This window comes from Amblyomma mixtum, chromosome 8, assembly GCF_055824585.1.
Source record: "Amblyomma mixtum isolate Tamu chromosome 8, ASM5582458v1, whole genome shotgun sequence".
Lineage (NCBI taxonomy): Eukaryota > Metazoa > Arthropoda > Arachnida > Ixodida > Ixodidae > Amblyomma > Amblyomma mixtum.
The window spans coordinates 95,893,359-95,965,447 of NC_143019.1; the positions used below are offsets into that span (position 1 = coordinate 95,893,359).

The 72,089-nt window shown below is 51.3% G+C and overlaps 1 protein-coding gene across 1 annotated transcript; it reads left to right on the plus strand.

The window, feature by feature from the left end:
- Positions 1 to 35,203: 35,203 nt before the first annotated feature.
- Positions 35,204 to 37,316, plus strand: LOC149333629 (uncharacterized; the record flags this gene model as incomplete). The annotated part of the gene is made up of 1 exon (XM_089557768.1): positions 35,204 to 37,316. A coding segment is annotated over one exon (1,815 nt), but the record flags the coding sequence as incomplete, so codon positions are not given.
- Positions 37,317 to 72,089: the final 34,773 nt, after the last annotated feature.

The window sequence follows — 72,089 nt, forward strand, 5'->3', positions numbered from 1 at the left end:
TATCCCTCTGCTCGGAAGCCTACTCCCAATGAGGCAATCTGGCCCTTACGTTCAAACACATCACCGATTACTGACAGGAGGAGCACCGGCGCTATCCGGCCTCTTCTAAGGGACTGGATCGCGCCGATATGCACCTCATTAAAATTATCACTATAACGCTGTACTGTGCCCGGTGGTGCTTAAACATTTCAACACATCTTTGATGGAGCGTGCCAGTTCTGCGGGGAGGTGGCTGACACTTTCCACATGGTTTGGGCGTGTCAGTCCAACCCATGTGCCCCCCCCCCTCCCCCCCCCTCCCCCCCTCCACAATCCGAACCCCACCAGAGAGGACTGGGAGGCGGCCCTGCTCGGCTGTCAAGACCTAAAGACCCAAAAGGCCTTGTTTCAATGGACGCGAGTGGCGTTGCTTGCCGATGGGGTCCCGATATATGGGCTCCATCTCGTAATGTGAGGGGAAAGGGCCAATAGGGCCCTATCCCAATCACCTCTCTGCAGAAACTTTATAGACATTAAATGTTTTTCACCACCACCGGAATAATTTCGCCCACATGGGAGTCTTTAACGTGCACTTAAGGCCTCCCGCAATGCTGCTGCACAATTTTGTTTTCTTGTTGGCCTCCTGATAAAAAAATTACCGACGATTACGTTACTTCCTAATGCGAAATTTGAGCGCAGCAAATAAGCTGTTTCACCTTTTCGATAGATTGAGGCAAAGAAATCGAGCAACACATGTATGGGCTATCACAGAATTTTTTTTTAGCAGACGGAGGACTTCCATCGGTCGTCTCGCTCATGGCTCAGAAAGAACTGGCAGATAATTTCGCAGTGGCGAACGGCAGCGGCAATTTCGGCTCGGGCGGTGCACACATACAGATCCGCCGCCACCGATCTGGCTCTCTGATTGCCACCGCAAAGGGCGAACGGCAGCGGCAATTTCGGCTCGGGCGGTGCACATATACAGATCCGCCGCCACCGATCTGGCTCTCTGATTGCCACCGCACAGGGGTTGCATTGGAGGAGGAGCGAAGAAAGGAATTAAGTTCGAGCCGGCGCTTTGACAACCGGAGACTCGCAGGAAGAGGGGGGAGGGGGGCGGCGTGTACACCCAGCGGCAAACGATGGGGGCAGAAGCGCGCGCAGCAAGCGGACAACACGATAAAGGGAGGAGGGAAGAGATAGCAGCGACTGACTGATGCCGCTGACGCCGATAGTGAGTCAACCCCAGCTGCGGATGAAAGGGGGGCGGAGCTGGTTACGAGGCCGACGCCGACGACAACGCCGACGACGACGCGAAACCCAGGAACGGACGCCAAAGAGCTGCGCTCTAAAAGTTTTGCACCACCACCACTACTGATATTAAGGCGGAAGCCTTTAATGTCTCATCGTTGTAAGCAGCAGTTGTCGACAGAAAATGTCACGCTTTTCAATTGGTGGAAACGGTCGTGACGTCACAGCGCGCGAATTTCAAACGGGGCCAATTGTACTTTGGCTAGTAACCATGCAACCAATTACAGGGATCGTATAGTGATGCTCCAATTAAGTGGGACTGAGCTTAGTTAATTGCTTAATTACCAAATTAGCCTAATTAGCTTTAGTAGTCAGGTCATATAAATAAATAAAACCGATTAAGAAATTGGTCGAGCTCAGGAATCGAACCCCGGTCTTCGGCGTGAGAGACGAGAATGCTATCCACTCCGCCATGCCAGCTCGATGGTTTGGAATGAACAAAGGCACGTCTAGTGAATACGGTGTCTTCACTCACTCTCATCCTCCTCCATTCTCTTCCCGCGAGGTTTAGGTGTCCACCGACAAATGAGAGACAGATACATTTCCTTTCCTCAAAAACCAATTTACTGACGAGCGAGGCGTAGAACCGAATGGGCGATGGCGTTCTATGGACTCCTTGGCAGCGTTGCAAGACGCTGTCGCGTTCCACTCTTAGGGGCATCAGTGACCACACTTTAGGTCAAAAAAGTGCCCCCCTGAATTTTGTGAGACAGTTACTGCGTAATTTCCTTTCCTCAAATACAATTTTCATTTTATTCATTACGGCTCCTCTTTATCTATCTTCTTTCACTCCCACTTCCTCCCTTCCTCTACGGTGCGGTTCAGGTGTCCACCGAGGTGACAGAGAATTACTGCGCCATTTCCTTTCCTCAAAAAGCGTTGCGTTCAAAGGGCAAGGCATCGCGCTGAACGGGTGGTGTTCCGTGGACTCCCTGGCAGCGCTACAACGCGCTGTCGCGTTCCACTCCTAAACGCGAAGCTTAAGCGTCATTAATCAGCAGTTAATTAGTATTCAGACATTAATCAGTAATTAACCATTAATTAGTGATTTGTCATCACTTGGTAATTAGTACTCAATTATATGTGACGCCACCGGTGCCACAGAAACAGCGAAGGTGGTGCGGAAAACGCTTCCGCCTCTACCCTCTTTAGACAGTCAAAGTGCCCCCTGAATTTTGCGTAGCAGACGGGCGCCTTTGCATTTCGCCTCCATCGAAACGAGGCCGCCGGTGCGGAACGCAAAGGCGGCCGTGTGCTGTGCGATGTTGTTGTTGTTGTGACTGGGAGAAGGATGAAAAGGAAATTGCACGGGCCTGTCTACTGGCTCCAGCCGAGCCACCACCGCCGCCACATACAGATAGAGGAGAGTTAAAAGGTCAGAAGAAAGAGGAAAAAAAAGAAAGGACGCGCGTCGCAGCAACAACCGCGTCCTCCGAAGCAGACGCTGCCGAAAAAAACAGATAAGCGGCCGAAGCCGCGATCACTCCATCACTTCTCGCGATGTTGTTGTTTTTGTTGGTTGGTTGGCCTCAAATCAAACCAACCAACAAAAAGAACAACTAACATCGCGCCTTTGCGTTTTGGTTGTTGCTACTGAAAGAAGGATGAGAAGGAAATTGCACGGGCCTGCTGACTGCCTCGTGCTGAGCCACCACCGCTGCCTTGTGCAGATGGATCACAGACGGGGAATACGACCCCGTCTGCCAAAATTGTTACCAGGGAGAAATCGCCACCCAGGCTCACATCCTCTGGGGGTTGCGCGGGAAATCCGCCCCCTCGAACCTTACTGCCAGCTCCCTCCGAAGACGGATGGAACCAACTCCTCAAAAGGCCAGACAAGAGCATCCAACTGGCACTCATTTCGTGGACCCAGGAAGTCGCCCCCACCTGGGGGCCACACCAAGCCACTGCCCTAAATGCCGCCAATATATGGCAATAAAGTTGTCTCTCTCTCTCTCTCCTTGTGCAGATAGAGGATGGTTTGGTTTGGTTAATGGGGTTTAACGTCCGAAAGCGACTCAGGCTATGAGAGACGCCGTAGTGGAGGGCTCCGGAAATGTCGACCACCTGGGGTTCTTTAATGTGCACTGAAACTACAGTGGCTGGCCACTGTACTGAAACTGCAGTGCTGAAAGATATCAGAGAAAAGAGTGACAGAACAGACGCGCGTCGAAACAACCGCGTCAGCTAAAACGACGGCGCCGGCTGCAACAGAGACCCAAGTCTTTCTAGAAGGTATTGCCCCAGTGCCCCGTTTCCCCCCCGTTGGTGCACGTAAAAGGTTCCCAGGTGGTCGAAGTTATTGCAGAGCGCTCCGTTTATTTCGAGCAAAGGAAAGGTATATAGCTCGCTGAGTCGATAATACTGCCTATTCTGAGATTTGAATTTAATAAAACATTGAGTTGACTCTAGAAGTGCAGTGTGCCCGAAAATGAGACAGTTTCCTTTCCTGTTTCGCAAATAATCTTTCTCAAACTCTATTCGTACCCAATATGTATTTGTGTGCCAGGTATGACGGTGTCCTTGAGCAGTATACATATAGGTTTGTGCTGTTGTTAGCGTTCCTTGTCTGCATGACATTACTGGCGATTATGGACCCTTTGAACATTCTGTGCTGTGAATGATTTTGTGTGAACGGCGACCGCAGTCGCCGTCGTGTTCTTGTTTCATAGCTTGTTTGTACCGAGCGACACTAGTCGCTGCCTTGTTGTTTTTGTCTTTGTGAGGGACTATGGTCCCTTTGTATGAATAATCAGTCCAATAAACTACTCTTCGAGGCGACGCTCGTGGGCGTCTTCCTATGGGAGGGGAAACCTGCGCCAGTCGCGCGCCACCTACTCCAGCTCCCGACCAGCTGAGGAGGACTCGGACTACCATGCTTCGCCACGGTGGGCCGCGTTGTAATGACAAAGTTGGTTTGCCAGCTTTTGGACGACGACGCCTACCCGAGACGTCCCCTTTTGCTCTATTGGCTGAGCACGGCTCGTAGAGCTTTCGCCCCGGGTAGGCACGTAGGACCGCAGGCCGAACGGCCACTCGCGTTCTATGCAGCAGCCGCGGGATTCAAGCGCGCGTTGCAGGCCGATCTGCCTCAGGTAGATATCGGCGAGGCCTCGGCGATAGAGATCAGCCAGCTGATTGGCTGCGCGCGGCTATCGCCAGACGACCAGCGTTGCACACCGGCGAGAAAGTGGCGTTCCTGGGCCACAGGTCGGTTTCCGCCCGCGGTCAAGGACTTCGAGTGGCGACGTCGCTGGGGCGTCTTGCCCACACGACAGCGGCTCGCATCCTGGGGTGTTGTACCCAACGAGCAGTGCCCGAACTGCGGGGCACCAGAGACAATTCAGCATTTTTCCGTTGAATGTTCAGTTGCTCGAGTTATGTGGCGGCTTGTACGCCGTATGTTTTCCGTACGCTACGGACAGGGCGTCCGGCGCCCGCGGGGCCTTTTCGCGGGACTCGTTGTCCAGTGTGTTTTGTTTGTGTTGTGGCGCCGTCGCTGTCTCGCCGAAGCTCGCAGGCAGCCGGCGCGAGCCATGTACCCAGCGCTGCAGAATGCGTCTTCTCCTTTGGACCTACCTGACTGACCGCTTAGAATAAGACGGAGAAGCAAGGTTTCTGCAGCGCTCGCACACGCGTTTCTTTGTTGTCCGCGACGGAAGGCTGATGATACCAGCCCCCCTCTTTTAGTGTGGATGTATCGTTTTGTAGACCCTGGTTGAGGGTCTGGTGTTGGGACCGGGGAAATTGATACCCTTGATATTCCCCCCCCCCTTTCTTTTCTAGCACATGTTGCTTTGGGTTTCTTCGAATTCTTTACTGTTTTGTAGCTGTGTTTGCTGCCTTGCGATGCAACTGTCTGTAGGCGGCCTCCACCTTGTACGTGTACGTTGAGAGGAGGTTCTCCCCCCCTTTTTGTGTAGGCACCACACTGTGCCTTTCTGATACTTTGTGAATTGGACTATGTTCAACCCCAAAAGGGTAATTTGTCTCACTGTATGATCTTTTGTTCGGAGCAGGCTCCTCAGTGTATATATGTGTGTACTGAATTATTGTTTGGTTTGTACACAATAAATTTTTCTTTGTGCTCGTGATGAAAGTGGGTGGTGGTGAAAACATTTATTCAGAACAGGAGGTGTTTGGATCGGCCCGTAAGGGACCGATCCTCACAAACACTAGGTGGAGGTCCCTAGTTTGGGACCCCAGTGGCGGTAGCCGCCGCCCGGGCGCGCCCGACCAAGGCTTGTTGGGCCTGTAAGTCGTGGCAGCCGAGCAGGGTCGCCTCCCAGTCCTCCCGGGTTGGGTTGGGGATAGGGGGAATGGCCGGGTTGGAGGGGCAGGCCCACACCATGTGATAGGTGTCCGAAGACACCGCACCACAGTGCGGGCAGCTGCCGCTAAAGGAGGGGTCAAAATGTTTTAGTGCTGCCGGGCACAGCAATGTATTGGTGAAGAGGCGGAGAAGAAGCCGCTCATCCGCCTTCTTGAGGCCTTTACATGGGCTAGGGTAAAGGCGATGGCTATCTTGAAAGTAGGTTGCGATATTTTTGAACGTATAAACCGGATTAAAATCGGGTTCCTGATCAGGTGGGGAGGAGAAAACAGCCCGGTGAGAGAGCGCGCGGGCGGCTGCGTCTGCTGCCTCGTTTCCTGCCAACCCCTGATGAGCAGGGGCCCATATGAGGTGACGGTGTGCGGGGTCCGTATCCCGTATGCAATTTTGGTATATTCGATAGGCTAGGAAGGGAGTGCTGCCTTGTTCGACGTTCCGACAGGCCCCTCGCGAGTCGGTAATTATGTATTTTGAATTGGAATGTGAGGCCGCGAGAGCAATCGCGACCTCTTCTGCTTGTGTTGCACTGCGGGCTCTGAAAGTGAGGCCGTTAACTGTGTTGCTGTTGTGAACTACCGCGGCCGTGTACCATCCCCCGTGGTGAGGGCCGGAGGCGTCCACGTAGTATACACCTGTTTTGTTGCCATAATATCGGGCTAGCGCTTCCGCTCGTGCCAGGCGCCGACCATTATGGTCTTCATGTGACATGTTTGCTGGAAGAGGCCGCACGTGGAGGGCACGTCTCCACAGTTCCGGGATGCGAAACCTGTCTTCCATTGGAGGGGTGTGTTGTATATGGAGTCGAGCAAGAAGGCGGCGACCCGACTCCGTTAGCGACAAACGCGTGTACTGGTTTGTAAGGTGCGCCTCCCGGAGCTCCCGGAAAGTATTCACCACCCCAAGGGCCATAAGCCGGCTGTTCGAAGTAGTGATGGGGAGGTCAAGGGCACGTTTAACAATTTTGCGAAGGATGACCTCAAGGGCATCCTCCTCTTGTTTCCGTAGGTGGAGATAAGGAGTCGAATAGAGAATTCGACTAGTTACGAAGGCGTTTGCCAGCCGCAAGGCATCCTTACTTCGTAACCCTCCGCGTTTGTTGGAAACCCGGCGGACCATACGGCCCACCTGGTCCCCCACCTTACGGAGTTTGGCCAATGTAGTGTCTGGCCGCCTGTGTTTGTGGATGTAGAGTCCGAGTACCCGTATCTCATCACTTTCGCGTATGGGACCACTCTCGAGAGAAAGAGATATTTTAGTTGTGCACTTCTGTGAGGGGCGGAGGTGCACAAATTCCGATTTTTGAGGGGAACATTGAAGACCGCAGCGGCGGGCGTAGCGGTCTACTATCGTCGCCGCTGTTTGCAGGCTGGTTTCAATATCCCCTGTGCTGCCCTGCGTGGCCCACAGAGTGATGTCATCGGCGTACAGGGCGTGCTGCACGCCGGCGACACCACTCAGCTGGGCCGGCAGGTGCATCATGGCCAGATTGAAGAGCAGCGGGGAAAGTACCGCGCCTTGAGGGGTTCCCCGCGTGCCAAGTGGAGACGGTCGATGAATGCAGAACATGATGAAAACGAGACGAGGAAATATATGTACAGAAATATACAAGGGACCAACTTAAAAGTTACGGAGAGTGAGCTCTGCTGGCGTGCTGTTTGAAATATTCTTGGTTTTTAAATGTAGTTTATCGATACCTTGGCGAATTCAGCCATATATTCATTTATGTATTTAATTATTTATTATTGATGCCCAAAGGCATTTCAGAGTGGAGTGGTTACAAATTATCGAAAGAGAACAAATACAAAAATTCAACATGCAAGCGTCATGTTCCTGGTTATACAATTCAGTAAAAGAAGTCAGCATAAGTTGTAAGTGCAAGGTAAGGGAACAAACAAAGGTAACTAAAGTAAACAAAGAAAATGGAGAATAATAAGTACATTTGTTGTGAGCCTTAGTATACAATGTTAGCTAAACTGTTACGGAAGCGCAGTTTGTCTTGAATGCAGGCTGTCGATCCGGGAAGGTGGTTCCAATCTGCCGATGCACGGGGAATGAACGACTCAGAACAGGATTTTGTTTCGTGCCACGTTATACCGACCTTGTCTTAGCGCTGCGCTAAAGATGTTAGAAAAAGTGATGTTTTTGAGTTTCGGGGGGCAGTAGATATTAACTATGTGTGCGGGGCTATCTGGTCGCCGCAGGGGCCGGACAGAGACCATCACGTACGAATATTCAGATTTAGGTCGAGATCAATCTCCTGCGCTGTGTAACCCTTAAGGACTAGGATACAGGTGAACGGGTCTCGTTGAAAAGTGTTATAGCCCGTGAGCTTAACCGCATCCCCAGGTTTCTTGCAAAGCAAGGACTGCGGCGGGGTGTTCGAGGTTGTCAATGTACGTACGCCCTTAAGTGGGCGCCTTTGGTCCTGTTTTTAAACCCCGACAATTCCATTGCACAAGGCGAAAAGCTTGCTTTCTTTCCGGGGGGGGGGGGGGGGCGGTGCCATTAGGGTGTTTGTTGGAAGAAGACGCAGCCATGTTGATTTAAAGGCAGACTGCCTTCAGATCGGTTCCGGCTATTCCGAGAGTTCGGTTAGATCGATGGGGCGGTTGAATATTGATGGGCGGCTTGCGTCTTGGAGGGGCCCCATTCGGCGTAGAAGCCTGGGGTTTCACTCCAGCCACGTCTTAATATTGGCCGTCACGGTGGCCGTAACCGTGGCCGTGACTGACTTGAACAGGTTTTCTTGAATTTGGCCGAAATTTGACATCTGAGTCGCTAATGCGGCAAGGGCGTTTTCGAGGGCGGTCAAAAGCGCGTCAGAGCTGGATGGTGCCGGGTCCACCGGCACTTATTGCATCGGTTCCGGAGCTACCTGGGCAATAGGCGGGGAGGTCCGAACCGTTTCTAGCGCGTGAAGTTTGGCCTGGAGTTGAGCATTTTGAGCCCGGAGAGTCTCGAGCTCCCGGCGGAGGTCCGCAACCTCAGAGTTAAGGGGGGGGAGGAGGAGGAAGGGTTGGTGGGGAAGAATGTAGGTGAGTGCGGGGGGGCGGAGGAGGCACGTCTCGGCTGCCTACCTTTGGCTGTGATGTCTTCTTTGGTGTGCCAAGCGGACGGCCCTCGAGAGGCGGAAAATTTCCGTTCTGGAATACGGGTGCGCCTGTATCACGTGACGACATTTAAGGCGAAAGCCTTTAATGTCTCATCGTTGTAAGCAGCAGTTGTCGGCTGAAATGTCACGCTTTTCAATTGGTCGAAACGGCCGTGACGTCACAAGTGCGCGAATTTCAAACTGGGCCAATTGTACTTTGGCTAGTAACCATGCAACCAATATAAGGGATCGTGTAGTGGTGCTCTAAGTGAGTGGGACTGAGCTTAGTTAATTGCTTAATTACCCAATTATCCCAATTAACTTTTCTAGTCAGACCATATAAATAAATAAAACCGAGTAAGAAATCGGTCGAGCTCGGGAATCGAACCCCGGTCTTTGGCGTGCGAGACGAGCATGCTATCCACTCCGCCATGCCAGCTCGGTGGTTTAGAATGAACAAAGGCGCGTCTAGTGAATACGGTGTCTTCGCTCTCTCTCTCTCTCTCTCATCCTCCTCCCTTCCCTACCGGCGAGGTTTAGGTGTCCACCGAGATATGAGAGACAGATACATTTCCTTTCCTCAAAAACCAATTTACCGACGAGCGACGATGGCGTTCTATGGACTCCCTGGCAGCGTTGCAAGACGCTGTCGCGTTCCACTCTTAGAGGCGAAGCTTAACATCTTAACCACACATCAGTGACCACACTTTAGGTCAAAGAAGTGCCCCCTGAATTTTGACGGGTGTCCACCGAGATATGTGAGACAGTTAAAGCGTGATTTCCTTTCCTGAAATAGACTTTTCATTTCCTTCATTACAGGTCCTCTCTGTCTTCTTTCACTCCCACTTCCTCCCTTCCTCTACTGTGCGTTTCATGTGTCCACCGAGATGACACACAATTACTGCGCCATTTCCTTTCCTCAAAAAGCGTTACGTTCAAAGGACAAGGCATCGCGCCGAACAGGTGGTGGCGTTCCGTGGACTCCCTGGCAGCGCTACCACTCCTAAAGGCGAAGCTTAAGCGTCATTAATTAGCAGTTAATTAGTATTCAGGCATTCATCAGTAATTAACCATTAATTAGTGATTGGTGATCACTTAGTAATTAGTACTCAATTATATGTGACGCCACCAGTGCCACAGAAGCAGCGAAAGTGGTGAGGAAAACACTTTGGCCTTGCACCAGCTTGTTGCCAGGCCGGGGAACTTTTGGAGTGCTGTCAGTTCCCTGGGGCACTGCACAATGACGTTGCTTTCGTTGACCGGTTGGGTTGCCCGATCGTTGCAGCCGCCGGAATTTTGCTTTGCAGTCTTGCGAGCCCGTAAGGTGGCCGCCACCGCAGACGATGCAGGAAGGAGTGCACTCGTGGGCCTCCAAGTTGCCGTCTTCGAGGACTACGACCGTTTGGCCGCAGTGTCCACAGCGATTCCGTTGAGGATCCGGGCATAAGTCCACACGGTGGCCGATGGTGCCGCATAGGAAACACGCGGGAATAGTCCGCTTGTATTCGCGTACCAAGGTCACCACACTGTTATAGTGTGCGTAACGTGGCACTCTATGCTCCACGAAGGTGAGCAGGGCAATCGTCGACTGGACTTTCGATTTCAGGGTGGTAGAAGTTTCCTGCTCATGGACGGTAATGATCTTCCTGCAGACTTCAGCGTTGACTTTGGCGTGACCGACCATCGGGATGGAGCCTTTGGAAGCTTTCAGAGTAAATTCACGAGCGAGCGCGTTCGCTGCATTCACGTCTTGAGTGGTGGCGATAACGATATTCTGGTCCCAGATGGGCCAGATACTAAGAGTGTCCACCGAGGAGCCATTAACATAGGCGGAGAGCAAAGCACCAAGGTCACCGTTCTGCAGAACCGTCTTCAGGGAGACCGTCATTCCGGGCTTGACGACAATCTGGGCTTGATGATTGTGTCTTCTTTGCGGAGTCGAGGCGTAGCGGTAGGCCGTCATTTCGTCGATCCCGCTGTTTGCGAGAGCTGATGGTTGCAACTTGAAGTATTTGGATGCACAGAAGCAAGGGCACTCACGGTGGGTCCGTTCACTGCCGAGGTGTTCAGGCGCTGCTGGCGTTTGCGAAGTGCCACCACCGAGAAGAGGCCTTCATCCACGATGTCCTGCGTCGGAGTGGAGGTTTCAGGAAACGACGGGGCTTCTGCGACGACTTCTGTCCATGCCATCGTCTCGGGATCATATCCGCGGCGAGCGGAGGCCGCCATGGCGTCCACGGAGAACGCTGGAGACCTGCTGCTTGGCTTTAGGTCTAGCTAGGGCTCCCACGGGGTGAAGACATAAATGGGGCTAAAAGGCCCAAAAATTGGCCACCCGGTCGAGAGCGATGTCTTCGGGTGCCAGGTGATGTTAACCGTCGAGTACAAGCAAAATTTTCGCGGCCGTAGGGAATTTTTCGGTAATCCGGACGAAAATTGCAGAAGCCGAAATGAGGCGCGTCCGCTCGATACGCGGCCGGCGATGCAGCAATCGTTGACCATGCAGATACCCCAGTCCCACGAGCTACTAACGTTAAATGTACGACTGAAAGACAAGCTCCTCGCACAAAGGCTACTGCTCCGTACCTGCAGCAGCGCACTGCTTGCATGGGCGTCCATGACCAGAGAAGCTGGCCGGAAGAGTCTGAACGATTAACTCAGACACTGTGGTGCGAATTAAAATCCCCTGAGATGACTACACTGTTCGCGCCCCTCAGTCTGTCGTGTGAATGCTTGTAGAAAACTGGACGTTTGAAATAGTTACCTCGGCGCACTGTGGAAGGAAGATGTCGACCGCCAACAGTTGACAGTCAGGGAGCACACTTTTTTGCGAGATAGAGGCCCGGTGACACATTTTGGTAGAGATCACAGTTACTAACCCACCGCCTCTGCCGTTAATAGGATCAACACTGAAAACGCGAAATTTTTTTCATTTGAAATGATTTAATTAGGGAGAGCCACGTTTCTTGCAAAATATCATTAGCCATATTATGTTTATGAAGTTCAAGATCCGGAAGGGAAGCAAGTACACTCTTAGAACTAAAGGAGTGCAGAGGAGTGCCCAGAACACACTTTGAAGGAGTATTCGCTTGTCCCATATTCCACTCCTTTTTCCAGAATAAAATTACTCCCTCTGGACAAAGAGTGATCCAACACCTACTCAAGGAGTACTGTACTACTCCTGCAATAGAGTACAGGCACTCCTCCGAGGGAGTAAAGCTACCTCATTGAAACAGCATCCTTCTACTCTTTCAGGTAGAGTTCCAGGACTCCGTTTGTTAGAGTGACTATACTCCTTCAAGAAGTATCAGCCCAGATCTTATTTTACTCCTTCAAAAGGAGTTTCACGTGTTTTCAATGTATCCTATTACTTTTCTTATTTCACATATTCTTCTGAGCAAGTTGGTCATATGTTTTGCAGGATCCACCTGCGCTACATCTACAAAAGAGTAATGAGCAAAGGGGATTGTAATCTTTGAGTAGAATAATTTTTGCTCATACAACTACTTTAGGGCTACACTACAGTTTGCACATTAGTATGGTGCTCTGTCTGCGTTGGGAATAAGAATGGTTCAAGAAATAATGACACAAATGTACAACACTGTTAACTTTTATTTCTCAAGTCATTGCTGTGATTGCTGTGGCTGCCCAAAACACGCTCGGGAGGCGCTCGCTAGGATCAAGCCCCATTAGTGTCTCAAGCAGCAGACAAGCCCGCTTTGTTTTTGGGGTGTACTTGACATTAAATGCCAAGAACACTGCCAAAAGCAAAGTAAACCCATCTACCAAATCCACCGCAGTGAGCTGTAAGCGCTCAAAAGAAACTAAGATGCTGGATGATGCCGTAGCTTGCTCGGCTGAGTGAAGGAGCTTTGGCTATGCGTGCATTTCTCCTGGTGCCTGCAAACATGAATGAAAATAATGCAAGTAAGAGTCAATTCCAATGCCCTTTTCATACTATCCTGCATATAACCCCATGAAAAAAAAGAATACAACTAGAATGTACTGATCGTGTGTGTCATGTCGCCACTAGTGTGTACCTATATTGTGACCAAGTGCAGACACCTTTCATTGTAAACCTTCGTTCAGAGCTACAATTTTATGAAGCCCAATAAAATTATCACTATGCTAGTCCTTTCAAAAGCTGTGTGCATGTAAAACAAGCACATATTTACCAAATGAAAATTTTAAGATGCGCAAGCTCTTCTGCAAGTATCATGATCAGCCTGACTACGCCCACTGCAAGGCAAAGGCCTCTCCCATGTTCTCCAATTAACCCTGTCCTTCGCCAGCTATGTCCACCGTGTTCCTGCAAACCTCCGCCCATGGAACTTTTTACTGCTTCCTGCTACGCTTGCCTTCTCTTGGAATCCACTCCGTTACCCTTAAGGACCAGCGATTATCTTGCCTTCGTCTTACATGCCCTGCCGAAACACCCTTTTTTCTCCTGATTTCGACTAGGATGTCTTCAACCCGCGTTTGTTCCCTCACCCACTCCGTCCGCTTCCGATCTCTTAACGTTACGCCTATCATTTTTATTTCCATAGCTCGTTGCGTTGTCCTTAACTTAAGCTGAACCCTCTTCGTTAGCCTCCACGTTTCTGCCCCATAGGTGAATACCGGTAGGATACAGCTGTTGTATACTTTTCTCTTGAGGGGTATTGAAAAACTGCCATTCATGATTTGAGACAACCTGCCATATGCACTCCACCCCATTCATATTCATCTAGTTATTACCCTTCATGATCCGGATCAGCGGTCACTACCTGCTCTAAGTAAATGTATTCCCTTATCACTTCCAGTCATTTCTAAAACCACACCTAGTGTGCTTGACGTTTTCTTGTCACATAATACATTGTGCAGTTTAAAATATTGTAATGTAGTAGCGTGCGGCAGCCGAGCGGCCGCAGCAGAGAACCAGCGAAGACCGGTGCAGGACAAGGAATCCGCGTTTATTTGTCTGACGCTTCTTTTATACGCAGCGGTTGTTTATCCGCTGCTGCTATCAGTGCGCGTCATGGCAAAGTGACGCGTCATGCACTTGACGCTATCACATTCCTTCCCTCCAAGATCTTCGCCTCCACTCATTAGCTGCAGTGGCGGAAATCGTGGGAGGTATATCGGTCTGGTGGTTTCCGGGCGCGCTGGCTTCTGCGCAGTGTTGCTGGTGGAGAGTCGGAAGGCACTTCAGCTTGCGCCTCAGGATGTGCGTTTTGAGCAGCTGGCAGCTGCAATTCTTGCCCGTCTTGTGGTGGCGGGGTCGTGGTTGGTGCATCATCGCGAAGAGGGGGTACTGCCGCGTCCGCGTCATGCTGCGCCTCTTGTGGTGGGGAGGGGAGCGTCTCCTGATGACGCTCAAAGTCGTCGGTGTCGGGTCGTCTCGGGGCTTCCGCCCCGGTGTCCAGTCCTGCATACTGGAAAGAGCTGCGCGATCGCAAATGATCAACATGAACGTGCCGAACTGTGTTCTGAGTCTCTACGAGATAGGTCACAGGGCTGACTAGCCGCACTATACGCCCTTCCGTCCATGACACCTTCTCTTGCCGGACAGTCTTCACGTACACCCAGTCTCCTTCCTTAAACGAACGGAAAGTTGATCTCCGTTGGTCATGCTGCTGTTTTAGCCCTTCTTGCCTACTCTGCATGTCATCCCGAAATGATGGCCTTAGTAATGACAGTTTAGTGCGTGGAGTTCTTTTCAGAAACAGTTCAGCCGGACACTTGCCTGTTGCCGTGTTAGGGGTTGTCCTATACGCCAGCAGGAAGTCGTCCAGTCTCTCCCGCATCGATCTGTTGTTACCTCCCTTGTTGTCGTGCAGAAGCTGCTTACGAAGACTCCTTTTTACAATTTGCACCGACCTTTCGGCAGCCCCGTTGGACTGCGGATGGTATGGCGGGCTGTACGTGCGTCGGATGCCACAGGGATCGAGGAAGTCCTGGAACTCCTGCGCTGAAAACTGGGGGCCGTTATCAGAAACCAGTTGTTCAGGGTATCCGTAAGCAGCAAACAGACTCCGCAAGCGCTCGATAGTCTTCGCGGCTGTAGTAGAGCGCATAGGAAACATTTCGATCCACTTTGAAAACGAGTCCACGCACAAAAGAAATGTCGTTTTTTCAAAGTCAAAAAAGTCCACATGCACTCGCTGCCAGCAGCGGGCGGGAAACGGCCATGGTTCGAGTGGAGAACGGGGAGCGCTATTTTGCATTTGTTGGCAAATGCTACACGTTTTTACCGTGTTTTCGACGTCTGCGTCTAGCCCTGGCCACCAGAGCAAGGTACGTGCGAGCATCTTCATGCGTGAAGCACCGGGGTGTTCCGTGTGCAACAGACTCAACACTGCATTTCTCATCTTTGTTGGCACAATAACACGACTGCCCCATGTGACGCATCCCGCTTCCAGCGACAGCTCCGCACGTCTGTTATAGTACGGTACAAGTTGAGGATCTTTGATTTGTGCTGGCCATCCTTCAAGCGTATATCTAGACTTTGCTGAGAATGCCGTCATACTTGCTAGCTTTGGCAACGTCTTTAGCCGTCAGTGGCGTAGTTTCAAAAACAGCGAGCGCATGTGTCTCATCAACGCTGTTTTCGGTTGCAACAGGCAGTCTGGACAGCGCGTCCGCCACTTCCATTTGAGATCCTTTCCGATATCTCAAGTTGTAGCGATAAGAAGCCAGGATTAACGCGCACCGTTGCATTCGAGCAGCCGCCAAAGATGGGACCTGCTTCCGTGGCCCTAAGATGCCTAGTAATGGTTGATGATCCGTGAACAACGTGAATGCCCTTCCATATAGGTAACGATGAAACTTCTTGAGAGCAAAGATTATTGCCAGCGCTTCTCGCTCGATCTGGGCATAGCCACGCTCAGCTTGCGATAACGTCCTGGATGCAAAAGCGACAGGCTTTTCTTCCCCACTGGGAAGTATGTGAAAAAGAACCGCGCCGAGCTCATACTGCGACGCATCACAGCTTAGAGCCAAGGGTTGCTTCGGATTGTAGTAAGCAAGTACCGGACTGTTCGTGAGCAAGTTCTTTGTTTTTCGAAACGCGCGAGAACACTCGCTTGTCCATTTCCAACGCGTGCCCTTCTTCAGGAGCTCGTAGAGCGGCGCAGCCACAGTCGCCAAGTTCGACAGGAACTTGGAGTAGAATGTTACCATTCCCAGGAAAGACTTCAGTTCAGTACCATTTGTAGGCTCCGGTGCACGCTCTATTGCTCTTGTTTTCGAGCCCAGTGGCTTTATTCCATCCGCTGAAATTATGTGGCCCAGATAGCGGACTTCACTGCAAAAGAGCTTGCATTTTTCCATGCGCAGCGTCACATTGTGCTCCTGCAATCGTGTCAAAACTTCTTCCAGCCTTTTCCGACATTCATTCTCACTTGAACCTCCAATGATGACATCATCAATATAACACCCTACTTGAGGGATACCTTTGAGAAGCCGGTCCATGAGCGACTGGAATATGGCAGGAGCACTGGCAATGCCGTAAGGGAGCCGTTGGTATTGGTAAAGGCCTTGGTGGGTGTTTATAGTTAAAATCGCCTTTGCATCTTCGGCAAGTTCTACTTGCTGGTAAGCGGCAGCAAGGTCTAGGACGCAGAATACTTTTGAGCCTGCCAATGTTGTGAACAAATCTTCTGGCAAGGGAAGAGGGCAGTGCTCAGTCAGCAGCACAGGGTTCACCATGACCTTGTAGTCACCGCACAACCGCACTTTTGCTCCTCCGTCTTTCGGTACCACTACCAGCGGAGTCGCCCAATCGCTTCTGGTGACCCTTTTCAGTACCCCCGCCCGTTCCAAGGCGTCTAGCTCTTTGGACACAGCTTGCTTCAATGCAAAAGGCACGGGACGGGCCTTGCAAAATACTGGCTTGCTGTCTGGCTTCAAGAGGACCTGTGCTTTGTAGCCCGTTATCAGCCCCATCTGCGGTGAAAACAAAGCCTCAAACTTCTTCTTAAGTTCCTCCACGGCGTCGTCTTGCTGTATAGCATGAACGTCCTGCCAGTTTAATTTCAGCTTCCTCAGCCAATTGCGGCCGAGCAGACACGGCAACCCTTTCCCACCGTCATCTACTATCAGAACAGGTAGAAGATCAGTTTGATTAGCGTGCTCAACACGCACATCAGCCGACCCTACGACCGGCACCAATTCTCCTGTGTAAGTTCGTAAAGGAACCGTAGCCGTCGTTACTGTCAGATGGGGAAACTTACGAAGAAAAACTGACTTCGGCATGACGGTGACGGACGCCCCTGTGTCTATTTGCATCCTTAAGGCCTGTCCTTCCACCAGAACTGTGACGTAGTATGCAGACTTATTTGTTGTCATACTGTATATTTCTTGCTCTTCGTCAGACTCATCGGCCGAGCTATCGATCGCATTCAGCACGTTCGGTTTGCCAGTGCGCTGCCTGCACTTTGATTTCAAGTGACCTTGCTCTCCGCAGTTACGACACTTGTACTTGCGATATCGACAATTATTGGCCGCATGGCGTTTACCGCAACGGAAGCACTCTACGAGCTCAGTCTTGCTTCGATAATTGTCCTTAGCACGGTAGCCTTGACTCAGAACATCAACTTCTAGTCCTGAGCGCCTTTGTGGTATACTTTTCCGCTCTTCTAGCTTTACTTGTCGAGTCTGGGTGGCTGCTAGTTCACGATTTAACGCAATTTTGCACGCCTCTCCGAACGTCAGCTTTTCAGCGGTAAACAGCTCACGCTGAGTTTCGACGCAGCGTAGGCCGGCGACTAGCCTGTCTCTAAGCGCGTCGTCGAGAAACTTGCCAAACTCGCAAGTTCTGGCCAGGTGCTTCAGCTGCACAATGATTTCGGCTACAGTCTCTTGCTCAAGTTGCAATCTTCGGTTAAATCGGCACCTTTCCGCAATCACGGCCTTTCGGGGACTGTAGTGTGTTTTCAGTAGCGCCGTGACCTCGTCATACGTTTTGCTGGCAGGGGAATTCGGAACTAGCAGGTTCTTCAATACTTCATACACTCGAGGTCCTACTACAGTCAGGAATACGGCTAGCTTCTTGCCTTCAGCCACATCATTTGCCAAGACGTAAAGCTCAAATTTTTCCAAGTAGGACTCGAAGCTGTCGCTCCTTTCGTCAAAAGTATCAATTTTTCCCACCTTCGCCATTGCAGCATTCGCCAGGCAGTAGTCTTCAGCAGCAACCGAAGAAAGCAGCCAGCCGCCTCGATCCCATCCTCGTCGCCAGTGTAATGTAGTAGCGTGCGGCAGCCGAGCGGCCGCAGCAGAGAACCAGCGAAGACCGGTGCAGGACAAGGAATCCGCGTTTATTTGTCTGACGCTTCTTTTATACGCAGCGGTTGCTTATCCGCTGCCGCTATCAGTGCGCGTCATGGCAAAGTGACGCGTCATGCACTTGACGCTATCACAAATATAGGGTAACCTTGATCGGGAAAACACTTAAACCAATGACAGTTCTCTTGCTGAAGAGAAATGGCTGTTGCAATTCCTGTTTCTCAGATACCATTAACTGAATTTCATGCTCTAAAATAGTGAAGGAAAAATTCAAAATTTTTCATCTCAAAGAGGCAGACAACAAATTTCAGTTTGGTTTGGGTTGGTTTATGGGGTTTAACGTCCCAAGGCGACCCAGGCTATGAGACACGCCGTAGTGAAGGGCTCCGGAAATTTCGACCACCTGGGGTTCTTTAACGTGCACTGACATCGCACAGTACAAGGGCCTCTAGAATTTCTCCTCCAAAGAAATTCCAGCCGCCGCGGCCGGGATCGAACCCGCGTCTTTTGGGTCAGCAGCCGAGCAAATTTCAGTTGCACATTTTTTTTTTGCTTTTAATGATGCATAAGGCATTACTATGCACGGATAACCACACAGTATTCGCCTATGACTGCTAAATAATTTGTAATTAAATATCTTCTCTCTCCTGCTTCACTTTTAAAAACTGAGCAATGGCAATGGCATCAAAGGTCAGTATAAGCCAGGGGAGGCATGAGGAAAACTGCAATATAATTGCGGCTTCGTCATTCATTGTGATTCCGCCTCTTAAGGCAGGCTGGCTTTAGCATTGTAACTAATTAAAACGATGAAGTAGCGATATCGTAGCTTTTTGTCCTTCCATAACCTATACTGAACATTGATGTCATAGCAATTGCTATGCTATTGAAACAGGGAAGAAAAGAAATCTGGTTGTAATTATTTAGCAATTGGAGACGAATACTATGCAACAATTCTATGTATACGAATGCCCAGCACGTCGCTACAAAGAACACACATAACCAAAAATTTGGTGTTTATACTCATTTAAGGTAATACTACTTCCCAGGCAAGAACACGACAGCCATGTGTAAACTTTTTGCTTTCATAGTAATAAAATCTATCCAACGACAAGTTAGGCACTGCATGTCTGCTCTTTATAAATATTGTCACGTTGTAGTGACGGCAGTCCAGTGGTCAGGAAGACACCAGAAAGATTTGAAAACGAAGCTCTTTATTTGGGCTGACTTGCGCCCGCAAAAGAACTGGATCACTTGGTGGCGGCGTAAGCAACAAGCGTGCTCGTCAATCGTCGAACTACGAATGTCCTCCGCTCGCGGCATCGCTCAATTTAAAGCCGGCAAGGAAACTTCCAGATAGCAGGACAAGATCATCTACAGTAATCTGGAAAAACCTAGATGCAGCCTTTCATGGCTGCAATCAATCGAGATTAGACTGGTCGCTTCTCGCGTCACGAACCAAAATGATAACAGCCCTTTCCTGCAGCCTTGAGCGTGAACGAACAAACACTACAATGATACGTGGCATTACCCCCCTTCCAAAGAAGCATCGTCTCGATGCTTTAAAATGAAATTAACCACGGAGAATGCTTCGAGAACTTAAAGAGTCCTTTAGCGTTCCCAATAAGGTGTAAGGGCAGCGGTAAAAGCTTCCAGTCTGGCCTTGTCGTCGTCGTCGTGGGTGTTGTCGTAGTTTTTGCCGTCGTATTTGTCGTCGTCGTAGGGATCGTCGTCGTCGTAGGGGTCGTCGTCTTCGTAGGGGTCGTCGTCTTCGTAGGGGATCGTCGTCTTCGTAGGGGATCGTCGTTGTCGTAGGGTTCGTCGTTGTCGTAGGGTTCGTCGTTGTCGTAGGGTTCGTCGTTGTCGTAGTGTTCGTCGTCGTCGTAGGGGGCATGATCTTCTGTTTTCGCCGATGGAGGATCTTAGTTCTTGCGCTCAGAAGCAACCTCACTTCCAGAGGCTGCTTTATTCAGTTTAACCTTCGGGGGCTGGGGAAGCGTCCACGCATCGCGTAGCCTCGGCTAGGCGATACTTAGCGCGGTGACGATGGCGACGGAGAACGCGATAGGCGGCTCGGCGATGAGTATTCTTCCCGACGCAAGAACTCCTCGATGGTGGCTGGTCGCAGGCCAGGTCGTGGTAGTGGGGCGTCGTAAGAAAACCCTCGGATGCCCATTCTCCTGTATGGGCAGTACCGGAGATTGTGACCGGCTTCTCCGCAGTGGAAGCATAGTTGGCGGCGCTTGTCGGGTGTTCTCCACTCATCGCATTTCCTAGGCAGTATGCGACGCTCGTAGGACGGGCGAGTTGGGGCGAAAGGGCGGCACTCCAGCGCAGCTGGCTAATGGCGATAGGGGCTTGGGTCCCGTCGTCGAGGTGCAGGACGGCGCACTGCTGCGGCGTAAGTCATGGCTGGAGGTTCCAGAGGCTGCGTGGTAGACTGGAGTCAGGCCCTCCTGTGAATGGCTCAGAGGGCTGGCGTCACGACTTGTAAGGGGTGTCCGGAACATGGAAGGCTACCCCGCACCTCCACCAGATGTCACGTTGTAGTGACGGCAGTCCAGTGGTCAGGAAGACACCAGAAAGACTTGAAAACGAAGCTCTTTATTTGGGCTGACTTGCGCCCGCAAAAGAACTGGATCACTCGGTGGCGGCGTAAGCAACAAGCGTGCTCCTCAATCGTCGAACTACGAATGTCCTCCGCTCGCGGCATCGCTCAATTTAAAGCCGGCAAGGAAACTTCCAGATAGCAGGACAAGATCATCTACAGTAATCTGGAAAAACCTAGATGCAGCCTTTCATGGCTGCGATCAATCGAGATTAGACTGGTCGCTTCTCGCGTCACGAACCAAAATGATAACAGCCCTTTCCTGCAGCCTTGAGCGTGAACGAACAAACACTACAATGATACGTGGCAATATGCAATACTGACAATGTTTGACACTAGCATTTGGCATGAACGAGATAACTGTGATTACTTCGCACATTACGTGCCAGTCCATAATATTATGCGCAATTTAGATTTGCAAATGTAATGTGTAATTTTCTATGACTGCCACGTTAGTGCACTGCAAACCAATGAAGTTGTCTTGCATTTGCAATGTTCTCACTACTTTTATGCGACACTGATCACTTCAGTATATCTGCATCGTTCTGTTAGACGGCCACGGGATAGCTAGAATTAAGGCTATTTTATGTGATGGAAACCATTGACTAGACAACAAAGAAGAAAAGCCTCAACTACTGTCCTGGTGCTGGGACGTCTAATAAGAGCTCAGAAAGACTCGGTTTAAATACGCCAAACCCTCCGCATAACATTACCCTGTGCGAAAATACCCCACCCCACCTTTGCTTCATTTCTGTCCACATGCACCAAGGCTCACTGCACCTGTTATAAATATTGCCCTAAATATTGCAATCAAGCTGCCCGTGTATGCATAGGCTATCTCTGCATGGAGAAAGGAAGAAGTTGTTAGAAATGTTTCACACCAAAAACAGAAAAAAAGGCAGCCTGTTTCTCAGAAACAGCTAAGAGCATGAAATGGTGTGTCCAAAAAGATTAGGCTGCTTTGTACTTATTTATGACAACGAGAACTGTCAGAGCTGCGCTTTCAAAAATTCAGGAGCTTTGTGCACAAACGTAGCTTCCGTATGCACGTCTTGCAGCACCAACGCTTCCGAATTGAAACGACCGATGAATATGCACAGGAAAAAGCAAATAGAGAGCGCTTGAATTTAAAAGAAAAGCTACCTTGCACAATCACAAATTTCGCGACAGAACCTTCCAAACAGTGACGTGTACTGGTTGCGGAATACCGAATATATACCTAGCAAATAAGTGTGCGCTTTGTTAACGAGTGGGATTCTGTGGCGGCAATGCTACAGCTCCAATTCCGAAAACCTAACGCTGCAAAAATTGAGTTTTCAAAATACGTGCGAATGCACGATACACTCTTGCACGCATTTAGAACTTTCAGTTGTGAAACACAGACAACGAATCTTGTGTATGCGGTAAAAAAAATTGGCTGGTAAAAAAATTCTTCTATAAGTCTCCAGTTTGCCTGTGTACTCCACAAATTCTAGGATCCCTGTCCGCTACATGTCAAATTTCACTGAAGCGAAAGTAATACAACCGACAGCTGATGATCTGCTAGGGCAACAGGATTTCAAAAGTTTGAGAAGGGCAGTGGGAGTCCAATCCAGGTGGAGTAGTGAAATTTGACTAGTAACAGACAGGGATCCTCCAATGTGTGGAGGACACCAGCAAATTGGAGACTTACGGAGGAATTTTTTTACCCGCCAAGGAACACGCATACGCAAGAGAGAAGCACAGAGGACTACGGCTTTTACCAGCCCTTGTCCTGTGCGGTTCTCTCTTGTGTATGCGTCTTTTTTGGCTGGTAAAAAAATTCTTCCATAAGTCTCCAATTTGCCTGTGTCCTCAACAAACCGCAGGATCCCTGTCCACTACTAGTCAAATATTTCAACTCCACCTGGCTTGGACTCCCACCGCCCTTCTCTGTGGAGAAAGGGTGACAGCAGCTGGCAAAGGACAAGGTTAACTGCAGATCAACTGGGGAAGCATTATCCTGCGCTGATTTTGACGGCAGGTTCACAAGACAAACAAAATCAACTCGAGGAGCGGGGTGCACATCATGCGACTGAATGTCAATGGCCAGTGGAAATGGCACCAGCACTGTGGAATGCACATGCAGAAAACGAGACGCATTTTGTTGTCAACTTTGAGTAGCAGTCTACTGCACTTTTAAAGAGCAAAGCTCTCAAGTATGGCAACACTGGCACTTTTTGTTTTACTGGGGTGAGGGTCGTCGTGAGGGTTGAAGTCCATATTTCTTTTCCATCCACTGTGTTAATTGCGAGCTATGTTTACCTAATAGGGGCTGGGCATCTAACATCACAGTTATTTCTTTGCAGCAGTTAAAACAATACAGCATACATTTTATAACATGCTTAACGAATTTTTGGGAGCAGCATGCTTTTACCCTTCTACTATTTGTTGCTACTGAATCAGTTTGGCGTTGACAAAAGATCTGTAATAAGGAGTAATTACTCATTGACATCCACTCGAGCACAGCCAAATGGCTACAAAGGAAAGCTATACAGCTTTCACAGAAACTTCGTAGTTAAAGAAAGATTCGTCCTGGTCCGGTGTTCGAACTCAGAACCACCACTTCACTGGAGCAGTCGCTCTACCAATTTGTCCAACCTGGACGGCAAGCTTATGGTAGGGCGAGAGCGAAGTGATCAATAACTCGAGTGGGAACTGTGTTGGTCCAATGTTTAAAACATTGGACAAACTCAGTTCCCGCTTCATGTTACCTCTAAAACATTGGACAAACTGAGTTCCCGCTTCATGTTACAATACTGAGTGAAATTTTGGTCTATACACCAGAAATACCGGTAAAGCATCATGATAGAACACAATGTTTTTAAAGGGATAAAGGAATATGTTCGCCCTTTCAGAGGGCACATATGCATAAGAGGCAACATGTGTGAAATAGTCACTGCACCTGAAGCAGTGTAAACTCCATTATGTTAACAGCAGCAGTCAAAAGCTTCATGAGCGACTATTTCATACAGATCATGCAATTACATTCATGTAATTCAGGATCAGATTCATGTGATTGTACAGGGAGGTACTGTTGCTAAGTGCACGTAGAGCTCTGCATGCATTTCTAAACCCGGCTGTGAGCCTATGTCTACGAAATGTTTCTAAATAGGCAGGTAAGGTATGCATCACTGGAAAACAATACCTACCACAAACAGCTGAGGAGAGATAGCACAGCCAAAAGCTGGAAGCACGAATGGCCCAGTAGATACTGGCAGCTGGCAACTGCAAATAAATATGTCAGAGCAACTGTTGTCAGTGGCCGTAACAATGTCATGAATGACAAGAGAAGAAATTGTCTACTGCTTCATAAATTAGAATAAGGTATTAACATAGGAACACAAAAAGCAATGAGATGGCCCATGACAAAAGAAATGAACAGATTGTATGTGATGCACCGATATACATTTTTTCAGTAGATTTACATGACTGTCACAACCGCATAGAAAGATGAGCAGGCTGGAATACCACTATTTTTATGCATGATGAAAAGAGCGTAACTATTCGAATATAGCATGCACAGGATTTAATTATTACTACTAGGGTGCTTTGCAGCAGCACCGAAGGTATTTTTAAATTGAACGTAGCGACCAGTAGACCCGTCTGCTTTGCACAAATGACGAGAGGATGGAAAAAGCATGCATTCATTAGCAAGAAGCACGATATATCACATCACAGCATGAAACGAAAATTGGTATTGCATTTAACAAATCTGCACAGAAATAAAAACTGCCTAGTGGCAATGCAAGTAAGAGCAAAGGAAAAAAAATACCGAAGAAAACTGGTGAGTGTGGTGCAGGGAGGTCTGTGGGTAGGGTCTCGTGCCTGGGAATAGTTCCGAGCGCGGAGAATCGCCGGCAGCACAGCTGGTGGCAGTCAACCAAGAATAAATAAGAGAAAGTGAAAATCAATAACAAACCATCACCGATATAGCGAACGACTTGAAAGCGGGCCGCACAAACGAGGGATATAGCAAAAAGCTATAAGTGCGCAGTTCCATCCCAAACAGTTCTCAAAATCTGAAGGCGAGGAAGCATCGACACCTACACCTCAGGGCAGACGCAAGAACGATCTAACTTTGACATAATACTGTGTCAAATTCTGTTCCATGGGGAAGCACAGATAAAAATTTACAAATGACTAGGCAAGGGATATGTCCCAGCCTTTTACACGCGATCATTGTCCCCGGAAAAATTGTATGACAAATATTAAGGCGTAAGCACTAATCCGACGAGTACACACACTGAGCACTGTCTGTTGGCAGTTGGCCTAGCGCGAGTGCTCTGTCGCGCGGCACTGCCGCTCATCGTCATCTTCTAAGTAGCACAAATCAATCCGACAGGCACCAGCCGCGAGGCAACTCGACCGTTGTCAGTTCCCTTGTCTGTCCGCAGCTGGCCTAGCAAGAGCGCTCTCTAACGTGGCACTGCACGCTCATCATCCTCTCCTACGTAGCACAAATCTATGCTATTGGAATGTAGTAAACATTGTCTGTTGTTTTTCGCAGCGCTAGCAAGCGACCGCATAACTCTGTTGTGATAACTGGTGGCATTTTTATTTACCGCGGCACCCGAGTACTAAACGCAGATAGAGACTATGGAGCAACAGTTGCCATGCGGCCTATACGCCCGTTCTTTTCTGGTAAAGGCCGATTCACACGACGGTCCGTTCGCCCGCTGCCGCGGCCGACAGCGCGCGTCTCAATGTGGTGACGCCTGAATACGTAGTGCGCGGGCCGCGGGCGAACGGGCCGTCGTGTGAATCGGCCTTAACGCATTATAGCTGAGGCAACCGCACGCAGACTGCCTGCACTGCCATCCCTATATAGGCGCACACTAATAACGCGTGCGAATAGAGATCAGAAGTAAAGAAACGTACACGGGACTCACCGTTCAGACGGCTCATCAAGGCTTAGCAAAACCGCACATTCTTCTTCGTTGCCTCTCCAGATGACAAGAAGTCGTAGCGCTACCTTTCTTCACGGCTTTACCCGTTCAAAATCGCCAGTGTTGACAGGGCGTAATTCTCGTCGTTGGTTTCCAAAACACACTTGTGTTCTTCATACACGTCCACCGCACGAGCACTCAAACAATGCTACGAAAACCCAAATAACACAAAATGTGACGACGGCTGCAGTTTTGCTTCGTTGAAAAAACCTACAAATGCGCTTTTTTTATTACTAATATTTGAATTGTGTTCGCAACAAAAACAAATTATATTTTTTCATTTTATTTCTTTATTAAATGCGAATACCAAAGCGCTTTTAGATACTTTTGCTGACATGTCGTTTGTAGAAGCTGCGATCCTGTGATCCCATCCCCGGGTGTCCTAGCTGACGACGGCGCAGATGACGCTGTTGACGGAATGCAATTTCGATTGACGGCAGCGAAAATCCCTTAAATGCGACAAAAAAGGCAAAGAAACGCACCGTATCGCAAACTGGTCCATATCAAGGATATGTTCGACGCGTGCGGTAGGACAAACAGCAGCTGCGATGCATTACTCTACGCGACACTGGCATGCTCGACGGAGATCTACATGAAACAGAGCCTAAATGTGACCCGTACAAGCGGATTACTGTGATATCAACTGCGTTACGGAACTACGACGATACTTACTTCACACTTTAGCTTATATGCAACAGCGGCCCGCACTCTCCGCATCCTGTTCGAGTATACTTTCACTAGCAAGAGCCCACATGCATGGAAGCCGACAGAAGCAATTCTGTCTTTTCGAGTTCAGATTGTTCCGAGAAATACGAGCAGCTTACTTTAGCGCGTACTCGAATTCAAGTTCTCAGCCTGTGTGTCACGTACGGTGACGATGGCGTCGAGGACGAGCTTAAGAATCGCCTTAACGTGGCCGCAACGCAGCCGGTATCCCAAGCATTCGTGCGCTAATTGTTGTTCACCTGTACTGCGAACGTGCGCTCAGTCGCAGGCCAGCCGCTAGCTGCTCGATTTGCCAGCCTTGCAAGTACAATTCGCAAGTTTCTGAGCCAATCTGTGAGCGAGCCGAGCTTTCAGCAATGACGCTGCTCGCGAGGGCGACGAGCTTCGGCCTGCTCCCTGGCCGAGCTTTCAGCAATGACGCTGCTCGCGAGCGCGCCGCGCGACGAGCTTCGGCCTGCTCCCTGGCTGCCGTATTCGTAGCTAAGCCTAGGAGGTTTCACTTCGATGCCAGAGCTGAGAGCGCTTCGAAACTGGCTAGCGCTGAGGTGCTACTCTTTGCATTGTAAGTACGTTTTATTGTGAACTATGTCTCGTAGTGAAATAAAGATATGCTCGGGTCCACCCGAACTGTGATGATGGCGTCGAGGACGAGCTTAAGAATCGCCGCAACGCAGCCGATATTCCATGCATACATGTGTGTTAAATTTGTTCACCTGTGCTGCAAACGTGGGCATAAAGGCTCGCTCAATCGCAGGCCAGTCGCTGCTCGATTTTCCAGCTTTGCGTGCGCGATTCGCAAGCTACGGAGCGAATCATTGAGCGAGCCGAGCTTTCGGCAACGACGCCGCCCGCGGTCGCGCCGGGCGACGAACTGTGCGCTGCTCGCTGGCTGCCCTTGTCGTCGCTAAACCTAGCCGATTTCACATAGATGCTGTAGCTGAATGCGCTTCGAAACTGGCCAGCACTTAGGTGCTACCCTGGGCACCGTTTTACTCTGAACCCCGCGTCATAGGGAAATAAATATCTGCTCGGTTTCCGCGACCCCTTCAGGAGCGGAGCTATAGCAGAGGCCAGGCGAACTCCAGAGCAGCAGCAAAGCGGCTATGGGAGGAAATTTGTATGGCTGTTATCGCTTCTACCAACAACTCGACATTGGCTAATGATACTCTATACCAGAGCTTTGGTCGTGAACAAACAATACCAGTGCATTTTTCTGACGCCGGCAGCCGGCATCCAGGCTGGCAGGCCGGCCCCGAGAAGCTAGCGCGCCCTTACGATTGTATGGCCGTGGTGCACATCAAAACCGCCACGATATTCTCCTCTTCGCTCAGGTTGTAGCAGCACACTGCTAATAACGAGGAACCAGACCACTTTAAAAGACCGAGCGCGAGGGCGCAGGAGCCTGGGCCAAAGCGCGTGACTGACGTCATTCCCGAGACCTCATTTCACGTGAGAATCAAACGAGCAGGCGACCCGCAGGTCACCCTTGTAGGTTTGAGGAACGGTGTCGTGGAGCTGCCGCCTGGTCGCAAGCAACTGCTGGTCGCATGCCCTTTGCTATTTGCAAGTGTGAATGGGCATTCAATGCCCGTTTGCAGTAGCGAGTCCCTTAGTTCACGTAGTTCACGTATACGTATGTATACGTAGTTCACGTATACATATATAGTAAGTGCTTCCGCGAAAATACAGTTAAACGCAAGTTTGAAGGAATGCACGGCGATCGCTCTTAGCAAAATGAACAACGCGTCCTCGCTGTAGATTATTCTTTGCGGCATAAGAAAATAATACGAGTTGCTTGCTACGATGAGCAATGATATCTATTGTGCAGCCTATGGAGCCGCATGAACGTTATCATTTGTTTGTTAATTCCTTTGGCGGAGGAGTAAAACAAGCACTGAACTCCCTTGGGGTATGCAGGAGTGGAAATGCCATTTTACTCTTTTGTCAAGAGGAGTGAACAGGACCTTTCACTCTTTCTCGTTTGTAGAGAGAGTAGATTGAGACCTGCAGGAGTAGCGAGGCTCTTTTATTCTTAATGCAGGAGTAGCAGTTCTTAGAGTGTACGGAGCGGCAATTCAACTGAATGTCGTTTAGACCCGCCATGATTATGACCTGATGAATGAGGGAGCAACTGCCTCTTTCAGAGCTGGACGTCAGAGCTGGAATTGCGGAAGAACTAATTTCGAGGGTGAGGACGAAACTCGACGCGAAACTCGCCGCCGCTGCATTTCAACATCTGTGGTACAGATAGCTACACGAGTGGCACTGCCAGGATCACTGGTGGCAGGCGGGCCTTGGGATGCGCCGCGACGCGGCATGGAGTGACTAGCAGCACAATTTAGGAAAGATGCAGACATCGCCGCCAGGACAGATGACTGAGAAGGCACAGATTGGCCTGCGTTAAGTTGAGATAAACCCTTGGTAAAACTGCGCTATATTCGCTGGACCAGCACAGAACGAGCCTGTCCAACTGTGGACACTATCGAAGCAGTAACAGGTAACTCTAGATCTCCAACAGAAGATTGTGCGCGACTGGCACATGAATTATTCGTCCGGTCGGTCCAGAAGTGCATAAGCATTTGCCCTCGAGCATCGCTTCACTTGAATTATATCTAACAGGCTCTGTTCGTCTGCTTGTTTCGAACAGTTGACATGATCAGCTGAGTGGTTGCAGCTGCAGAGGCAACACTGGGGCTGATCAGAGGCGCAGTTGTCAGCCGAATGACCTTCTCCTCGAAGACGCCAGCGGGTCGCGGTTTCACACGCTTTACGACTGTGGCCGAACGGTCAGCAACTGGTGCATATTATAGAACGGGGCTGCAGAGGGTCCACAAGGTACACTATAGGGCAGACCTTCAGTTCAAAACGACAGGAGGAGCCAGTAAAAGTTATGACTGATTCTGTCACTACACGGAAGCTATTTAATTCTCTACTGTACCGGTAGACAGAAAGAACACCTACACCTGTCGTATACCGCAAGTATGGAAAGAAAAAAATTGGCGGTGCTTAGCTTTGATTAAGCCTGGCAGATTGCGAAAGCGAGCGCAGCGCTTCTAACGTAAGGAACGCGGCGCACCGCGTCTAAAGAAGGAACGCAGTACGCCTCGTCTACCGGTCACACGTGTTTACCGGCCGCCGCTGCGCGCGGTACTTTCCCCGCTGCTCTTCAATCTCGCCATGATGCACCTGCCGGCCCAGCTGAGTGGTGTCGCCGGCGTGCAGCACGCCCTGTACGCCGATGACATCACTCTGTGGGCCACGCAGGGCAGTACAGGAGACATTGAAACCAGCCTGCAAACAGCGGCAACGATAGTAGACCGCTACGCCCGCCGCTGCGGTCTTCAATGTTCCCCTCAAAAATCGGAATTTGTGCACCTCGGCCCCTCACAGAAGTGCACAACTAAAATATCTCTCTCTCTCTTGAGAGTGGTCCCATACGCGAAAGTGATGAGATACGGGTGCTCGGACTCTACATCCACAAACACAGGCGTCCAGACACTACATTGGCCAAACTCCGTAAGGTGGGGGACCAGGTGGGCCGCATGGTCCGCCGGGTTTCCAACAAACGCGGAGGGTTACTAAGTAATGATGCCTTGCGGCTGGCAAACGCCTTCGTAACTAGTCGAATACTCTATTCGACTCCTTATCTCCACCTACGGAAACAATAGGAGGACGCCCTTGAGGTCGTCCTTCGCAAAATTGTTAACGTGCCCTTGACCTCCCCATCACTACTTCAAACAGCCGGCTTATGGCTCTTGGGGTGGTGAATACTTTCCGGGAGCTCCGGGAGGCGCACCTTACAAACCAGTACACGCGCTTGTCGCTAACGGAGTCGGGTCGCCGCCTTCTTGCTCGACTCCATATCCAACACACCCCTCCAATGGAAGTCAGGTTTCGCATCCCGGAACTGTGGAGACGTGCCCTCCACGTGCGGCCTCTTCCAGCAAACATGTCACATGAAGACCATAATGGTCGGCGCCTGGCACGAGCGGAAGCGCTAGCCCGATATTATGGCAACAAAACAGGTGTATACTACGTGGACGCCTCCGGCCCTCACCACGAGGGATGGTACACGGCCGCGGTAGTTCACAACAGCAACACAGTTAACGGCCTAACTGTCAGAGCCCGCAGTGCAACACAAGCAGAAGAGGTCGCGATTGCTCTCGCGGCCTCACATTCCAATTCAAAATACATAATCACCGACTCACTAGGGGCCTGTCGGAACGTCGAACAAGGATGCACTCCCTTCCTAGCCTATCGAATATACCAAAATTGCAAACGAGATACGGACCCCGCACACCGTTACCTCATATGGGTCCCTGCTCATCAGGGGTTGGCAGGAAACGAGGCAGCAGACGCAGCCGCGCGCGCGCTCTCTCACCGGGCTGTTTTCTCCTCCCCATCCGATCAGGAACCCGATTTTAATCCGGTATATACATTCAAAGATATTACAACATATTATCAAAATTGTCATCGCCTTTACCCTAGCCCATGTAAAGGCCTGAAGAAGGCGGATGAGCGGCTCCTTCTCCGCCTTCTCACCAATACATTGATGTGCCCGGCTGCGCTAAAACATTTTGACCCCTCCTTTAGCGGCAGCTGCCCACACTGTAGTGCAGTGTCTTCTGACACCTATCACATGGTGTGGGCCTGCCCCTCCAACCCCGCTATTCCCCCCATCCCGAACCCAACCCGGGAGGACTGGGAGGCGACCCTGCTCGGCTGCCACGACTTACAGGCCCAACAAGCCTTAGTCGGGCGCGCCCGGGCAGCGGCAACCGCCACTGGGGTCCCATACTAGGGACCTCCACCTAGTGTTTGTAAGGATCGGTCCCTTACGGGCTGATCCAAACATACCTCCTGTTCATTTGTAATAAATGTTTTCACCACCACCACCACGACTCGACTTGGTAGCCCATCTCTCACCCTGGTATGACGTTACGCTACGCCGTCAGTAGGCATGGCGTGACGTCAGAGGTCATTTTAATTGTCACGCGTGGCTACCGGCCGCCGCTACGCGAAAGGCCGTTCATGAGCGCAGGATTGCTTTCGCAATAAAAAGTTCGGACGAGAACCGGCGTATTCAGCATGGTGGTAGTGGTGAAAAAATTTTAAAGAAATAGTTCAGTAGGTTGTAGCGGCGGTATGAGCTCTCAGTCCGGAACCCCATTGGCGTAGGCTGCTGTCCGGGCTCTTTCGATGAGTTGCTTTTGACTCTCTTATTCTGAGCTGGTCAGAGCTGCCTCCCACCGCTCCTGCGTTGGCTGGTTATTAACAGTGATCGCCTGATTTCGTTGGCAGGCCCATACCATATGGTACAGGTCTGCCTTCTCCCCGCAGAATTTCCATTGTGTGTCAAATGAATCCGGGTCTATTGCGTGCAGTCTTCGTGGATTGTTGTAAGTGTGGGTCTGTAGCTTTCGGAGGTGGTGTTGCTCCCCTTTGTCTAGTGTCTTAGCCGGCGAAGGGTAGACGCGACGGGATAATCTCTAGTGCTGAAGTCTGTCATTGCAAGTTAGTAGTGGGGTAGGAGGTTCTACGCCATCCGCCCTGGGTGCTCGGTGGAGAAATGCTCTGGCTGAGGCATGTTCGCTCTCGTTCCCTGGGATGCCCTTGTGACCTGGTACCCATATTAAGTGTTTGTGTGTGGGTTGGTAGCCACGGGTGTAGCTATCTTGCAGGATCTAAGCTTCTAGCGGTGTGACCCTGCCCCTGAGGTAATTGCGATACGCTGTCTGTGAATCTGTCAGAATGTATTCTGAGCTAGTGTGTTGCAGCTATAATAATCGCCACTTCGTCCGCAGCCAGTATATCCTTTCTAACTAGTACTAGTCCGTCAACTGTTGTATTTTGGCGCACTACCGCGACGGCCGTCATTCCCATCTCGAGACCGGCAGCATCGAAATAGAACACGTCCTCGCCCCCGCCGTAGTGTCTTTTCATGGCTTCGGTTCGTGCTTGTCGTCTTGAATGGTCAAAAATGTGGGTGCATATTCCTGGTTAGTGGAGCTGCCTCTAGTTGTCCTCTCCATGAGCTGTGATGTCGGTTTTGGTGTCTAGCTGTCGGGGGCAATTGATGTTTAAACCACTCAAGACTTGTCGGCCAGTCCGAGTTGGGGAGAGCCGTACCACCTCCGCCGCAAGGTGTGCCTCTATCAGCTCAGCCTACAAGAAGGCCGTGGGATCGACGGACCGGCTCTTACGACTGGGTGTATTCAGCATGGTATGGCCGACGCGTTTTGATGGAGCCTAATGAAAAAAAATGAAAATTATATTTGAGAAAAGGAAATTAGGCAGTAACTGTCTCGAACTCGCTCCTCGCGCATGAGCAGCTGGGGCTCACCGGGGCTCCACGAAATCGCTCACCCCTAGCGTAGTGTTGTTCCCACAAGATGCGATTTGCAGCCTTCGAGCTGCGGCCGTGTATCTGTATTTTTCAGAAAGCGTCCGTTCCGGCGGACGCGGTTGTTGCGACGCGCGTCTTTACTCTCTTTTACTCTGTCCTCTTATCTTTCAACTCTCTTCTATCTGCACGTGGCAGCGGTGGTGGCTCGGCTTGAGCCAGTAGGCAGGCCCGTGCACTTTCCTTTTCATCGTTCTCTCAGTCGCAACCAACCAACCAAGATGCGACAAGCGAAAGAGACGCGCGTAGCAACGCGCGTCGACAACAGTTGCGTCCGACGAAGCGACGACAGCTTTCGTACCGTATATATAGTATATGTAGCCTGCGGCAAGAAGCCCTCGCCACACTCGGCATGAGAGCCTAGACTTCGACCCAGAATGCAAGGAAAATTGCACTGGTGTGGCGAACAAAAAAATTGACTGTGCCTTAGCTGAGGTTAAGCCTGGATATCTCGGTGGTGGTGGTGGAAAACATTTAATTACACATGCACTACTGGAGGTATTGCATGAGCTGACCCAGAGGGGGCCAGCCCTTACAAATACTAGTTGGAGGTCCCTAGTTCGGGACCCAAGTGGCGTCGGCCGCCGCCAGGGCTCGTGCGGCCAAGGCCCGTTGGGCCTGCAGGTCAGAGCAGCCGAGCAGGGTCGCCTCCCAGTCCTCCCGGGTTGGGTTGGGGTGAGGGGGGATAGCAGGGTTGGAGGGGTAGGCCCACACCATGTGGTAAATGTCCGAAGACTTCTCCGCACAGTGCGGACAGCTGCCCGAGAAAGAAGGGTCGAAGTGCCTGAGAGCTGCCGGGCACAGCAAAGTATTGGTATACAGGCGAAGCAAAAGCCGCTCCTCCGCCTTTGAGAGACCTTTACACGGGCGGGGATAAAGACCATGGCCAGATTGATAATGTAAAACAATGTCTTTAAAGGAGTAAGCGGGAGTGAATCGAAGTTTCTGATCGTCGGGGTCGGAGGGGAATGTCCGGTGAGAGAGCGCGTGGGCGGCGGCGTCAGCTGCCTCATTTCCCTCAAGGCCCATGTGAGCAGGAGCCCAAACGATACGCCGGTGCGCGGGGTCCCCGGTGTAGACGCTGTTTTGGAGAATGCGGTAGGCTAGATATGGTACCCAGCCCTGCTCGATGTTCCGACATGCCCCTCGCGAGTCGGCAATAATTGTTTTTGTATTGGAATGAGATGCAGCCAACGCAATGGCGACCTCCTCCGCGTGTGTTATATCACGGGCTCGGAAAGTAAGGCCGTTCACTGTTTTGGATTGGTGGACGACTGCGGCCGTGGACCATCCCCCATGGTGGGGGCCGGAGGCATCCCCGTAGAATACGCCGGGTTTCGATCCATAGTGGCGGGCCAGGGCTTCCGCCCGGCCAGGCGCCGGCCATTATGGTCTTCACGGTTCATGTTCGCGGGAAGAGGGCGCACGTGGAGGGCGCATCTCCACTGGGATGGAATACGTACGCGCTCTTCCATAAGAGTGGTGTGTTGGATGTGCAGTCGGGCAAGCAGGCGGCGACCCGACGATGTCTTTGAGAGACGTGTGTATTGGTTGGTCAAGTGGGCTTCCCGGAGCTCCCGAAATGTGTTCACCATGCCCAGCTCCAGGAGGCGCTTGTTGGAGGTGTTCACGGGGAGGCCCAGAGCCCGCTTAATAATTTTGCGGAGGATGACTTCGAGTGAATCCTCGTCTTGCTTCCGCAGGTGGAGATATGGAGTCGAATATAGAATTCGACTGGTTACAAATCCACGCGCCAGCCTCAAGGCGTTCTTACATCGTAACCCCCCACGCTTGTTAGAAACCCGGCCGACCAAGCGGCCTACCTGGTCCCCCACCTGACGGAGTTTGGCCAATGTTGTTTCTGACCGTCTATTTTGATGTATGAAGAGCCCCAGTACCCGGACTTCGATATTTTCAGGAATTGGACTTGTCTCAAGAGACAATGAAATTTTGGCTGTGCACTTTGGTGAGGGGCGTATGTGCACAAATTCAGACTTTTGGGTGGAGCATTGGAGGCCGCAGCGGCGAGCATAACAGTCCACTATGGTCGCCGCCTCCTGCAGGTTGGCCTCAATGTCTTCAAGGAAACCCTGTGTGGCCCACAGGGTGATGTCATCGGCGTACAGCGCATGCTGCACACCGGCGACAGCGCCCAGCTGGGCCGGTAGGCGCATCATAGCCAAATTGAACAACAGGGGAGACAGCACCGCGCCCTGGGGTGTAGATTCGCCGCTAGGGGGCCAACGGGAGCGGATGCCTGCAACGTCGGCTCCGGCAAACGGTACGTGCTTCTCCTATCGAATCTCTCCTACGGCCACTAATCTGCTCGTAAACCGACATAACTGCCTAAGGAGGACAGGAAAGCCGCCCATTACGGGCAAAATCCGACCTATTCTGAGAGAAGAACAATTATCGGACCGAGACGCCAAGCCGCACAGCTAGGCCGCACTAGGATTCCTCCCCTCCGCCGACTCCGTCGGCGACGGCAGCCGTTGTCATGGCTGATGTTCCGCGGTGATGGTGCGGCCGCACCATCACCGCGGAAGAGCAAAACTCAAGCGACTGGACACCGGTGCTGTATAAAGCCTACGCCTCCCGACCAGCCAGTTCGCCGAAACCTTACCGCTCCGACAACGCTACCTCAGACGCAGCTCACCCGAACGCCAACAACGCGTCGCGCCACGCAGCAGCCGTAACTGGCAGCGGCAAGACGCCGGCCCGTCTACCACCTGCGACTAAGGAGGCTCGCCTCGCAGTACAGCGGAGCAAGCAGCTGCCACCACTCCCACCGAACGCTATTCGAGTAGTCGTTAGCCCGCGAGGTGAACTACGACTCCTAGATGTCCCAGCACCCCGGCTCTTGAAGACAGTGCAGACGCAGCTCGATATCATTCCACCGGACGACTTCTGCCTGCGCGTCCACCCGACCAATAATACTTTCACCATGGCAACCACACATTTCCCAACAGTCGAGACTCTCAAGACGCTGACCTCTCTCACCATCGGAGGCAAAACATATCCCTGTGCGGCATACGTAGCACCACCACCGGGGGCTACCAGAGGAGTCATCACGAACGCGTATGACGACGAGACGCCGACGCAACTGTACCACGACCTGGTGAAAAGAAATCCTGAATACACCATTCTAGCAGCGCGACGCATGGGCAAGACACACTCCATCCTGATCACCTTCGACGAAACCACAGTCCCTCACTCCATCAAATACATGGGAGCCATCCACCGCTGCACCCCATACCGTGGCAGTCCGGATGCCTGTACAAACTGCAGACAGCCGGGTCACCGCCACGACGTATGCCCGAGTCCCAAGACAAATATCTGCCCCCGTTGTGGAACGCAACACTCCCAAGAAGACACACTTTGCACGCCCAAGTGCATTCTGTGCGAGGGCCTACACCTGACAGGCACGGGATCCTGCAAGGGACGCAACATCCACCAGCCACGGAAACAGCCAAACCACCGACAAACGCAGCAGCACGACTTGGTCCTATCCAGAGAAAATTTTCCCCATTTGTCATCCGAACTCCCACAGCCCAACCAAAACAAACCAGCTTGGTCAGTGCCGTTGCAACAAGTCTGGGACACCTCCGCCCCTTCACACAGGCACACGACATCCTTGCCTGCACAACCCAGTCTACAACAAGCCCTGGAAAAATCTCAGGAGGAGGCAGCAGCGGCTAAAGCAGAAGCTACAGCAGCCCGAGCAGAAGCCGCCGCCTTGCGTCAACACATCGCCAAGCTGGAAGCCCAGATAAGTGCTCTTGCCGCTGGTTCTACCCTTCCACCTGCTCCCGCTCCTACCACATCCCAAACTCCTCCTCCCAACCCGCCTACCGCCGATACCTCGTCCTCCCACTCCAAGCCTAATTCCTCTCCTGATTTGCTAGCAATGGAGGCTGACACTGATCCCTTTACTAATTCACCTCCGTGCACAACGCCCTCTCCCTCCACACCCATGTCACTAAACAACATACCAACCCTGCTTGAATCATTTGCAGCTCGCTTTGAGGCAAAACTGCAGGACGCTTTAACTCGCATCAACGAGGAATACACACCCATCAAAGACGCAGTAATCCGCATAACACAAGACAACGGTATTCTTAACCACCGATTCGATGTGCTAACTCAAGGATTCTCTGAACGCTGTAACGATCTTGAGTGCCGACTCCCAAAGCGTGACCCCACACCAAACAGACGCAAGAAGCCCAAAGCACCGGAGGAACAGGCCAACCCTATCCCTACCATAGTTCAGGGCTCCCAACCCCCCGTTACAGCTCCCTCCTCTATAGATTGTCATGATGGCAGTTCCACTCCGTAATCTTACACTCTGGCAGTGGAACTGCCGGGGATTTGGTCACAAGCGTCACGTAATCCACCAACTGCTGTCCTGCGCTACAGGACCCGACATCCTTGCCCTACAGGAACCCTCAAACCCACTCACCCTACCCGGCTATGCTCCTGTTCTGCCCATATCCCCCACACCCCCTCGGGTAGCATTTCTGGTTCGTCGTTCACTCACCACCATCTCCCATTCCATAGTGATTGAAGACATTGATCACCTTCTTATTGAGCTTGTGCCGCAACACACTCGAGCGAACAGTGTCTTCATCCTAAATGTATATAGCCGCCCTAAGTGCCTTCAAGGTAACTTCGAGCGCCTCTTTACCCTCGCGAAGCGCATAGCCAACAAGTGCCCCTTACTCGTCGTGGGAGACTTTAACGCCCCACATACAGCCTGGGGTTACCCACACGACACACCGAAAGGACGTCGGGTATGGTTAGCCGCGCAACAAGCCGGTCTCTCCCTTCTCACAGACCCCACCTCTCCTACACGCACGGGAAACAGTGTCTGTAAAGACACTACGCCAGACCTTACGTTCGCACATCGCCTCCCTCACGCCACATGGTGCAACACACAAGAGAATCTTGGTAGCGACCATTTCATTATCGAGATTCTCTTACACATTCAACTACATCGTAGGCCTCCCAGAGGCTCCACTCTTACAAAGTGGGACTCTTTCCGCTCATGTAGAACAGCACGCACTTTCGTTCCCATCACGGACATCACCGCATGGACCGAGCAGCTAAAAAGCGATGTCCGATCCGTAACTTGTACTCTACCCGAAGACTGCCCAAGCGACACAATTGACTCCCGCCTCCTACATTTATGGGAGGCTAAAACAGGCCTAGAGCGCCGCTGGCAAAGGCAGCGATGGAATCGGACACTTAAGCGTCGCCTCGCCCGCCTTAACAAAGAGATAGAAACACACGCAGCGAATCTTTCACGTCAGAACTGGGAATCTATCTGCAACAAGCTTGATGGCAATATGAGTGTGCCTCAGACCTGGAACCTTTTTCGGCACTTAATAGACTCCACTCACTCTAAGACTACCCAGAGACACGCCCTCACCAAACTCATACATACTTCAGATATACCTCCACCAGACCTCCTCCAAGACCTTCAAAATCAATACTTCCCCACATACCCTCCTGCACACCACCCTGATTATGCAGGCCCCCCTAACGACCAGCTTGACCAACCCATTACAGAAGCAGAGGTCCAGGCTGAACTCCAGACGCTTAACACGTCCTCAGCCCCCGGCCCAGACGGGGTACATAACAAGGCTCTCAGGAATCTCGACGCACAATCCATTGCTGCACTTACAGCATACTTTAACGAGTGCTGGCGACTGGGCACCCTCCCACCACAATGGAAAGAGGCGAGGGTCATTTTCATACCCAAACCTGGCAAACCTCTGCTTACTTCTAACCTCAGACCCATCTCCCTCACATCTTCTGTTGGCAAACTCATGGAGCATGTACTCCAGCGCAGGCTTTGCCAATACCTAGAAAGCAACAATCTCATGCCCGCTAGCATGTTTGGATTTCGACCAGGGCTTTCCACACAGAACGTCTTTTTGCAGCTAAAACATCACATTCTCGACTCACAGACCTCCGACACTAAAGCTATCCTAGGGGTGGATCTCACTAAGGCATTTGATAACGTTACACACTCAGCTATCCTAGAAAACCTTACGACCCTGGGAGTCGGCGCCAGGATGTACAACTACATCCGAGACTTCCTCAGCCACCGCACAGCCACGCTTACCTTCGGCGATCACAGCCTACCAGGGATCACGGTGGGAGCACGAGGTACGCCCCAGGGAGCCGTGCTCTCCCTATTTTATTCAACATAGCACTTCTTCACCTACCATAACAGCTAGCTCAAATTCCCGACATCCATTTCAGCCTCTACGCCGACGACATCACTGTCTGGGCAAACCATGGCAGCGGTGCCGAAATAGAAGAACACCTACAATTGGCACTAACCACCATCGACGCATATGTACGGGAGCGTGGCCTGACCTGCTCCCCTTCAAAATCGGAGCTTTTCCTCTACCGGCCCAAGCAACACGATTCAGTCAATGCACCCATCTCCCTCGCTATAGGTACCCATCCCATCCCACTAGTACACAAAATCCGCGTGCTAGGACTTGTTCTCCACTCCCACGGTGCGCACGGAGAAGTCATAAAGACACTTCAAACACACGCTCAACACACCACTCGACTGATTCGCCGCATAGCGAACCGCAGGGCTGGCCTACGCGAGCGAAACACGACTCGCCTCACCCAGGCTTGCATCATAAGCCGCACAACATATGCCCTTCCATACTTACCCCTCAAACAGAAGGAGAGAGACCGGGTTAATGCGCTCCTACGTAGTTGCACGAGAACGGCTCTACGTCTTCCCCCCAGCACATCCAACGACCGACTCCTCAAACTCGGTGTACACAACACCTTTGAGGAGCTGAAAGAAGCTACCTTTATGGCACAACTATCCCGTCTATCCAGCTCAGAGGCTGGTCGTACTTTATTGTCCCAGTTGAGCCTGACCCCAATTACAGAGCCTACCGAGGGGGCCCCCCTTTCTGCTACCCTCCGCTCTAACCTCAACGTACCCCCATCCCCAAGAACATGCACCCTGAGCGAGACAGGGAACGCAAAGTAGCAAGGGCTCGGGTCCTTCACAAACAGTATAGCGAGGACCATGAGGTGGTTTACGTGGACGCAGCGGAATATACGACAGGCTCCCGTATGGCCCTGGCGGTAGCCGACAATAATGCAAAGCTTCTAACCTCCAGCTCAATCATTACCAATTCGACCACAGAGGCAGAAGAGGCAGCCATCGCGCTTGCTCTCATTTCTACATCTGCCACAAAAATTATCACCGATTCCAAATCTGCAATTTTAAATTATGCGAAGGGCTACGTATCCAGCGCCGCTGCTCGTTTACTACGTTTCTGGCAGCCCCGGCGCCTCATCACCCTCATCTGGACGCCAGCACATTCTGGCCTCCCTGGCAACGAGGAGGCTCATTCCCTAGCCCGAGGTCTCACATTCCGGGCAGGAGTCGAGCCCCCTCTACGAGCCTCGGAGCGCCTGCTCTCCTTCCGTGATATTCTCTCGTACTACCGAGACAAACGAAGGGAATGCGCACCCCCAGCTCCATCCCTCACCATACCGCAGGCTGCACATTGGCGACAACCACAAACCCGAACTGCTCCATACCCAATACTGCTGCATGCCCGATACCCAGACCAATTCCCGTCATCATGCAAACTTTGCGGCAAACCAGGAGACTTCTTACACACCCTCCTCACATGCCTCACCTTCCCTCATCCCCCATCACCAACCGCGGCGGAGTCTTACTGGGAGTCTCTTCTGACCAGCTCGTCCGCTCAAGACCAGCGCCGGATCAACTCCAGCGCTCACAGAAGGATTGCGCTCCAGGGGCTATCCTTCGCGTTGTAAGGGTGCCTCCTCCTCACATTGAGGAGGCATCAAGTGCCATGTAGGGGGCCTCGCCCCCACGATTTACATCATTGGCAATAAAAGTTTCCACCACCACCACCCTGGGGTGTACCCCTGGTTCCTAAATGAAAAGGGCCATGTTCTTTATCCTGGATTCGAATGTAAGATTGTCTGTCGGCTAAAAATGGCCGAATGTATTGAAAGGCGTCTTTGCCGCAGTTAGATTGAGAGAGGTGGGTCAGAATGATCTCGTGGGTAACGTTGTCGAATGCACCCTTCAAATCCAAGGCGAGTACGACCTTGTCATTGTGAGGGCATTCGACGGGGCCGAGGACATCCCGATTTAGTTATAGCAGGACATCCTCTGCAGATCTCGAAGCGAAAAGCTGCGGCGATGCGCGTGGTTTAGCTTTAGGTTACACTTACGGTTACACATAAGGTAACCCGCCGCAGTGGCTCAGTGGTTATGGCGCTCGGCTGCTGGCCCGAAAGACGCGGGTTCGATCCCGGCCGCGGCGGCCGAATTTCGATGAAGGCGAAATTCTAGAGGCCCGTGTACTGTGCGATGTCAGTGCACGTTAAAGAACCCCAGGTGGCCGCAATTTCCGGAGCCCTTCAATACGGCGCCTCTCATAGCCTTAGTTGCTTCGGGACGTTAGACCCCAATAAACCAACCAAACCAATAAACTTAAGGTATAGCTTTCTGGCTTTTGTGTTGTGTTTGTTGCGACTGAAGGAAGGATGAAAAGTGCACGGGGCCGCCAACTGGTTCCAGCCGAGCCACCATCGCTGTCGCGTGTAGATAGAGGAGACTTAAAAGATCAGATGTAAGAGTAAAAGAAAAGAAAAGACGCGCGTCGCAGCAACAACCGAAATTGAGTCTATAGAACATTTTTTCCTCTCCTGCCGGCGGCTCGCTGCTCTCCGTAGAATTTGCTTGGAGATCCCCCTCGCTCGGCTTGGGCTTCCTCTATCTATTCCGATTCTCTTATCCTTCGGGGCAAGCGCCAAGGGATATGCCCTGAAACCAGTGTTCGATTCTATTCACAATTATATAATTTCATCTGGTAGATTCCTCTGCTAGAATGTGAATTCACAACTTTTCTTTCTCCGTATTGTTTGTATTGTACAAATTCTAGCTCTGTGTCCCAAATTTTAGATTTAATTATACTCCATTCCCTGTACATGAGTGCGTTTGTATCCGCTATGCACCCTGGCCAATCCCCCGCCGTGGGTATGTGCCATTCAGCCCGAGGACATCATCATCATCATCATCAACCGCGTCCACTGAAGCGGACGCTGGCATTTTCCGAAACGTATTCTCTTATCTATGCAAAGTTTGTACGGAGCCGGAGGAGGAGTCGCGCGTGTAGTGAATACGGTGCTGTCTTAGAAGGTTGCTTTAGAGACAATGTGGTGTGCATTCCTCTCGGGTGTACACCAACACATGAGAGACAGGCATTTGCTTTCCTTAAAAGCAATTTTCATTTCATTTCATTTTCCTTAAGGCCCTTACGGCGCAGTTCGGGTATCCACCGAGATATCAGAGAGGCAGACGTCCTTTCCTTTCCTTAAAACTAATTTTCTTTTCATTTCCCGTCCCTTACGGCACGGTGTGTCCACCGGTATGTGAGTGTTTCCTGGCGCGCTGTTTGTATTTCATTTATTTATTTTTTTGTTATTTTATTTCTGTCATGTGTTTTTTATTTTTGTTTGTATCAGCTGCGGCGACGGCGGCCACCTGCGCCGTGCGTGACGTCACTCGATTTCGCGCATGCGCAGAAGTGGCAAATCTGGGCTCCGGCTCACGGAAAGCGCGGTGTTGACTAGCCTAGTGAAGCTTCTCGCTTCAAAATCTAAGGAAAATTGCTCTGGTATGCCCCAACCCGCCGCGGGGGCTGAGTGGTCAAGGCGCTCGTCTACCGAGCTGGTGTACGCAGGTTCGAACCAACTCGACCGCGGCGGTTGCGTTTCGATGGAGCCGGAACGCAAAAGGCGCCTGTGTGGTATGCGATGTCCGTTCACGTATAAGATCCCCAGGTGGCCCAAATTATTATTGCGAATGCATTACTAAGCTATGTCGGCAGCTTTCTGTTGGTTGGTTTATGGGGTTTAAGGTCCCAAAGCGACTGAGGCTATGAGAGACGCCGTAGTGGAAGGCTCCGGAAATTTCGACCACCTGGGGTTCTTTAACGTGCACTGACATCGCACAGTACACGGGCCTCGAATTTCTCCTCCAAAGAAATTCAACCGCCGCGGCCGGGATCGAACCCGCGTCTTTCGGGTCAGCAGCCGAGCACCATAGCCACTGAGCCACCGCGGCGGCAGCTTTCTGTCATTAAAACCGTATCCGCAGCGATTGTGGGAAACTATAAAGATATATCGTTTAAAAAGTGGTTATACTCAAAGGATGATGATGTGGGGATTGCGGGCAAATATTTGGTGCTGATCAGATCATTAGTTAACTCATTAGAGGCAGAAATTGGCCGAAAGTGGGAACGGTCGGCCCGGGAGTGGTGCGAAATTTGAATCACCGGAAGTGCAGTACCACGTGACACACCCTGTGATGTTCCACGTCATCAGCCATGTGACCGAAAGGTGGGCGGAGCGAACGCGCGGTGCGAAATTTGAATGTCCGAAATAAATACCGATCTGAAACGATGGGTGCTTTAGAGTTAATCAAAATCTAATCAATAATTAACAAATTATAGAATCACCAGTAGTTAATGAAGACGTATTAAGGAGTATTAGAGTAAACTGATGTGAATTAATTTTAAATTAAGGTTTCGTTTGGTTCATGGGGTTTAAAGTCCCAAAGCGACTAAGGCTATGAGAGACGCCGTAGTGGAGGGCTCCGGAAATTTCGACCACCTGGGGTTCTTTAACGTGCACTGACATCGCACAGTACACGGGCCTCTAGAATTTCTCCTCCAAAGAAATTCCAAAGAAATTCTAGCCGCCGCGGCCGGAATCGAACCCGCGACTTTCGGGTCAGCAGCCGAGCACCATAACCGCTGAGCCACCGCGGCGGCGGATTAATGTGGTTACAATGTGACTTAAAGGTACATTGCAATGAATAAAAGTGAATTGCAGTAAATAAATTGTGAACTATTGCGAATTACGTGTGAAGTAAATGAATCAATTCCAAGGCGTCCAAGATTTAGCATTACGTTCTTGGGACCACTACGGCACCTCTTTCTTCTTTCACTGCAACCTTCCTCCCTCCTCTTACAGAGTGGTTCAGGGGTCCACCGAGATATTTTAGACAGATACTGCATTATTTCCTTTACTCAAAAATCAGTTTACCAATTTACTGGCATGATCACTGGCTAGAGCCGAGAGAGAGAGAGAGAGAGAAACACTTTATTGCCATAGATTGGAGGGATTTAGGGCAGGTGGGCTTGGTGTGGCCCCCAGGTGGAGGCGACTTCCTGGGCCCACGAAATGAGTGCCAGTTGGATGCTCTTGTCTGGCCTTTTGAGGAGTTGGTTCCATCCTTCTTCGGAGGGAGCTGGCAGTAATTTTCGAGGGGACGGATTTCCCGCGCAACCCCAGAGGATGTGTGCCTGGGTGGCGATTTCTCCCTGGTAACAATTTTGGCAGACGGGGTCATATTCCCCGTCTGTGATGAGTGAAAGTCTAGAATGGCTAAGAATGGAGTGCGTCTGCAACCTGCGGAGCAAGCTGGCTTCCGCTCGATTCAAGTCGGGGTGTGGAGGCGGGAACTGGCGTCTCATCTCTCTGTAGAAGTTGGTAATTTCGGCAAAGGTCTGGGGAGCCTCGGCAAGAGCGTCTGGGTCCGTGGGGCCGGTCGCCCGGTTGGTTAGTCCTGGGGCTAGTCGGTCGACCCCTTCATTTCCAGAGTTTCCCGCGTGGGCTGGTACCCAGACCAGGTTGATCTTATGGTCGAGAGTGCAGCCGCGAAGCCGAGCCCGACTCCCTGCCGCGTGCAGATAGAAAAGTTGAAAGAAGTGTGAGAGCAAAGACTGAAAGAAGAGACGCGAGTCGCAAAACAGCGCTGGCTGAAGCAACGACGCCGGTTTTAAGAACACGTGCCTTAGTTTCCCCACCTCTCCTCCCCCCCCCGAAATATTTGTTGTTGTTGTTGTTGTTACTGGGAGAAGGAAGAAAAGGAAATTGCACGGGCCTGCCAATTGGCTGGAGCCGAGCCACCACCGCTGCCTCGTGTAGATAGAGGAGAGTTACAAGGTCAGAAGAAAGAGAAAAAGGAAAGAAAAGACGCGCGTCGCAGCAACGACCGCGTCCGCCGAAGCGGACGCTGCTGAAAAATCAGATAAGCGTCGAAGCCGCGATCGCTCCTCCCCGCTCCCGAAATATTTCCTGACATGCAATCGCATTTATATTAGGACTGGGGCAGTCACAAGATTTTTGTTCCGTTTTATAAGGATTTTTCATCGCCGTTCCTGAAAAATATGTTCAAGAAATCGTAATTGTTTTCTCCATAATACTGCCTATTCCAAGATATGAATTTAATAAAACATTGAGTCGACTATAGAAGGGCAGTGTGCCCAAAAGTGAGGCAGTTTCCTTTCTTGCTCTGCAAATAATCTTTCACAAACTCCCTTCATACCCAATACGTATTTGTGTGCCAGATATGACGTTGTCCTTGAGCAGGAGCATACACATTTGTGCTCTTGTTAACATTTTATGTCGGCATGGACTTGTCTTTCTATTGAACTGGGCAGCAATCTGTGCTGGCCTGCAATATGCTGGTGTAAAAAAAATTTTCGCTTTTTAAAAGCAGCTAACCGATCCCTTGGCGAATTCAGCGATATATCTTTTACATCTCAGTAAGAATACGAGGTGAAATATAAAAAACAAAAAAAAATTGGCTGGGGTTTAGCTAAGGCCAAGCCTGGATATCTCGAAGCAAAAAGCTGCGGTGATGCTTATGGTTTAGCTTATGGTTATGCTTTATGGTTTAGCCTATCGATATGCTTACGGTTTAGCTTATGGTTATGATTTATAAGCAGTAGTAGCAAGATGATCAGCTATAAACACTGCGATCGTTTTAAGCATGAAATGCTTTTAGCTCCCGTTGTCGGCAGTGTGGTGACGTCACGCCGAGACCGAGAGCCAACCTCCGGGCACTGAATTCCATTCATCCGGGCAGTGAATTCGACACATCCGGGAGGGTTTAACGAGAGAGAGAGAGAAAACTTTATTGTACAAGGAATTCGGGGCACGCCCCAGGGTCCCCGCACGACCCCACTGCACTCAAGTGTTTATGTTCCTAAGGTCCATAACACTGGCAGCCCTGCCCGTGGTGATGGTCTGCACGGCCGGGTCCTCCGAGTGCAACAGGGTCTCCCAGTCCTCCCAGGTCTTGAGGTTCTCTAGGTGCCGCGGGGGAGGGTCCGCCGGGCAGAGGGAAAGGATGTGGAGGGAAGAGGCGAAGGGTTCTGGGCATAGGGCTCATGCCGGAGTGGGGAAGGAGGGATAATAGTGGGCTAGGATAAGGGGTGAGGGAAGAGAGTGTGTCTGTAGTCTGCGCCAGAGCGTTGCTTGTTTGTTATCTAGGGAGGGGTGGGGCGGAGGGCAGAGCTCTGCGTGAGGCTCTGTAGGCCTGCGTCAGCTCGCTGAATGAGTGCATGCGCTCCTTCGTGAATCCCCGATCCGAGGGCACCTGAGCCCGGTTTAAAGAACCTCGGGCTAAATGGTTGGCGGCCTCATTTCCGGCATTCCCGGAGTGCGCGGGCACCCATATCAGCTTCACTTGGCGGGGCGGGGATGCATCGGGAGAGTCCAGTATGCCAAAAGGAGGAACATGGAATCGGCCTCGAGCAAAATTTAGAATCGCAGTTTTAGAATCACTTAAAATGTACCGGGCTTCAGTGCGGGTGATAGTAAGAGCTCAAACGAGAGCATCCGGGCAAAGTACAACATTTAACAAGACTCTCTAAGCCCTCCTACAGGACCGGCATACAAGCGCCGGTAGCTTCGCCCGGAAGGAGTGGTGGCGTTCCTCCCTTCCTGTATGGTGCGGTTCGGGTGTCCACCTAGATGGCAGAGAATTACTGCTCCAGTTCCTTTCCTCAAAAAGCGTCGCGTTCAAAGGGCAATGCATCGCGCCGAACGGGTGGTGGCGTTGCGTGGACTGCCTGGCAGCGCTACAACACGCCGTTGTTTTCCACTCCTAAAGGCGAAACTTTAGCGTTTTGATTAGCAGTTAATTATATATTGTCATTAATCAGTAATTAGTATCTGATTAGTAATTATTCATTAGTTCGTCATCAATTATGTCTGACGTAAACCAGTGGCGACGTCACCAGTGTCGCATAGGAGAAGTGGTGCGGAAAACGTTTTCGCCTCTACGCACTTTAGACAGTTTCGAACGCACTGCATATACATTATTGTCAGGCTCATCCATAGATAACAAACAAGCAACACTCTGGCCCAGACTACAGACACACTCTCTCCACTCACCCCTTACCCTAGCACACTATCATCCCTCCTTCCCCAATCCGGCATGCACCCTATGCCCACAACCCTTTGCCTCTTCCCTCCACATACTTTCCCTCTGCCCGTCGGACCCTCCCCCGCGGGACCTAGAGAAACTCAAGACCAAGACCTACTGAACTACAGACCTGCACATTTGGCACTCGTCGAGACGCATGTTCTAGTTCATGCCTTTTGCCGCTAGGATAGAAACACTACGGGCAGCGTGGCGCTAATGGCCTCCTCCATCATTTTATTTCAACAAGACAGTTTTGTCGTTTGTCCACGTAATCATTAATATCCATTTAGCTATGATAGGCACGGTGGTGCTGACGAAAAGAAAGCGGATAAAAAGAAAGACGTTTTTTGTACATATAAAGAGCGAGAGAGAGAGAGAGAAAACTTTATTTACAGAGGAATTCGGGGCACGCCCCAGGGTCCCCGCACGACCCCACTGCACTCAAGTGTTTATGTTCCGAAGGTCCATAACACTGGCAGCACGGCCGGTGGCGATGGTCTGCACGGCCGGGTCCTCCGAGCGCAGCAGGGTCTCCCAGTCCTCCCAGGTCTTGAGGTTCTCTAGGTCCCGCGGGGGAGGGTCCGCCGGGCAGAGGGAAAGGATGTGGAGGGAAGAAGCGAAGGGTTCTGGGCATAGAGTGCATGCCGGAGTGGGGAAGGAGGGGTGATAATGGGCTAGGGTAAGGGGTGAAGGGAGTGTGTGTGTCTGTAGTCTGCGCCAGAGTGTTGCGTGTTTGTTATCTAGGGAGGGGTGGGGCGGGGGGTAGAGCTGGCGTAAGGCTCTGTGCGCCTGGGTCAGCTCACTGAATGAGTGCATGCGCTCCTTCGTGAATCCCCGATCAGAGGCCACCTGAGCAAGAACCTCGGGCTAAAAGGTTGGCGGCCTCGTTTCCGGGATTCCCGGAGTGCGCGGGCACCCATATCAGCTCCACTTGGCGGGGCGGGGGGGCATCGGGCGAGTCCAGTATGCCAAAAGCAGCGAACAAAGTCGTTATTGTGGATATTTTTATCGATGATGTTAAGACAGCAGAAGAAGGCGAAACAAATGTATTAAATATCTTGCTCAAATTGGCAAACGATGAGAATGATGATGACAGCAGACGAACAGGTCAACCGAGCGCCCTGTAGTTCAGTAGGTCATGCTCAAGACCTGGGAGGACTGGAAGACCCTGCTGCGCTCGGACCCGGGAGGACCCGGCAGTGCAGACCATCACCACCGGCCGGGCTGCCAGTGTTATGGACCTTAGGAACATAAACACGTGAGTGCAGTGGGGTCGTGCGGGGACCCAGGGACGTGCCTCGAATTCCTTGTACAATAAAGTTTTTTCTCTCTCTCCCTCTCAGGCCTGCGTCTCGTCGTGTCCGCGTACGCTTCTGCATCGTCCTGTATTTCCATGCCGCCACCGTCACAGCTGCTCATGCCGAGCAATGGAGCCTGATAAAATGAGAGGTATGAAGCGTCTTGCGCAAAGCGATCGCTTTGCGAGTGATACACCACAGCAGAAGACTGCTCACTCCGGCCGACAACGCCATGATTATGCGGCCACTCCCGAAAGCGAAAAGGCAGCCACGGTTCGCGGCTGCCTACGTAAGCCGTGTTATGCCCGTAAACATTTCATGCTTACTCTGCTCTTGGTTACGGGAGGAGCAGAGATCTTTTGCTGCGTCGTTTAGCGAGAGAGAGAGAGAAAAAAACTTTATTTCAAGAGGAATTTGGGGCACGCCCTAAGGCCCCGCACGACCCCACTGCACTCAAGTGTTTATGTTCCTAAGGTCCATAACACTGGCAGCCCGGCCGGTGGCCATGGTCGGCACGGCTGGTTCCTCCGAGCGCAGCAGGGTCTCCCAGTCCTCCCAGGTCTTGAGGTTCTGTAGGTCCCGCGGGAGTGGGTCCGCCGGGCAGAGGGAAAAGATGTGGAGAGAAGAAGCGAATGGCTCTGAGCATAGAGCACATGGATTGGATTGGTTTGAATTGGATTGCATTGGATTGTATAACCGATGCATCACCACAAGTCTAACCACAAGCCCCACCACCAGCTACACTACGAGCTGTACCATGGCGTAGGTACGGATATTGCTTTCGCAATTACCGTGCTTAACCAAGCTAAGCCACAGCGAGTTTTTTTTCATCCTTCTCTCAGTCGCAACAACAACAACATAGGCTTGCGCATTAGGCATGGAAGGAGAAGAGAGTGATACCACAGATACAGAAGTGCAACCATGAGAGTTGGCTGAAAACGAGCGAAGAAATGAAAGGCTGAAAGCCCAACGAGCGTCCGAGACACCCGAACAGCGAGAAGAACGTCACCGACAACGAGTTTGTTCTAGTAACGTTGGTCACCGAGACCTCTTCATCAGGCCTCATATGCACCCGTCCCGCCATGAGCAGCGCCGCAAAGCCCGTGCGTAGGCACTCCAACGAGCCCAGCCGGACGCCGTATGGGTGGACGCTGCCTGCACGGGTGATGAAGCGACAGCAGCTGTGGTGGACTCTTCCTTATCCGCCCTCCTCACACTACCTCTCCCTCCAGACACCTCCCCAGAGGCTGCAGACGAAGCCGCCATTGTACTTGCTTTCACCCGCACGGAAGCACGGTACATTTTAAGTGATTCTAAAACTGCGATTCTAAATTTTGCTCGAGGCCGAGTCCGTGTCCTTGCTTTTGCATACTGGACTCGCCCGATGCACCCCCACCTCGCCAAGTGGAGCTGATATGGGTGCCTGCGCACTCTGGGAATCCCGTAAACGAGGCCGCCAACCATTCAGCCCGATGTTCTTTAAACCGGGCTCAGGTGCCCTCGGATCGGGGATTCGCGAAGGAGCGCATGCACTCATTCAGCGAGCTGACGCAGTCCTACAGAGCCTTACGCCAGCTCTACCCCCCGCCCCACTCCTCCCTAGATAACAAACAAGCAACACTGGCGCAGACTACAGACACACTATCTCCCCTGACCCCTTACCCTAGCCCACTATCATTCATCCTCCCCCACTCCGGCATGTGCCCTATGCTCAAAACCCTTCGCTTCTTCTCTCCACATCCTTTCCCTCTGCCCAGCGGACCCTCTCCCGCGGGACCTACAGAACCTCAAGACCTGGGAGGACTGAGAGACCCTGCTGCGCTCAGAGGAACCGGCCGTGCAGACCATCGCCACCGGCCGGACTGCCAGTGTTATGGACCTTAGGAACATAAACACGAGTGCAGTGGGGTCGTGTGGGGACCCTAGGGCGTGCCCCGAATTCCTCTTGAAATAAAGTTTTCCTCTCTCTCTCTCTCGCTAAACGACGCAGCAAAAAATCTCTGCTTCTCCCGTAACCGAGAGCAGAGTAAGCATGAAATGTTTACGGGCACAACACGGCTTACGTAGGCAGCCGAGAACCGTTGCTGCCTTGTAGCTTTCGGGAGCGGCCGCATAATCATGGCATTGTCGGCCGGAGTGAGCAATCTTCTGCTGTGGTGTATCACTCGCAAAGCGATCGCTTTCCGCAAGACGCTTCCTACCTCTCATTTTATCAGGCTCCATAGCTCGGCTTAAGCAGCTGTGACGGTGGCGGCTTTGAAATGGAGGACAATGCAGAAGCGTACGCGGACACGACGAGACGCAGGCCTGAGAGGGAGAGAGAGAAAAAACTTTATTGTAGAAGGAATCCGGGGCACGCACCAGGGTCCCCGCACGACCCCATTGCACTCAATTGTTTGTGTTCCTAAGATTCATAAAACTGGCAGCCCGTCCGGTGGCGATGGTCAGCACGGCCGGGTCCTCCGAGCGCAGCAGGGTCTCCCAGTCCTCCCAGGTCTTGAGCTTCTCTAGGTTCCGCGGGGGAGGGTCCGACGGGCAGAGGGAAAGTATGCGGAGGGAAGAGGCAAAGGGTTCTGGGCATAGGGTGCATGCCGAATTGGGCAAGGAGGGATGATAGTGTGCTAGGGTAAGGGGTGAGGGGAGAGAGTGTGTCTGTAGTCTGGGCCAGAGTGTTGCTTGTTTGTTATCTAGAGAGGAGTGGGCCTGAAAAGACTGTACATACAGCACGTTCGAAACTGTCTAAAGTGCGTAGAGGCGAAAACGTTTTCCGCACCACTTCTCCTATGCGACGCTGGTGACGTCACCACTGGTTTACGTCACACATAATTCATGACGAACTAATGAAGAATTACTAATGAGTGACTAATTACTGATTAATGACAATATATAATTAACTGCTAATCAAAACGCTTAAGCTTGGCCTTTAGGAGTGGAACACAACAGCGTGTTGTAGCGCTGCTAGGCAGTCCACGGAACGCCACCACCAGTTCGGCGCGATGCATTGCCCTTTGAACGCGACGCTTTTTGAGGAAATAAATTACGCAGTAATTCTGTCCTCTGCGTGGACACCCGAACCGCACCGTACAGGGAGGAACATCACCATCCTTTCGGAGCGATGCCTTGCCCTTTGAACGCAAGGCTTTTTCAGGAAAGGAACTGGAGCAGTAAATCTCTGTCATCTAGGTCGACACTCGAACCGCACCGTACAGGAAGGGAGGAACGCCACCACCCCTTCCGGGCGAAGTTGCCGGCGCTTGTATGCCGGTCCTGTACAGGGCTTAGAGAGTCTTGTTAAATGTTGTACTGTGTCCGGATCCTCTCGTTTCAGCTCTTGCTATCACACGCACGGAAGCCAGGTACATTTTAAGTGATTTTAAAACTGCGATTCTAAATTTTGCTCGAGGCCGATTCCATGTCCCTGCTTTAGGCATACTGGACTCGCCCAATCCACCCCTACCCCGCCAAGTGGAGCTGAGATGGTTGCCTGCGCACTCCGGGAATCCCGGAGTGCAAGGATCGCATGCACTTATTCAGCGAGCTGACGCAGGCCTACAGAGCCTCACGCCAGCTCTACCCACCGCCCCACTCCTCCCTAGATAACAAACAAGCAACACTGGCGCAAACTACAGACACACTCTCTCCCCTCACCCCTTACCCTAGCCCGCTATCATCCATCCTTCACCACTCCGGCATGTGCCCTATGCTCAGAACATTTCGCCTCTTCCCTCCACATCCTTTCCCTCTGCCCTGCGGACCCTCCACCGCGGCACCTAGAGAACATCAAGACCTGGGAAGACTGCGAGACCTTGCTGCGATCGGAAGACCCGGCCGTGGAGACCATCGCCACCGGCCGGGCTGCCTGTGTTATGGGCCTTAGGTACATAAACACATGAGTGCAGTGGGGCCGTGCGGGAACTCTAGGGCGTGCCCCGAATTCCTCTTACAATAATGTTTTTCTCTCTCTGTGTTCTTTCAATATTTTCTCTCATAACTTTCAACACTCCCCTATCTGCACGAGGCAGCGGTGGTGGCTCAGCACGAGGCAGTCGGCACGCCCGTGCCATTTCCTCTTCATCCTACGTTCGGTCGCAGCAAACAAAACTCAAAGCCACCCGTGGGCTGTGCGATGTTAGTTGTTCTTTTTGCTGGTTGGATTTATTTTAGGCCAACCAACCAACAAAAACAACCACAACGCACAGCACACGGGCGCCTTTGCTTTCCGCACCAGCGGCCTCGTTTCGGTGGAGGCAAAATGCAAAGGCGCCCGTCTGCTACGCAATGCCAGTAGTAGTGGTGGTAGAAAACATTTTGTTAGGAGGCCTAGAAGAAAACAAAATGATGCAGCAGCATTGCGGGCGGCCTTAATTGCACGTTAAAGACTCCCATTTGGGCGAAATTATCGCGGTCGTGGTGAAAAACATTTAATGTCTATTCAGTTTCTGCAGAGAGGTGACTAGGGTAGGGCCCTATTAGCCCTTTCCCCTGACATTAGTTGGTGGAGCCCATGTATAGGGGCCCCTTCGGCAAGCAACGCCGCTCGAGTCCTTTGAAGCAAGGCCTTTTGGGTCTTTAAGTCTTGACAGCCGAGCACGGCCGTCTTCCACTCCTCTCTGGTGGGGTTGGGATTGTGGCGGGGGGGGGGGGGGGGCAGATGGGTTTGATTGACACGCCCAAACCATGTGGAAGGTGTCAGCTACCTCCCCACAGAGCTGGCACGCTCCATCGAAGGATGTGTTAAAGTGTTTAAGCACCGCCGGACACAGTACAGAGTTAGTGAGAATTTTGATCAGGTGCACGTCGGCCCGATCATGTCCCTTAAAAGGCACCGGGTTGCGCCGGTGCTCCTGCTTGTAGTAATCGGTGATGTGTTTGAATGTAAGGGCGAGATTGTGTCATTAGGAGTAGGCTTCCGAGCACAGGGAGATAGCGCGGGGAGAGAGTGTGCGGGTAGCCTGATCAGCCTGTTCGTTTGCCTGGAGTCCCTGGTGACCAGGGGCCGAAATAAGGTTACGGGAAGTTTAATCTTCTCATCGGCACCTATATTGCAGCATACGCCGGGACACCGGGGGAGCCCCTCCCAGCTTTTAGTTCCGACAGGCCCATCACGAATCGGTGATGATGTGTTTCGACATGGGATTAGTGAGAACCAGAGTAATGGCAACTCCTCTCCGTTTGTTGCTCTGTAGGCTTTGAAAGTGAGCCCGTTAACTGTGTTTGTGTTGTGTACGACTGCGGCGGTGTACCACTCCCCGTGGTGTGGGCCGGCAAAGTCCACGTAATACACGTGTTGTTGGTTACCACAGTATCGCGCCAAGTGTGGAAAGAAGTGTGGAAAGAAGTTTCGCAAGCTTCCTCCCATGTCTGACCTCCCGGGGTACCCCCAGAGCCTGCTCTGGGCGCTGAAGTCGCCGACAGTCAGGAGGGGATTCCTTCCCGCCACCTGCATACCTTTTGTGAAAATTTCATGAAACTTGACGTCTTTAAATTTCATCATAAAGATCATCATCATCATCATCAGCCTGACTACACCCACTGCAAGGCTAAGACCTCTCCCATGTCTCTCCAATTAACCCTGTCCTTTGTAAGTTGCCGCCACTGTATCACCGCAAATTTCTTAATCTCATCCGCCCACCTAATTTTTTCCGTCCCCTGCTACGTTTGCTTTCTCTTGGAATCCACTTCGTTACCCTTAAGGACCAGCGGTTATCTTGCCTTCGCATTACTTGCCCTGCCCAAGCCCGTTTCTTCCTCTTGATTTCAACTAAGATATCATTAACCGGCGTTTGTTCCCTCACCCACTCCGCCCTCTTCCGGTATCTTAACGTTACACCTATCATTTTCCTTTCCAAAGCTCGCTGCGTAGTTCTTAACTTAAGCTGAACCCTCTTTGTTAGCCTCCACGTTTCTGCCCCATAGGTGAGTACCGGTAGGATACAGCTGTTGTATAGTTTTCTCTTCAGGGATATCGGTAAGCTACCATACATTATCTGAGAGAACCTGCCATATGCGCTCCACCCCATCCTTATTCTTCTAGTTATTTCCGTCTCATGATCCGGATCTGCGGTCACTACCTGCCCTAAGTAGACATATTCTCTCACAACTTCCAGCACCTCACTACCAATTGCGAACTGCTGTTCCCTTGCTAGGCTGTTGAACATTACTTTGGTTTTCTGCATGTTAATTCTTAGCCCCACCGTTCTGCTCTGCCTGTCTAACTGATTGATCATGCTTTGCAGTTCTTGTCCTGAGTGGCTTAGCAAGGCAATGTCATCAGCGAAACTCAAATTACTCAGGTATTCTTCATTAACTCTTATCCCCAACTGTTCCCATTCCAGTCCCCGGAATACCTCCTGGAAGCAGGCAGTGAAGAGCTTTGGCGAGATCGTGTCTTCCTGCCTGACACCTTTCCATATTGGAATTTTATTCCTGATTCCGCAATGCCTGCATGACAGCTGAGGTTTCCACTGAGTCAAATGCTTTCTCGTAGTCAATGAAGGCTATATATAGGGGTTTGTTATATTCTGCGCATTTCTCTATCACCTGATTGATAGTGTGAATGTGGTCTGTTGTCGAGTATCCTTTACAAAGACTGCCTGATCATTTGGTTGCTAAAGTCCAAGGTTGTCCTGACACTATTAGCGATTATCTTAGTAAATACCTTGTAGGCAGCGGACAATAAGCTGATTGGCCTGTAATCCTTCAAGTCCTTGACGTCTCCTTTCTGATGAATTAAGATAATGTTAGCGTTCTTCAAAGCTTCTGGTACTCTCGAGGTCACAAGGCATTGCATATACAGGGTGGCTACTTTTTGTAGCCCAATCTCTCCTCCGTCCTTCAACAAATCTGCTTTTACCTGATCCTCACCAGCTGCTTTCCCTCTTTGCATTGCTCCTAAGGCTTTCTTTACTTCCTCCTTCGTTACTGGCAGGATGTCCCATTGCTGTGCTCGACTGCCTCCCTCAGTAACTTAATGATTACATTCGCTACTGTATAGATTTGTGTAGAACTCTTCGGCTAATTCAACTATCTTATCCATATTGCTGATGACATTGCCCTGTTTGTCTTTTAACGCATACATCTGGTTTTTACTTATGCCCAGTTTTCTCCTCACTGATTTTAGGCTACCTCCGTTCCTTAGAGCATGCTCGATTTTCTCCATCCTAAACTTTCTTATGTCGGCTACCTTGCGCTTATTTATTAACTTCGATAGCTCTGCTAGTTCTATCCTGTCTGTGGAGTTAGATGTCCTCATGCTTTGGCGTTTCTTAATGAGATCTTTAGTCTCCTGTGATAGCTTGCTGGTATTCTGTCGAACCATCCTACCACCTACTTCTGCGGCGCACTCTGTAACGATACCTGTAAGATTATCATTCATTGTTTCAACTCTACTGTTGTCTTCTTCAGTTAAAGCGGAAAATCTGTTTTGCAGCGACATTCTGAATTCCTCTACCTTTCCTCTTAATGCTAACTCGTTAATAGCCTTTCGCTTCACCAGTTTCCTCCGTTCCCTCTTCAAATCTAAGCTAACACGAGACCTTACCATTCTTTGGTCGCTACAACGGACCTTACCGAGGACCTTCGCATCCTCTACGATGCCAGGGTGTGCACACAGTATGAAGTCTGTTTCATTTTTAGTCTCACCATTGGGGCTCTTCCACGTCCACTTCCTGTTTGCTCGTTTGCGGAAGAAGGTATTCATAATCCGTAAATTATTTCTATCTGCGAACTCTACTAATAACTCTGCCCTACTGATTCAATAACCTATGCCATAGTCACCTACCGCCTTGTCTCCAGCCTGCTTTTTGCCTACCTTTGCATTAAAGTCGGCCATCAGTACAGTGTACTGTCATTGCCGATTCCACATCCTCATAGAAGCTTTCAACTATCTGGTCATCATGGCTTGATGGAGGCGCGTAGGCCTGCACCACCTTCAGCTTGTACCTCTTATTAAGCCTAATTTAGACAGATGCCACTCTCTGGTTAGTACTGTAAAACTCCTCGATGTGACCAGCTATATCCTGATTAATGAGGAATCCCACACCTAGGTCTCGCCTATCTGCTAATCCACGATAGCAGAGAACATGCCCGCCCTTTAGTACTGCAAACGCCTCATCTGTCCTCCTAACCTTACTAAGCCCTATGACATCCCATTTAATACCGGCTAATTCATTCAATAGCACTGCTAAGCTAGGCTCACTTGATAAGGTTCTTGCGTTAAACGTTGCCAGGTTCAGTTTCCAATGGCGGCCTGTCCGGAGCCAGAGATTCTTAGCGCCCTCCGCTGCGTCACAGAGCTGACCGCCGCCTTGGTCAGTTGCTCCGCAGCCGCTGGGGTCTGAGGGCCGAGGGTTAATTGGTTTGTTCGTAGAAGGTTGTTGCCAAGTACTACACCAGGGTGGCCAAATCCTGTTCTGGTGAGGATGTGCGTTGCTGGTTCTGGTCACCCAAATCAGGCCGCACTCCAAGCCTGGTTATGCAATTCCATCGACACGCGGAGTTTTTTTTTTTTAATCCGGTGGAGAATTGCGTGGCACCGGGATTCGAACCCCGGTCCTCTTGCACGCGAGACGGATGCTCTACCTCTACGCCATCGCACAGCTCTCTTAAATTTCGGTGGGCAGTAAATATTCACAATGTTTACAGGTGGGTCAGACCGCTTAAGGGGCAGCACTGACACCATCGTGTATGGTAAAGGCGGTCTTGTGGCGAGCGTGACCTCCTGCACAGTATACTGCGTGTGAGCAAGTATACAAGTCTTCGGGTTGTGTTTAAATGTAGTGTAGTTTGTGAGTTTGGCACCGATGCCGCATTCCTGAAGGAAAACCACTGCGACGAGGAACTCAAGGGCCTCAAGGTAGAGGCGGAGATCGGCCTGCTTCTAGTGGTTCTTGAGACCTCGGCAGTTCCACTGTGTTAGTGCAAGTGGCTGAGTTGATCTTGCTCGTGACAGGATTTGAGGTCATGGTCGGTGGCGGAGAGTGGGTTTTGCGTTGTTAAGACTCCCCAGTCCGCTAGTGCCCGGCGCAGACCTGCAGGAGTCTTCCGAGCAGTCAAACTCATCAGTAACAGCTCTGTTGAATTTGGAGGGGCGGTTAGCGCCCCTTATGGGCCCCATGCGTTTAAGGACGCGCGGATTGTCTTGCATCCAACTTTGGATAATGTGAGTTACGGCTTGCGTCAGCTCAGCGATGACCCACTCCATCTGACGCGCGATGGTATCGTGGATAATTTTTGGAGGTCAACCAGTTGTGTTTCAGTCGCGATCTCCAGGGACGCGGCGCGACTCTCCACAGGAGTAGGGATCTCCCTGTCTGTTATGTTTTCTTCCTGGTCACTCGACGCGGGCGGAGTAGCGAATTCGACCCTGAGCGAGTTAAGCTCGCTGGCTAGTTTGTCGTTTTAAGCATGAAATGCTTTTAGCCCCCGTTGTCGGCAGTGTGGTGACGTCACGCCGAGACCGAGAGCCATCATCCGGGCACTGAAATCCACTCATCCGGGCACTGAAATCCAGTCATCCGGGCACTGAAATCCAGTCATCCGGGGGGCACTGAATTCCAGTCATCCCGGCTCTGAAACGAGAACATCCGGGCACCGTACGAGACTTAACGAGATTTAACGAGACTCTCTAAGCCCTCCTACGCGACCGGCATGCAAGCAACGGTTGGTCTCCAAACGAGACAAAAAATAACTGCTGCCAGTGCCTTCTCAATGTTTATCAAGATATCAGTGGAGCTGTGGGTTGGATAATGCACGGAATTATAATTTCCGATTTCTAATAACGCGTGCAAAAAGCACATAAATGCCACGTTACACTTCGTTGTCATACGTGATCTCTTAGGGGCTTCGCGCATCGAAGCAAAGCCGCGCAGGCGCACAGGGGCCCGGGGGAGAAGCGCTGCGTTCAAAGGGCAAGGCATCGCGCCGAACGGGTGGTGGCGTTCCTCCCTTCCTTTACGGTGCGGTTCGGGTGTCCACCGAGATGGCAGAGAATTACTGCGCCATTTCCTTTCCTCAAAAAACCTTGCGTTCAAATGGCAAGGCATCGCGCTGAACGCGTGGTGGCGTTCCTCCCTTCCTGTACGGTGCGGTTCGGGTGTCCACCGAGATGACATTAGGCCCGTAAACATTTCATGCTTACTCTACTCTCGTTTACGGGAGAGGCAGAGATTTTTTTAGCTCGCAAGAGGGCGGGCTCTCGTCTGATTTCCTGTGTCTCGGCGGTGCTGGTGGGTGTGGAGGGAGGAGGGGTAGGAGAGGAGGCGACCCTCGCCCAGCTGCCTACCTTGGGTTGGTGGAAAGCGGCGCCCCCAGATGGAGCGCTGAGAGCTGGGAACTCCGCTTCTCGAGGCGGTGGCGTTATTGCTGCTTTCTTGTCAGAGGGAGGCACGACGCCACGGCGTGGCGTCCACTGGTTGTTTTGATGCCGCCCCTCCACCCCGCCCCCCCCCCTGTCGGGCCGGAATTGGCTCCTTTGGATGGCGTCATTGGCGTGATTGCTCAACCGCGCTAATTTCGATGGTATTAACTGTGCACTGCAACCATTTTCAGAGGACTTCCTAGCTCACTATTCATCTCGCTTAGTCGAAACACATTGGATATCGCTTCAAGACACATTAACTAGTCTTGTTGACAAGTTTGTGCCAGTCATCACCATCAGATATCATAAAAATGCATCATGGTTCACAAATTGGCTTCGTCGTCTTAATAATAAGAAAAAACGCTTGTAACGCCAAGCAGTCAAAGCAGGTCTTCCATCGTCATGGACAAAGTACAGGCATTGCGATCACGAATACCAGTCACTGCTTAAACCAACCCGTCATCATTTCTTCAGTCACGACCTGTCCACCATGTTAACCAATAACTCTCATAGATTCTGGCGCGTCATCAATCCGAGTCCCCCCCCCCCCCCCGAAATAGTCCTAATAAATCCTGACGATGATCCGTCACTGAAACTGATTGTGCACAGCTTCTTACCTACCCATTGTTTCAGTTTTCACCCATGAAGACACCACTTGCTCGCCCATGTTTCAGCCATCTTCCGTCACTTCCATGCCAAAAATTATCATTAGAGAATCAGATATTCTTGCCCTTTTCAATAACCTCAAAATTACTACCAGCTCTGATAACCTTGGATTTATTAACAAAATGCTAAAAAATGCCACTCTAAACTTCTATCAGGTATTGACAACCAATTTTTCACAATCACCATCATCTGGTACAATTCCTGACGACTGGCGTGCAGCGAAAGCAATAGCTATTTTCAAATCCCGAGACCGCACTATTACACTTAATTATCGCCCTATCTCATTAACCAGCAACATCGGTAAACTCCTGGAGCACATAATTCATACTATAGTCAATAATTGTCTAGAGGAGCACGGTATCATTTTCAAATATCAGCACGGTTTTCGCAGGGTTTATTCATGCGACACCCAACCCACTGGATTTACTAACGACATATTTTCCGCAGTAGAGGCCGGCTTACAGGTTGACGCCGTACTTTTAGACTTTTCTAAGGCTTTTCATCGCATTCCCCATCAAATGCTTCTAACCAAATTGACAAACTTAAATTTCCATCCAAACGCGGTTGCATGGATAAAACAATTCCTCTAAAATAGAAAACAATTCACCTCTGTCAACGGCTTTAACTCGTCTTCTGTTCCCGTAACATCTGGAGTAACCAAGGGAAGTGTACTTGGCCCTCTGCTTTTTTAAATTTTTATTAACGATCTACCCAAGTGTGTACCGTCTCAAATTAGGTTATTCGTGGATGATTGTGTTATATATCATAATATTACTAATGAAACAGACCGCCATTCCCTTCAAACTGATCTTAACGCTGTAACGGCTTTGTGTTCCTCCTGGCTAATGTCTCTAAATACATCGAGAACAAAGTTAATTTCGTTTACTAACCGTTCCCCTCAAATTCCTACAGCCTACTTCCTCAATAATGATAGAGTAGAACTTACAACAACTTCCAAGTACCTAGGAGTTCACTTTCAGTCTGACCTAACTTGGCATTGCCATAATAACACAATCTTACCATCAGCAAATCGCGCACTCGGCCTTAAGCGTAATCTCAAACACGCGCCTTCAAACTTACAAAAACTTGCTTACATCACACTAATCCGCCCTAAAGTTGAGTATGCTTCTGCCATATGGGACCCTCAACAAGCATACATCATAAACAGCGTTCAATCGCTGCAAAACTGTGCTGTTCGCTTTATCTTTTCAGATTATTTACGATCCACCAGTGTCACAGGATTAAAACGACGTGCCGAATTGGAACTACTATCATGTCGACGCCATTTGGCTCGCCTAACATTACTTCACGAACTGTATAACCATCCCACCCTCCATGACGACTTTTTTTTTGACACACTCTGCAGTCTTTCCTCGCCGTGACCACGATAACAAAATAAAACGCATAACATGCCGTTCATCGCTTCACGCGAAATCATTCCTTCCTCGCACTATAATAAAGTGGAATAACTTGTCATCACACATATAGGTACGGGGGTTAACTTACATCGTTTCAGTATTCGTTAAAGCAAACCATGGAGTAACAGATTTTGTATTATTGTTGCATTATGTGCATTTACTGAGTATTTTATTCTGTGTTGTTTGTTGTGGTATTTGTGTACATTACTAGCCTTTTTCATACTTCGTTATTACATGTGTTTCGTTTCAAGTGCCTGTGCCTTATTTTCCTGCTTGTATCACCCCCCCCCCCCCCCCTCGCCCCCTATGTAATACCCTCGCAGAAGGGCCCTTAGGGGTACTGTAAATGAATAAATAAATAAATTTGCCGGTGCATTCGCGGGAGTTCGAGAGGTGCGGGCCCTCGCAGATTATGCAACGGGGATTGCAATCGTTGAAGTACAACCCCCCCCCCCCCCGTTTTAGCCACAAAGGCCGCATCTTTCATTGACCAGGGTGGGACAGTTGCATACCCGGTGCCCCAGTGTGCCGCAACGGTAGCACGCTGGCACTGTTTTTTTGTACTCCTTGACGGGAGACAGTTCTGCAGTCTAGTGGACGTAAGGAGAAACGTTGCATCCCTCGAAAGTCAGCACAGCTACGTTAGATTCTCCCAGCTTGAGCACATGACCTAGTTCACCACCGCGACACTGCACATTATGTTTCAGGGACTCACTAGTTTCAAGGTTATGGACAGAAATAACACCGCGACACACATCACCGGTGAGCTTGAGGTGTCCGTGAAGCGTGAGCGATCCTTTGCTGGTAAAAGTTGGATGCACATTAGCAGCTTTTTAAATACCTCGGGGTTCTGCATGCCACAGACGATTATGTTTTGTTCCCAATTGGGGGAACAAATAGAAAATAAAAATGACAATAAATAAAAAATATGAAAAAATTGAAAAAAGTGCGCCAGGAAACGCTTTCGCCTTGCAGCACTTTAGAGAGCCGAAGTGGCCCCGGAATTTTAACCTCGCCGATTTCCGTCTCTTCCTCCGCCTCCGCACAGGCAGTGTTTTGACGGCCGAACGTCTCCACCGTTATCGTGGTGCTCCCAGTGCATTGTGCGCGAACTGCGACAGCCATGACATCAAAGCAAGCGTAACTGAAGCTTTTCGCTTGTATATCCAGGCTTAACGAGAGCTAAGCCACTGCCTATCTTTTTTGTGTAAAGTATGTGCGACAGTTGCTGCGCTTTCGTCTTGTAGATTTTAGGGGTGTTTGGGGAAGGCATATTGCGCAGTGAAAGTTTCACTTCTCAGTGGACACCACAGCCGCTTGGTGAGGGAAGGTACCGGTAAGGGAATGGAATAAGAAAGAGTGAAGTTATTTCTCGATTGACGTCGCCAGCGCAGAACTGTTTCAAATAACTGAGCGCGGTTTAAGGCAGCACTGACAATTTCATAAAACTTTGAGGCTCAATTTTGAGTGCAATGGGTATGTTGAAAATGAGAACGATTTACTTCTTTGTTTTGCAAATAATCATTCGAAACATCTCAGCTTACCTATTCGGGCTTTCTGTGTGAAATATCAAGGTGTGACTATTGGGTATGCACATACCTCGTCTTCGTCACCAGCAATCTTTCGATCTCTCGCCTGCTTTGTCGATTCGCGGTTTCCCTTTTCCTGGCCAGGGCCAGGTGACGGTGTCAGCGTACGCTGACGACGTGTCCTTGTTTCTGAGGGACGCGGAGAGCTTCGTAGCGTTTGTACGGCTTTTTTCCAGTTACAGCGAGCTGTCCGGCGCCCTCCTCAACAGGGGCAAGAGCAAGGCTCTGCGTTTCGGGGCCTTCGCGTCGGACCTGCTGGGCGAGGTGGAGTGGGTCCCGGCTTGTAAGGTGCTAGGAGTCGTGTTCCTTTCCTCGGGGGAGGTAGCCCGCGACTCGTGGACCGAGTTGAGAGCGACCGCTGAGCGACGCCTGACAGTATCAGCGCGTTTCCGCCTGTCGCTGTCGGAACGCGCGTTTATCATCAGATCATCGGTGTGCGCGCCGATCTATTATATAGCTCGCGTCGCTTGTCCGCCGCGCACCTTTACGCGCCGCTTGGCCACTCTCTGGGAAAGTTTTTTCTGGGGCGGGAAAAACGGAGACCGTCGCTCGCGCGCTCCTCCGTCTTCCCACGCGCATGGCGGGTTCAGCCTGCCAAACCTGCGCACAATGTGCCGCGTGCTTGCTGTTCGAGGCGTCCGCGACCTGGTCGACGCCACCGACTACCCGGGAAGAGGGCTCCTCGCCTACCTTCTCGGGACTTCGCGGCGCCTCTTTTTTGGTGAACTCGTAGGTCCTTCAGCCGAACGGCAGCCGGCGTTCTTCCGGTATGTCTGTCGGACGGCCGAGTCTCTCACCGCCACCCTGCCCGAGGTCGACGTCTCCCAGACGAGCTCCTTGCCATCCCGGAGGCTACACCTGAACAGCTAGAGCGGAGCAGGCGGGTACGGTGGCGAGACTTGACGTCGCACTGGGTACCACCAGACGTCCGCGACTTCGGCTGGCTGCGAGGCTGGAAAGTCCTCCCAACGGGGGTCCGCATCGCCGCGTGGGGCATCGCTCCTTCTTCTCGGTGTCCCCAGTGCGGTGCGACAGAGACCCTCGAACACGCGCTTTTTGAGTGCGTCGTAGCGCGCTCTTTTTGGAGGCTGATGTCACGCATGTTTTTTGTTAGCCTCGACTCGCACACCAGGCCGCGCGACGCATTTGTGCGGCTCTTGCTGTGTGTCGGGGCCTTTGTTTTGTGGCGCCAGAGAGGCGTCGCTTCCTTGCAGGGCCGGCCTCAACGCGCCATGTTCCCCATGCCGCAGAAGGTTCGGGCGTGCCTGTTTCAACAGGCGTGTTTAGATCATGTGACCCTCCCAGAAGACGAGTTCCTGCGGCGGTGGAGCATCCGCTTCATCGCTGCCAGCGGGGGCCGCGTGGCGGTGCGGCTCCTGCGGTATTGAGTGTGTGGTGCGCGGTGTCGGTGCGCGTTCGTCGTATTTAGTGAGCGTGCTGCCCCCCGCGATCCCTGGACATTATGGACCCTTTGAACATTCTGTGCTGTGAATGATATTGTGTGAACGGCGACAGGAGTCGCCGTCGTGTTCATTGTAAACGGAGAAAAAACCAGTCACACAAGACGACGGACAAGAAGAGTGTACACACCACAACGACTCTTCTTGTCCGTCGTCTTGTGTGACTGGTTTTTTCTCCGTTTACAATGTACCAACTGGCCCGCATTTCAACCCGTCGTGTTCATGTTTCATAGCTTGTTTGTACCGAGCGACACTAGTCGCTGCCTTGTCGTTTTTGTCTTTGTGAGGGACTATGGCCCCTTTGTATGAATAATCAGTCCAATAAACTTCTCTTCGAGGCATTGTATCTTAGATATAGTGTATTGTGTATCTGCAGTACCTATCTGTGCCTTCAGTAGTACCTATCTGTGCCTTTTATCAGTGCTTTTGTATCAACCCCATCTAAGTGTGGGGGCGCTCTGACGATACACAATAAACTTCTCTTTGTGTGTATTTTAGATTTGAAGCATGAATACTTAGATAATCTCGGCAAGCTGACTCCATTAACTTTTCTGTCGCTTCCACGCCAAAGTCGAACACGGAGGTAAAGATAAACTCGTAAATTGTGGAGTTTAGCATCATGGATCGCCACATCTGCTAAGCCACCTGGGGATCTTCAACTTGCGCACGCATCGCACACTACGCGCGTGCCTTTTGCGCTTTGGCGCCGACGAAACGAGGCCACCGCAGCCGCCATCGAATGACGACGAATACGAAGTAGGCATGTCCGAATCACGAGTGTCCTGCTCGACGCAATTGCGAGGCTAGTAAATACTTTGTTCGAGTAAATTCTAAGCAAAGTAAAAAATTCAGTGAGGCACTTTGTTGACCTAAAGTGCGGTAAGGCGAAAGCCTTAAGCGCAGTGTTGCTGCTTGTGTCACTGATGTGGGGTTAAGATGTTAAGCTGTGCCTCTAAGGGTGGAACGCGATAGCGTCTTACAACGCTGCCAGGGAGTAAACAGAACGCCATCGCCTGTTCGGCTGTACGCCTTGCTCGTCGGTTAATTGGTTTTTGAGGAAAGGAAATGTATTTCTCGCATATCTCGTTGGACACCTGAACCTCGCCGTAAGGGAAGGGAGGAAGATGGGAGTGAACGAAGAGACCGTATTCACTAGACGCGCCTTTGTTCGTTCCATACCATGGAAAGATCCAAAGCTAAGACTGCCTTGGTGTGACCTGGAAGAAGCGGGTCAAAAAGGTCGTGTGTGAGTTGCAGCATGGCGTCCTGTGCGGATAGATGGGGGCGGAATCCCACCATGCTATGCGGGTAAAGATTGTTGTCCGCCATGTGACTTGTGAGTCTCGCTAACACAACATGCTCGAGGAGCTTCCCGAGGCATGAGGTTAGCGAAATAGGGCAAATGTTTTGGATGGTAAGTGGTTTGTTGTGTTTGGGTATGAATATTACCTTCGCGTGGCGCCACGACTGCGGGAGGCTACCCTCCCTCCAGCACTGGTTGAAGTATTTTGTAATCTGGGTGATTGATCGGTCGTCCAGATTACGGAGCATGGAGTTTGTGATTTGGTCTGAACCAGGTGCGGAGTTGGCGCGGAGAATCAGGAGGGCCGCTCTGACTTCCGTCTTTTGATCGCTTTTGATCGCATTGAACATCAGGCGATCATGACTGCCCTATCTCCATTGAAATTGGGTGTGCGCACGTATGCCTACATTCAAGCATTCCTCACTGACCGCACAGCTGAGATACACTTCGCCCCTTTGTCTTCACCCTCCTACACGCTTCATACTATCGGCACCCCTCAAGGGTCCGTTCTTTCCCTCTTTCTCTTTAACATTACCCTCATCCCCCTCGCCCGAAAATTGGCAACTATTCCCCACCTGAAGCACACTCTTTATGCCGACGATATCACCCTGTGGACCACCCACGGCAGTGACGGCGGCATAGAGAACACCTTACAGGAAGCAGCCACACTCACCCAAAATTATGCACGGAGCATCGGACTGTCTTGCTCCCCAGAGAAGTTCGAACTGCTCATCATCCGTCCTAAGGACCACCGCTGTCCCCGCTCCTCCATTGTCATTGAACTGAATGGTGACCCGGTACCTGAGGTTGGCACCCTCCGTGTATTGGGCCTGCACATCCAGAACGATGGCAAAAACACCACCACCCTCAAGAAACTCAAGCAGGTTGTAGGCGCGATATCGCACCTCATCCGAAGGGGTTCGGGACATCACAGAGGCATGAAGGAGCGCGACCTATGTCGCCTCATTCATGCCTTTGTCCTCAGCCGTGTGCTGTACACTACCCCATACTTACAACTATCCAAACTTGACATAAATGCTTTGGATGCTTTGATTCGCAAGGCATTCAAGGTAGCACTTCATCTTCCCCTCAACACACCCACAGACAGATTACTAGGCCTGGGCCTCCACAACACGATCGGGGAACAGGTGGAGGCCCACCGACAGGCCCAATACATCAGGCTCACACAAACCTCCACAGGTCGGTATATCCTGGACTCCCTCGGAATCAGAATACCGGCCAACGACCCAACCCTCCTCGCCATCCCACGACCCCTTCACCAGGAGCTCCTCATCAGGCCGCTCCCGAGGAATATGCACCTGTCCCACCATGAGCAGCGCCGCAGAGCACGTGCGAAGGCACTCCATCGAGCGTACGGCCCCGAGCCGGACGCCGTATGGGTGGTGGTGGTGAAAACATTTATTACGAATGAACAGGAGGTACGTTTGGATCAGCCCGTAAGGGACCGATCCTTACAAACACTAGGTGGAGGTCCCTAGTATGGGTCCCCAGTGGCGGTTGCCGCCGCCCGGGCGCGCCCGACTAAGGCTTGTTGGGCCTGTAAGTCGTGGCAGCCGAGCAGGGTCGCCTCCCTGTCTTCCCGGGTTGGGTTGGGGATGGGGGGAATAGCGGGGTTGGAAGGGCAGGCCCACACCATGTGATAGGTGTCAGAAGACACCGCACTACAGCGTGCGCAGCTGCCGCTAAAGGAGGGGTCAAAATGTTTTAGCGCTGCCGGGCACAGCAATGTACTGGTGAGAAGGCGGAGAAGGAGCCGCTCATCCGCCTTCTTCAGGCCTTTACATGGGCTAGGGTAAAGGCGATGACAATTTTGATAATATGTTGTAATATATTTGAATGTATAGATCGGATTAAAATCCGGTTCCTGATCGGATGGGGAGGAGAAAACAGCCCGGTGAGAGAGCGCGCGGGCGGCTGCGTCTGCTGCCTCGTTTGCTGCCAACCCCTGATGAGCAGGGGCCCATGTGAGGTAACGGTGTGCGGGGTCCGTATCCCGTATGCAATTTTGGTATATTCGATAGGCTAGGAAGGGAGTGCATCCTTGTTCGACGTTCCGACAGGCCCCTAGCGAGTCGGTGATTATGTATTTTGAATTGGAATGTGAGGCCGCGAGAGCAATCGCGACCTCTTCTGCTTGTGTTGCACTGCGGGCTCTGAAAGTTAGGCCGTTAACTGTGTTGCTGTTGTGAACTACCGCGGCCGTGTACCAACCCCCGTTGTGAGGGCCGGAGGCGTCCATGTAGTATACACCTGTTTTGTTGCCATAATATCAGGCTAGCGCTTCCGCTCGTGCCAGGCGCCGACCATTATAGTCTTCATGTGACATGCTTGCTGGAAGAGGCCGCACGTGGAGGGCACGTCGCCACAGTTCCGGGATGCGAAACCTGTCTTCCATTGGAGGGGTGTGTTGGATATGTAGTCGAGCAAGAAGGCGGCGATCCGACTCCGATAGCGACAAGCGCGTGTACTGGTTTGTAAGGTGCACCTCCCGGAGCTCCCGGAAAGTATTCACCACCCCAAGAGCCATAAGCCGGCTTTTTGAAGTAGTGATGGGGAGGTCAACGGCACGTTTAACAATTTTGCGAAGGATGACCTCAAGGGCGTCCTCCTCTTGTTTCCGTAGGTGGAGATAAGGAGTCGAATAGAGAATTCGACTAGTTACGAAGGCGTTTGCCAGCCGCAAGGCATCCTTACTTCGTAACCCTCCGCGTTTGTTGGAAACCGGGCGGACTATGCGGCCCACCTGCTCCCCCACCTTACGGAGTTTGGCCAATGTAGTGTCTGGCCGCCTGTGTTTGTGGATGTAGAGTCCGAGTACCCGTATCTCATCACTTTCGCGTATGGGACCACTCTCAAGAGAGAGAGATATTTTAGTTGTGCACTTCTGTGAGGGGCGGAGGTGCACAAATTCCGATTTTTGAGGGGAACATTGAAGACCGCAGCGGCGGGCGTAGCGGTCTACTATCGTCGCCGCTGTTTGCAGGCTGGTTTCAATGTCTCCTGTGCTGCCCTGCGTGGCCCACAGAGTGATGTCATCGGCGTACAGGGCGTGCTGCACGCCGGCGACACCACTCAGCTGGGCCGGCAGGTGCATCATGGCGAGATTGAAGAGCAGCGGGGAAAGTACCGCGCCTTGAGGGGTTCCCCGCGTGCCGAGTAGGTAAGGACCATGGTATCTATCTTGAATTCGAATGTAGGATTGACTATCCATTAAAAATTGGCTTATGTATTGGAATGTGTTGAGGCCACAGTCGGTGTGACTTAGGTTAGTGAGTATGATCTCATGTGTTACATTGTCAAATGCCCCTTTAAGATCCAAGGCGAGTACTACCCGGTCATTATGGGGGCATTCGAGGGGGTCAAGGACTTCCCGATTGAGTTGCAGGAGGACATCCTGTGCAGATCTGTGTGGGCGGAATCCGAACATGGTGCTCGCAAAGACCTGTTTGTGTTCAAGATATGTAGATAACCGATCCCGCACCATCGTCTGCATTAGTTTGCCCACACATGAGGTGAGAGAGATGGGGCGGAGGTTATCTGTGTCAATTGGTTTGCCAGCTTTAGGAATAAAAGTGTCCAAAGCCGTTTTCCATTCCATTGGCAGGGGGGTGTCCTCGCGCCAAATCGCATTGATGTATTCTAGGAGGGACTGGTATGCCAAGTCGGGCAGGTTCGTCAAAAGCTTGACGGTGTCCTTATCCCGTCCTGGCGCAGTGCCCCGTTTCATTTTGGCGAGAGCCGCCCGCAGATCATGGAGCTGGAAAGGTTGATCCAGCTCCGTGTTCTCTCTGCCTGCATAAGAGTACGCAGATCCACGGGGGTCTTGGGCTGTACACAGATACTGGTCCCAAAGTTTCTGTGCCAGTTGAGTCGTGTTGCCAGGAAAAGCGTGCATGGCTCGCTGCTAATGTTTTTGTGTGGACGCTGCCTGCACGGATGATGAAACGACAGCAGCTGTGGTGGACTCCTCTTTATCCGCCCTCCTCACACTACCTCTCCCTCCAGACACCTCCCCAGAAGCTGCAGAGGAAGCCGCCATTGCACTTGCTATCACCCGCACGGAAGCCCGGTACATTTTAAGTGATTCTAAAACTGCGATTCTAAATTTTGCTCGAGGCCGAGTCCATGTCCCGGCTTTTGGCATACTAGACTCGCCCGATGCACCCCCGCCCCGCCAAGTGGAGCTGATATGGGTGCCCGCGCACTCCGGGAATCCCGGAAACGAGGCCGCCAACCTTTTAGCCCGAGGTTCTTTAAACCGGGCTCAGGTGCCCTCGGATCGGGGATTCACGAAGGAGCACATGCACTCATTCAGCGAGCTGACGCAGGCCTACAGAGCCTCACGCCAGCTCTACCCCTCGCCCCACCCCTCCCTAGATAACAAACACGCAACGCTCTGGCGCAGACTACAGACACACTCTCTTCCCTCACAACTTACCCTAGCCCACTATCATGCCTCTTTCCCCACTCCAGCATGCGCCCTATGCCCAGAACCCTTCGCCTCTTCCCTCCACATCCTTTCCCTCTGCCCGGCGGACCCTCCCCCGCGGGACCTAGAGAACCTGAAGACCTGGGAGGACTGGGAGACCCTGCTGCGCTTGGAGGACCCGGCCATGCAGACCATCGCAACCGGCCGGGCTTCCAGTGTTATGGACCTTAGGAACATAAACACTTGAGTTCAGTGGGGTCGTGCGGGGACCCTGGGGCGTGCCCCAAATTCCTTGTACAATAAAGTTTTTTTTCTCTCTCTCTCCATACCATGGAGCTAGCATGGCGGAGTGGTTATCGTGCTCGTCTCGCACTCCTGGGGCCCTGGTTCGATTCCGTAACTCGACTTATTTCCTACTCGGTTTTATTTATAGAAGATTAGGTTAATTCGGCTTATTGGTTAATTAATTAAACTCAGTCCCACTTACTTGGATCACTACTATCGCGTCCCTTTAATTGGTTGCATTGTTACTAGCCAAAGTACAATTGGCCCCGTTTGAAATTCGCGCACTGTGACGGCACGACCATTTCGACCAATTGAAAAGCGTGTCATTTCTGTCGACAAAAATTCAGGGGGGCACTTTGTTGACCTAAAGTGCTGTGAGGCGGAAGCCTTAAGCGTGGTGTTGCTGATTGTGTCACTGATGTGTGGTTAAGGTGTTAAGCTTCGCCTCTAAAAGGGGGTTGCAGCCTTCGGGCTACGGCCGTTTATCTGTTGTTTCACCCATCGTCCGCTGTACGCGGTTGTTGCGACGCGCGTCTTTACTCTCTCTGTTTTTCTCTTTCTTCTTATCTTTCAACTCTCTTCTTTAAGCACGTGGTAGCGGTGGTGGCTGGGCTTGAGCCAGTCGGCAGGCAGGCCCCGTGCACTTTCCTTTTTGTCCATCGCTCAGTCGCAATCGACCGCCCGACCGCCCCACCGACCGACCCGGCTCTAAGAGCAGAACGCGACGGCGTCTTGCAACGCTGCCAGGGATTGCATAGAACGCCATCGCCCGTTCGGTTCTACATCTTGCTCGTCGGTAGATTGATTTTTGAAAATGTGTCTGTCTCTCATATCGCGGTGGACACCTTAACCTCGCTGTAACGGGAAGGGAGAAAGATGGGAGTGAACGAAAATACCGTATTCACTAGACGCGCCTTTGTTCATTCCAAACCATCGGGCTGGCATGGCGGAGTGGTAGCGTTCTCGTCTCGCGCTCCGGAGACCGGGGTTCGATTCCCGAGCTCGGTCAATTTCCTTCTCGGTTTTAATTATTTATCTGGTCTGACTAGAAAGGTTTATTAGGCTAATTAGTTCAGTAAGAAATCAACTAAACTCAGTCCCACTTACTTGGAGCATCACTATACGGTCCCTTTAATTGGTTGCATGGTTAGTAGCCAAAGCACTATTGGCCCCGTTTGAAATTCGCGCACTGTGACGTCACGACCATTTCGACCAACTGAAAAGCGTGACATTTCTGTCGACAACTGCTCCTTAGAACAATGAGGCTTCCGAAAGTAAGCCTTTAATGGCTCATGCTCGCGGTTTCCGTCCATATTCGCACTTGTCCATCCGTGCGCTGGAAGTGGGCCAACTGTGGCCTGTCCTCCGCACAGCGGCGCAACTTCCTCCGTAATTTCCTTTCCTCAAATTCATTTTCTTCATTACGGCCCCTATTTCTGTTTCTTCTTTCACTCCCACTTCCTCCATTCCTCTACAAACGCAAGACGGGCGTCAACCGAGATATGAGAGACAGCTACTGTGTAATTTCTTTTCCTGAAATACCATTTTCTTCACTACGGCCCTTCTTTGTCTTTCTTGTTTCACTCTCACTTCCTCCCTTACTGTACGGTGCAGTTCGGGTGTCCACCGCGATGTTTACTAGCATGCGCTGAGAGCTGACGTCACAGCAACGTCACAAGGATGAGGCCGGTGTCGCGACGTGGCTCTGCCCCTCTAGAGCGGGCGCGCATCGAGGCACCCTAGCCGTGGAAGTCACGACGGGGCGCGAGAAACCGGTTTGCCCCAAGCATGCCTTCCTTGAATTCCTAGGCGGGAATCGGGAAGCCACTGCACGTGGCTCCGGCAGGAGCTGTCAGTCCCCTTTCGTGTCCGATGGTGTGTTCGCGGCTTATTTGGCTGCCGTCTATTTCTTCTGTGCGCGAGTGCTGTGATGACGCTTCGACATTAACGCAAAAATGCCGAACAAATGTTGTGTGCCTCAGTGCCGAGGTAACTATAAAACGGGACCAAAGGTTCATGTGTTCCCGCAAGATAAAGCGCTGCAGCAATCATGGATACGTGCCATTCCACGGAAAAACTTCGTCCCTTCTGAGCATTCCAGGGTAAGACATGAATAATTTTTTTCCATTCGTCCTGTTTTGTAGCTTTTAATTGTAGCACCGCCAAACTTGCAAAACGTTTTGGGTACTGTTACGTTCTGTGCGAGCCGAGTGAGACGCGCGCCGGCGTTCTGGGCCAGCGGAGTGAGACGCGCGCCGGCGTTCTGGACCAGC